At 44.7% G+C, this 72,089-nt stretch overlaps 4 protein-coding genes across 4 annotated transcripts in view; 2 read left to right on the plus strand and 2 right to left on the minus strand.

Moving 5' to 3' along the window:
• Window positions 1-11,986, minus strand: part of LOC139561109 (protein Shroom4-like) — a 135,975-nt gene extending 123,989 nt beyond the window's left edge. The window contains exon 1 of the mRNA XM_071377976.1: window positions 11,689-11,986. Within this exon, the coding sequence (XP_071234077.1) occupies window positions 11,689-11,811 (123 nt within the window). The 5' untranslated portion in view covers window positions 11,812-11,986. The remainder of the gene's footprint in view (window positions 1-11,688) is intronic.
• Window positions 11,987-22,403: 10,417 nt separating this feature from the next.
• LOC139561509 (ubinuclein-1-like) lies at window positions 22,404-33,470 on the minus strand. The gene is made up of 16 exons (XM_071378688.1): window positions 33,077-33,470; window positions 32,820-32,918; window positions 31,483-31,581; window positions 28,643-28,786; window positions 28,369-28,454; window positions 27,388-27,812; window positions 27,020-27,270; window positions 26,859-26,929; window positions 26,620-26,746; window positions 26,439-26,545; window positions 25,898-26,023; window positions 25,656-25,805; window positions 25,519-25,572; window positions 24,757-25,309; window positions 24,201-24,408; window positions 22,404-22,870 (listed from the first exon to the last, which is right to left on the minus strand). The coding sequence occupies exons 1-16, from the start codon at window positions 33,371-33,373 to the stop codon at window positions 22,818-22,820; spliced, it is 2,850 nt and encodes a 949-aa protein (XP_071234789.1). The 5' UTR covers window positions 33,374-33,470; the 3' UTR covers window positions 22,404-22,817.
• A 5,866-nt stretch (window positions 33,471-39,336) lies between these two features.
• Window positions 39,337-42,574, plus strand: bmp15 (bone morphogenetic protein 15). The gene is made up of 2 exons (XM_071379018.1): window positions 39,337-39,814; window positions 40,251-42,574. Exons 1-2 carry the CDS (start codon window positions 39,442-39,444, stop codon window positions 41,207-41,209), a joined length of 1,332 nt encoding a protein of 443 aa, XP_071235119.1. The 5' UTR covers window positions 39,337-39,441; the 3' UTR covers window positions 41,210-42,574.
• Window positions 42,575-43,132: 558 nt separating this feature from the next.
• LOC139561601 (uncharacterized) lies at window positions 43,133-48,583 on the plus strand. The gene is made up of 3 exons (XM_071378822.1): window positions 43,133-43,146; window positions 44,399-45,419; window positions 48,416-48,583. Exons 1-3 carry the CDS (start codon window positions 43,133-43,135, stop codon window positions 48,581-48,583), a joined length of 1,203 nt encoding a protein of 400 aa, XP_071234923.1.
• The last annotated feature ends 23,506 nt before the right edge of the window (window positions 48,584-72,089 follow it).

Below are 72,089 nucleotides of genomic sequence, written 5' to 3' on the forward strand. Positions count from 1 at the left end.
TCCCTCCACATTCCCTCCATATTCACTAGATATTCCCTCCACATTCCCTCCATATTCACTAGATATTCCCTCCACATTCCCTCCATATTCACTAGATATTCCCTCCATATTCCCTCCATATTCACTAGATATTCCCTCCCTATTCCCTCCATATTAACTAGATATTCCCTCCACATTCCCTCCATATTCACTAGATATTCCCTCCACATTCCCTCCATATTCACTAGATATTCCCTCCATATTCCCTCCATATTAACTAGATATTCCCTCCACATTCCCTCCATATTCACTAGATATTCCCTCCACATTCCCTCCATATTCCCTCCACATTCCCTCCATATTCCCTCCATATTCACTAGATATTCCCTCCACATTCCCTCCATATTCACTAGATATTCCCTCCATATTCCCATCCATATTCACTAGATATTCCCTCCACATTCCCTCCATATTCACTAGATATTCCCTCCACATTCCCTCCATATTCCCTCCATATTCACTAGATATTCCCTCCACATTCCCTCCATATTCACTAGATATTCCCTCCATATTCACTAGATATTCCCTCCACATTCCCTCCATATTCCCTAGATATTCCCTCCACATTCCCTCCACATTCCCTCCACATTCCCTCCATATTCCCTAGATATTCCCTCCACATTCCCTCCATATTCACTAGATATTCCCTCCATATTCACTAGATATTCCCACCACATTCCCTCCATATTCACTAGATATTCCCACCACATTCCCTCCATATTCACTAGATATTCCCTCCACATTCCCTCCATATTCACTAGATATTCCCTCCACATTCCCTCCACATTCCCACCACATTCACTAGATATTCCCACCACAGTCCCTCCATATTCACTAGATATTCCCACCACATTCCCTTCACATTCCCTCCATATTCACTAGATATTCCCTCCACATTCCCTCCATATTCACTAGATATTCCCACCACATTCCCTCCACATTCCCTCCATATTCACTAGATATTCCCACCACATTCCCTCCATATTCACTAGATATTCCCACCACATTCCCTCCACATTCCCTCCATATTCACTAGATATTCCCTCCACATTCCCTCCACATTCCCTCCACATTCACTAGATATTCCCTCCACATTCCCTCCATATTCACTAGATATTCCCTCCACATTCCCTCCACATTCCCTCCATAGTCACTAGATATTCCCTCCACATTCCCTCCATATTAACTAGATATTCCCTCCACATTCCCTCCATATTCACTAGATATTCCCTCCACATTCCCTCCATATTCACTAGATATTCCCTCCATATTCACTAGATATTCCCTCCACATTCCCTCCATATTCCCTCCACATTCCCTCCATATTCCCTCCATATTCACTAGATATTCCCTCCACATTCCCTCCATATTCACTAGATATTCCCTCCATATTCCCATCCATATTCACTAGATATTCCCTCCACATTCCCTCCATATTCACTAGATATTCCCTCCACATTCCCTCCATATTCCCTCCATATTCACTAGATATTCCCTCCACATTCCCTCCATATTCACTAGATATTCCCTCCATATTCCCTCCATATTCACTAGATATTCCCTCCACATTCCCTCCATATTCACTAGATATTCCCTCCACATTCCCTCCATATTCCCTCCACATTCCCTCCACATTCCCTCCATATTCCCTCCATAGTCACTAGATATTCCCACCACATTCCCTCCATATTCACTAGATATTCCCTCCACATTCCCTCCACATTCCCTCCATATTCACTAGATATTCCCTCCACATTCCCTCCATATTCACTAGATATTCCCACCACATTCCCTCCATAGTCACTAGATATTCCCACCACATTCCCTACACATTCCCTCCATATTCACTAGACATTCCCTCCACATTCCCTCCATATTCACTAGATATTCCCACCACATTCCCTCCATATTCACTAGATATTCCCTCCACATTCCCTCCATATTCACTAGATATTCCCTCCACATTCCCTCCACATTCCCTCCATATTCACTAGATATTCCCTCCACATTCCCTCCATATTCCCTCCATATTCACTAGATATTCCCTCCACATTCCCTCCATATTCACTAGATATTCCCTCCACATTCCCTCCACATTCCCTCCATATTCCCTAGATATTCCCTCCACATTCCCTCCATATTCCCTCCATATTCACTAGATATTCCCTCCACATTCCCTCCATATTCACTCGATATTCCATCCACATTCCCTCCATATTCCCTCCACATTCCCTCCACATTCCCTCCATATTCCCTAGATATTCCCTCCACATTCCCTCCATATTCACTAGATATTCCCTCCATATTCACTAGATATTCCCTCCACATTCCGTCCATATTCACTAGATATTCCCTCCACATTCCCTCCATATTCACTAGATATTCCCTCCACATTCCCTCCATATTCACTAGATATTCCCTCCACATTCCCTCCATATTCACTAGATATTCCCTCCACATTCCCTCCATATTCACTAGATATTCCCTCCATATTCCCTCCATATTCACTAGATATTCCCTCCCTATTCCCTCCATATTCACTAGATATTCCCTCCACATTCCCTCCATATTCACTAGATATTCCCTCCACATTCCCTCCATATTCACTAGATATTCCCTCCATATTCTCTCCATATTAACTAGATATTCCCTCCACATTCCCTCCATATTCACTAGATATTCCCTCCACATTCCCTCCATATTCCCTCCACATTCCCTCCATATTCCCTCCATATTCACTAGATATTCCCTCCACATTCCCTCCATATTCACTGGATATTCCCTCCATATTCCCATCCATATTCACTAGATATTCCCTCCACATTCCCTCCATATTCACTAGATATTCCCTCCACATTCCCTCCATATTCCCTCCATATTCACTAGATATTCCCTCCACATTCCCTCCATATTCACTAGATATTCCCTCCATATTCCCTCCATATTCACTAGATATTCCCTCCACATTCCCTCCATATTCACTAGATATTCCCTCCACATTCCCTCCATATTCCCTCCACATTCCCTCCATATTCCCTAGATATTCCCTCCACATTCCCTCCATATTCACTAGATATTCCCTCCATATTCACTAGATATTCCCACCACATTCCCTCCATATTCACTAGATATTCCCACCACATTCCCTCCATATTCACTAGATATTCCCTCCACATTCCCTCCATATTCACTAGATATTCCCTCCACATTCCCTCCACATTCCCACCACATTCACTAGATATTCCCACCACATTCCCTCCATATTCACTAGATATTCCCACCACATTCCCTTCACATTCCCTCCATATTCACTAGATATTCCCTCCACATTCCCTCCATATTCACTAGATATTCCCACCACATTCCCTCCACATTCCCTCCATATTCACTAGATATTCCCACCACATTCCCTCCATATTCACTAGATATTCCCACCACATTCCCTCCACATTCCCTCCATATTCACTAGATATTCCCTCCACATTCCCTCCACATTCCCTCCACATTCACTAGATATTCCCTCCACATTCCCTCCATATTCACTAGATATTCCCTCCACATTCCCTCCACATTCCCTCCATAGTCACTAGATATTCCCTCCACATTCCCTCCATATTCACTAGATATTCCCTCCACATTCCCTCCACATTCCCTCCATATTCACTAGATATTCCCTCCACATTCCCTCCACATTCCCTCCACATTCACTAGATATTCCCTCCACATTCCCTCCATATTCACTAGATATTCCCTCCACATTCCCTCCACATTCCCTCCATAGTCACTAGATATTCCCTCCACATTCCCTCCATATTCACTAGATATTCCCTCCACATTCCCTCCACATTCCCTCCATATTCACTAGATATTCCCTCCACATTCCCTCCACATTCCCTCCATATTCACTAGATATTCCCACCACATTCCCTCCACATTCCCTCCATAGTCACTAGATATTCCCACCACATTCCCTCCACATTCCCTCCATATTCACTAGATATTCCCTCCACATTCCCTCCACATTCCCTCCATATTCCCATAGATATTCCCACCACATTCCCTCCATATTCACTAGATATTCCCACCACATTCCCTCCACATTCCCTCCATATTCACTAGATATTCCCTCCACATTCCCTCCACATTCCCTCCATATTCACTAGATATTCCCTCCACATTCCCTCCACATTCCAGCCATATTCACTAGATATTCCCTCCACATTCCCTCCATATTCACTAGATATTCCCTCCACATTCCCTCCACATTCCCTCCATATTCACTAGATATTCCCTCCACATTCCCTCCATATTCACTAGATATTCCCACCACATTCCCTCCACATTCCCTCCATAGTCACTAGATATTCCCACCACATTCCCTCCACATTCCCTCCATATTCACTAGATATTCCCACCACATTCCCTCCATATTCACTAGATATTCCCTCCACATTCCCTCCATATTCACTAGATATTCCCTCCACATTCCCTCCACATTCCCTCCATATTCACTAGATATTCCCTCCACATTCCCTCCATATTCCCTCCATATTCACTAGATATTCCCTCCACATTCCCTCCATATTCACTCGATATTCCCTCCACATTCCCTCCATATTCCCTCCACATTCCCTCCACATTCCCTCCATATTCCCTAGATATTCCCTCCACATTCCCTCCATATTCCCTCCATATTCACTAGATATTCCCTCCACATTCCCTCCATATTCACTAGATATTCCATCCACATTCCCTCCATATTCCCTCCACATTCCCTCCACATTCCCTCCATATTCCCTAGATATTCCCTCCACATTCCCTCCATATTCACTAGATATTCCCTCCATATTCACTAGATATTCCCTCCACATTCCGTCCATATTCACTAGATATTCCCTCCACATTCCCTCCATATTCACTAGATATTCCCTCCACATTCCCTCCATATTCACTAGATATTCCCTCCACATTCCCTCCATATTCACTAGATATTCCCTCCACATTCCCTCCATATTCACTAGATATTCCCTCCATATTCACTAGATATTCCCTCCCTATTCCCTCCATATTAACTAGATATTCCCTCCACATTCCCTCCATATTCACTAGATATTCCCTCCACATTCCCTCCATATTCACTAGATATTCCCTCCATATTCCCTCCATATTCACTAGATATTCCCTCCACATTCCCTCCATATTCACTAGATATTCCCTCCACATTCCCTCCATATTCACTAGATATTCCCTCCATATTCACTAGATATTCCCTCCACATTCCCTCCATATTCCCTCCACATTCCCTCCATATTCCCTCCATATTCACTAGATATTCCCTCCACATTCCCTCCATATTCACTAGATATTCCCTCCATATTCCCATCCATATTCACTAGATATTCCCTCCACATTCCCTCCATATTCACTAGATATTCCCTCCACATTCCCTCCATATTCCCTCCATATTCACTAGATATTCCCTCCACATTCCCTCCATATTCACTAGATATTCCCTCCATATTCCCTCCATATTCACTAGATATTCCCTCCACATTCCCTCCATATTCACTAGATATTCCCTCCACATTCCCTCCACATTCCCTCCACATTCCCTCCATATTCCCTCCATAGTCACTAGATATTCCCACCAAATTCCCTCCATATTCACTAGATATTCCCTCCACATTCCCTCCACATTCCCTCCATATTCACTAGATATTCCCACCACATTCCCTCCATAGTCACTAGATATTCCCTCCACATTCCCTCCATATTCACTAGATATTCCCTCCACATTCCCTCCACATTCCCTCCATATTCACTAGATATTCCCTCCACATTCCCTCCATATTCCCTCCATATTCACTAGATATTCCCTCCACATTCCCTCCATATTCACTAGATATTCCCTCCACATTCCCTCCATAGTCACTAGATATTCCCTCCACATTCCCTCCACATTCCCTCCATATTCACTAGATATTCCCTCCACATTCCCTCCACATTCCCTCCATATTCACTAGATATTCCCTCCACATTCCCTCCACATTCCCTCCATATTCACTAGATATTCCCACCACATTCCCTCCACATTCCCTCCATAGTCACTAGATATTCCCACCACATTCCCTCCACATTCACTAGATATTCCCTCCACATTCCCTCCACATTCCCTCCATATTCCCATAGATATTCCCACCACATTCCCTCCATATTCACTAGATATTCCCACCACATTCCCTCCACATTCCCTCCATATTCACTAGATATTCCCTCCACATTCCCTCCATATTCACTAGATATTCCCTCCACATTCCCTCCACATTCCCTCCATATTCACTAGATATTCCCTCCACATTCCCTCCATATTCACTAGATATTCCCTCCACATTCCCTCCACATTCCCTCCATATTCACTAGATATTCCCTCCACATTCCCTCCATATTCACTAGATATTCCCACCACATTCCCTCCATATTCCCTCCATAGTCACTAGATATTCCCACCACATTCCCTACACATTCCCTCCATATTCACTAGACATTCCCTCCACATTCCCTCCATATTCACTAGATATTCCCACCACATTCCCTCCATATTCACTAGATATTCCCTCCACATTCCCTCCATATTCACTAGATATTCCCTCCACATTCCCTCCACATTCCCTCCATATTCACTAGATATTCCCTCCACATTCCCTCCATATTCACTAGATATTCCCTCCACATTCCCTCCACATTCCCTCCATATTCACTAGATATTCCCTCCACATTCCCTCCATATTCCCTCCATATTCACTAGATATTCCCTCCACATTCCCTCCATATTCACTAGATATTCCCTCCACATTCCCTCCATATTCCCTCCACATTCCCTCCACATTCCCTCCACATTCCCTAGATATTCCCTCCACATTCCCTCCATATTCCCTCCATATTCACTAGATATTCCCTCCACATTCCCTCCATATTCACTAGATATTCCATCCACATTCCCTCCATATTCCCTCCACATTCCCTCCACATTCCCTCCATATTCCCTAGATATTCCCTCCACATTCCCTCCATATTCACTAGATATTCCCTCCATATTCACTAGATATTCCCTCCACATTCCGTCCATATTCACTAGATATTCCCTCCACATTCCCTCCATATTCACTAGATATTCCCTCCACATTCCCTCCATATTCACTAGATATTCCCTCCACATTCCCTCCATATTCACTAGATATTCCCTCCACATTCCCTCCATATTCACTAGATATTCCCTCCATATTCCCTCCATATTCACTAGATATTCCCTCCCTATTCCCTCCATATTAACTAGATATTCCCTCCACATTCCCTCCATATTCACTAGATATTCCCTCCACATTCCCTCCATATTCACTAGATATTCCCTCCATATTCACTAGATATTCCCTCCACATTCCCTCCATATTCCCTCCACATTCCCTCCATATTCCCTCCATATTCACTAGATATTCCCTCCACATTCCCTCCATATTCACTAGATATTCCCTCCATATTCCCATCCATATTCACTAGATATTCCCTCCACATTCCCTCCATATTCACTAGATATTCCCTCCACATTCCCTCCATATTCCCTCCATATTCACTAGATATTCCCTCCACATTCCCTCCATATTCACTAGATATTCCCTCCATATTCCCTCCATATTCACTAGATATTCCCTCCACATTCCCTCCATATTCACTAGATATTCCCTCCACATTCCCTCCATATTCCCTCCACATTCCCTCCACATTCCCTCCATATTCCCTCCATAGTCACTAGATATTCCCACCACATTCCCTCCATATTCACTAGATATTCCCTCCACATTCCCTCCACATTCCCTCCATATTCACTAGATATTCCCTCCACATTCCCTCCATATTCACTAGATATTCCCACCACATTCCCTCCATAGTCACTAGATATTCCCACCACATTCCCTACACATTCCCTCCATATTCACTAGACATTCCCTCCACATTCCCTCCATATTCACTAGATATTCCCACCACATTCCCTCCATATTCACTAGATATTCCCTCCACATTCCCTCCATATTCACTAGATATTCCCTCCACATTCCCTCCATATTCACTAGATATTCCCTCCACATTCCCTCCATATTCCCTCCATATTCACTAGATATTCCCTCCACATTCCCTCCATATTCACTAGATATTCCCTCCACATTCCCTCCATATTCCCTCCACATTCCCTCCATATTCCCTAGATATTCCCTCCACATTCCCTCCATATTCCCTCCATATTCACTAGATATTCCCTCCACATTCCCTCCATATTCACTAGATATTCCATCCACATTCCCTCCATATTCCCTCCACATTCCCTCCACATTCCCTCCATATTCCTAGATATTCCCTCCACATTCCCTCCATATTCACTAGATATTCCCTCCATATTCACTAGATATTCCCTCCACATTCCGTCCATATTCACTAGATATTCCCTCCACATTCCCTCCATATTCACTAGATATTCCCTCCACATTCCCTCCATATTCACTAGATATTCCCTCCACATTCCCTCCATATTCACTAGATATTCCCTCCACATTCCCTCCATATTCACTAGATATTCCCTCCATATTCCCTCCATATTCACTAGATATTCCCTCCCTATTCCCTCCATATTAACTAGATATTCCCTCCACATTCCCTCCATATTCACTAGATATTCCCTCCACATTCCCTCCATATTCACTAGATATTCCCTCCATATTCCCTCCATATTAACTAGATATTCCCTCCACATTCCCTCCATATTCACTAGATATTCCCTCCACATTCCCTCCATATTCACTAGATATTCCCTCCATATTCACTAGATATTCCCTCCACATTCCCTCCATATTCCCTCCACATTCCCTCCATATTCCCTCCATATTCACTAGATATTCCCTCCACATTCCCTCCATATTCACTAGATATTCCCTCCATATTCCCATCCATATTCACTAGATATTCCCTCCACATTCCCTCCATATTCACTAGATATTCCCTCCACATTCCCTCCATATTCCCTCCATATTCACTAGATATTCCCTCCACATTCCCTCCATATTCACTAGATATTCCCTCCATATTCCCTCCATATTCACTAGATATTCCCTCCACATTCCCTCCATATTCACTAGATATTCCCTCCACATTCCCTCCATATTCCCTCCACATTCCCTCCACATTCCCTCCATATTCCCTAGATATTCCCTCCACATTCCCTCCATATTCACTAGATATTCCCTCCATATTCACTAGATATTCCCTCCACATTCCCTCCATATTCACTAGATATTCCCTCCACATTCCCTCCATATTCACTAGATATTCCCTCCACATTCCCTCCATATTCACTAGATATTCCCTCCACATTCCCTCCATATTCACTAGATATTCCCTCCACATTTCCTCCGTATTCCAAACAAGCTACAATGCCATACAACACTCCTTCCGTGGCCTCCAACTGCTCTTAAACGCTAGTAAAACAAAATGCATGCTTTTCAACCGTTCGCTGCCCGCACCCGCCCGCCCGACTAGCATCACTACTCTGGACGGTTCTGACCTAGAATACGTGGACAACTACTAATACCTAGGTGTCTGGCTAGACTGTAAACTCTTCTTCCAGACTCATATCAAACATCTCCAATCCAAAATCAAATCTAGAATCGGCTTTCTATTTCGCAACAAAGCTTCCTTCAGTCACGCCGCCAAACTTACCCTAGTAAAACTGACTATCCTACCGATCCTCGACTTCGGCAATGTCATTTACAAAATAGCTTCCAATACTCTACTCGTTTTGTTACCAACACGCCTTATACCACCCACCACTGCGACCTGTATGCTCTAGTCAGCTGGCCCTCGCTACATATTCGTTGCCAGACCCACTGGCTCCAGGCCATCTATAAGTCTACGCTAGGTAAAGCTCCGCCTTATCTCAGCTCACTGGTCACGATAACAACACCCACCCGTAGCACGCACTCCGGCAGGTATATCTCACTGGTCATCCCCAAAGCCAACACCTACTTTGGTGCCAGTGACTGGAACGAATTGCAAAAATCGCTGAAGCTGGAGACTCACTAACTTTAAACATCAGCTATCTGAGCAGCTAACCAATCGCTGCAGCTGTACATAGTCCATCTGTAAATAGCCCACCCAATCTACCTACCTCATCCCCATATTGTTTTTATTTTATTTTCTGCTCTTTTGCACACCAGTATTTCTACTTACACACCATCATCTGCTCATCATCATCTGCTCATCTATCACTCCAGTGTTAATCTGCTAAATTGTAATTACTTCGCTACTATGGCCTATTTATTGCCTTACCTCCTCATGCCATTTGCACATGCTGTTTATAGACTTTCTTTTTTATCTATTGTGTTATTGACTGTACGCTTGTGTATTCCAAGTGTAACTCTGTGTTGTTGTTTCTGTCGCACTGCTTTGCTTTATCTTGGCCAGGTCGCAGTTGTAAATGACAACTTGTTCTCAACTAGCTTACCTGGTTAAATAAAGGTGAAATAAAAATGTATATATATATATATATATATTCCCTCCACATTCCATATACATTCCCTAGATATTCCCTAGATATTCTCTCCACATTCCTCCACATTCCATCCACATTCCTCCACATTCCCTAGATATTCCTCCACATTCCCTAGATATTCTCTCCACATTCCATCCACATTCCTTCACATCCCCTCCACATTCCCTAGATATTCCTCCACATTCCCTAGATATTCTCTCCACATTCCTCCACATTCCCTAGATATTCCTCCACATTCCCTAGATATTCTCTCCACATTCCCTCCACATCCCCTCCACATTCCCTAGATATTCTCTCCACATCCCCTCCACATTCCTCCACATCCCCTCCACATTCCCTAGATATTCTCTCCACATTCCTCCACATCCCCTCCACATTCCCTAGATATTCTCTCCACATTCCTCCACATTCCCTAGATATTCTCTCCACATTCCTCCACATTCCCTCCACATTCCCTAGATATTCTCTCCACATTCCCTCCACATTCCCTAGATATTCCCTTCACATTCCCTAGATATTCCCTTAATATTCCCTAGATATTCCCTCCACATTCCCTAGATATTCCCTCCACATTCCCTAGATATTCCCTCCACAGGGCCTTAGACCCCTGCGCTACTAGTTGTTCGTTTTTAATATTATCTAAAAAGGGGTATCCAAAATATTTACAGGTAGGAGCATATCAGCATATTATTTTATGCCCCCGACATTTTATCTCTAAAGATTCTAAACATCTGTAGATACATTTACTGGTGAGGCGCTACGACATAGGTGACTATATAGTTTTCCTGGATGGTCAACATGGGTAGCGCTAACGAAAGGCAAAGGGGTTGCAACAAAGTATCCAGACATACAGTTCTACACAGACTGGGCATGTAGATAGTAGTTACTATGTAACTATGTAACAGACCCGAACCACATAAATGTATCCTGACATAATGCACATTGCATTGGCTATAGGCCTACATAAAATGTTGCAAAGCTGTCAGCCTTTAACAGTAACAAATCAAATAAACGTTACGCGTTGGTGACTTTCTGAAATCCAAATCACGACTCACTTTAGTGATGATGAGCGGTTCTCCGTGTTCGAGACCTCCTTTCAGCGTGAACCCCCAGGGCGAGCCCCCCTTCAGCTGGACTTGGATATGGTTAAACGAAACGAGCTGCTCAACCGTCTCCATTCTTAGATCTCTTTTACCGTTATTATCCTCGCCGTAATCGACCACGAGGAGTCACTTTTCTACCGGTGCCGTTTTAGAACTCTGAGTCTCCATCACGGGTCTACCATCACTAGCCTGCCACCGGAACGGACAGAGGAATGAGTGTGAGAGAGGTGGGGGAGGGCTCAACAAAAAGTTTGGCCAGTGTTCCAAAACTTCTCTGACGCGTAGGAAGAAGTTATTTCCAAGTCCCAATATTCGAAAGCGAGTTTGATTGACATCTTTCGCAGCCAGTCACGGTAGAGATTGAGCTGTGATTGTCCAATGAGAGTGCCCAGAGGGATGGACGTGTCAAGCGTCAACCGCTGTGTTGTATCGCCTTGTCTGTCTGGAAAGAGACAACTTTAGAGAAATAATTGTATCCGCTATGTAGTGTTATACGTTCCAAATGGTACCCTTTCCCATATGTAGTGAACTATGTTTGACCAGGACCCATAGGGTAGTGCATTATATAGGGCATAGTGAGTCGTTTGAGACGTAATTCCTGTGAATATCCCCTTGTTCATTTGTAACCTGAAACCGCTACTTTAGTAGCGGTGTTGTGACGCTGTAAAGTTGTTATTAGGCCACGAGCGTACACACATAGAATGTTTTTTGTTGTTGTACATGTTTGAGACATAGGGGTCGCCTAGGCCTAGTTCGCCTACAGTAAAACAACATCAATATGTTTTCTATCCACTGTAATCATAGATTAAAGATTTTTTTTGAAAGAAATGCTTACATTTCTAAGCCTTAAATTAAACAATTATTCAACTGTGAGCACGTTGATGAGAGCAAATGATATCTTACCTGTATATAACCATATATAAACATTAGTCTGTAACTGAGAAAAGAAAGAAACCTTAGTTTGAAATGCATTGTCTTCAGATAGGTCTCTTGTTATTTGTGTTCAGTTTTTCCACATTCTTCTCCCCTGTAATTCACTTTAGATAATGACCGTTATGGAATGTTTAAAACTGGCCCAACCTCTAATTTATAAATACTGTGTGTGTTTGTTTCTAAAATGACTTGCAACTAAAGTCTACAGCCATAATAATAATACTTAATAATAAATTGGATTTCTTCACATTTAATGTGTTTCATTAATGTATTTAATTTAGATTTCTTGTCTGTAATGTCTGTAATATAAAAGTAGAAGAAAATGTATATTTCTTTTAATGAAAAAAAAAAAAAAAAAACTAAAATCGTTGCATAAGTATTTATTTAGTTATTTATTTAGAGTACAATTTTGCAAATTTAGCAGTTTACTTTATTTTTTGAATGACTTACCCTTCCTCTGTCCCCATTCATACAACATCTGTAAGGTCCATCAGTCAAGTATTACATTTCAAACACAGATTAAATTACAAAGACCAGGGAGCTTTTGGAAAGCCTAATTTTTTATTTAACCTTTATTTAACTAGGCAAGTCAGTTAAGAACACATTCTTATTTACAATGACAGCCTGCCTTCAGGGGCAGAACGACAGATTGTCAGCTCGGGGATTTGATCCAGCAACCTTTCGGTTACTAGCCCAACGCTTTAACCACTAGGATACCTGCCACCCCACAAAATTAAAGAAGTGCAGTGATTGGTAGATGTGTAACAATAACAAATCAGACATTGAATATCTCTTTAAGAATGGTCAAGCTAATAATGAATCTGTGGACGATGTATTAAACCCCCCAGACACATCAAAGACACAGTCATCGTTATGAACTGAGCTGCAGGACAGGAAGGAAACTGCTCAGGGATTTTACCATGAGGCCATTGGTGATTGGCTTTGAATGTTCAATGGCTTTGATGTGAGAAAACTGAGGATGGATCAACAACATTGTAGTGACTCCACAATAACGACTTAAATGACACAGTGAAAAGAAGAATACAAACATACAGAATAAAAAAATATTCCAAAACATGTATCCTGTATGCAATAAGCCACTAAAGTAATAATGCAACAAAAACACAGCAAAGGAATACACTTTTTAGCCTAAATGCAGCGCCTTATGTTTGGGGCAAATCCAACACAACATATCACTGAGTAGTATCTGCCTCCTTATTTTCCAAGCATGGCGGTGGCTGCCTCATGGTACAGTATGATTGACATTAGCAAATACTGGGGAGTTTTTCAGGATAAAAAGAAACAGGGTGGAGCTAAGCACAGGCAAAATCCTAAGGGGGAAATCCTGATTCACACCAGAGACGGAGAGAGGAATTCACATTTCAGCAGGACAATAACCTTCAACACAAGGCCTAATCTACACCGGAGTTGCTTACCAAGAAGACAGTGAATGTTCCTGAGTGACCGAGTTACAAGTTTTACTTATAACAGCTTGAAAATCTATGGCAATATTTGAAAATGGCTGCCTAGCCATGGTCCCCAACATCTTGACAGAGCTTGAGGAATTCTGAAAGAATAAAGGGGCAAATATGCACAATCCAGGTGTGCAACACTATTATAGACTTAGCCAAGACGACTCACAGCTGTAATCGCTGCCAAAGGTGAATCTAACATGTATTGACTCAGCGAGCTGAATTATTATGCAATGACTATATTTTAGTTATAACATTTGTATTCATCTTTAAATATATACAGTGGGGAGAACAAGTATTTGATACACTGCCGATTTTGCAGGTTTTCCTACTTACAAAGCATGTAGAGGTCTGTAATTTTTATCATAGGTACACTTCAACTATGAGAGACGGAATCTAAAACAAAAATCCAGAAAATCACATTGTATGATTTTTAAGTAATTCATTTGCATTTTATTGCATGACATAAGTATTTGATACATCAGAAAAGCAGAACTTAATATTTGGTACAGAAACCTTTGTTTGCAATTACAGAGATCATACGTTTCCTGTAGTTCTTGACTAGGTTTGCACACACTGCAGCAGGGATTTTGGCCCACTCCTCCCTACAGATCTTCTCCAGATCCTTCAGGTTTCGGGGCTGTCGCTGGGCAATACGGACTTTCAGCTCCCTCCAAAGATTTTCTATTGGGTTCAGGTCTGGAGACTGGCTAGGCCACTCCAGGACCTTGAGATGCTTCTTACGGAGCCACTCCTTAGTTGCCATGGCTGTGTGCTTCGTGTCGTTGTCATGCTGGAAGACCCAGCCACGACCCATCTTCAATGCTCTTACTGAGGGAAGGAGGTTGTTGGCCAAGATCTCGCGATACATGGCCCCATCCATCCTCCCCTCAATACGGTGCAGTCGTCCTGTCCCCTTTGCAGAAAAGCATCCCCAAAGAATGATGTTTCCACCTCCATGCTTCACGGTTGGGATGGTGTTCTTGGGGTTGTACTCATACTTCTTCTTCCTCCAAACACGGCGAGTGGAGTTAGACCAAAAAGCTCTATTTTTGTCTCATCAGACCACATGACCTTCTCCCATTCCTCCTCTGGATCATCCAGATGGTCATTCGCAAACTTCAGACGGGCCTGGACATGCACTGGCTTAAGCAGGGGGACCTTGCGTGCGCTGCAGGATTTTAATCCATGACGGCGTAGTGTGTTACTAATGGTTTTCTTTGAGACTGTGGTCCCAGCTCTCTTCAGGTCATTGACCAGGTCCTGCCGTGTAGTTCTGGGCTGATCCCTCACCTTCCTCATGATCATTGATGCCCCACGAGGTGAAATCTTGCATGGAGCCCCAGACCGAGGGTGATTGACCGTCATCTTGAACTTCTTCCATTTTCTAATAATTGCGCCAACAGTTGTTTCCTTCTCACCAAGCTGCTTGCCTATTGTCCTGTAGCCCATCCCAGCCTTGTGCAGGTCTACAATTTTATCCCTGATGTCCCTACACAGCTCTCTGGTCTTGGCCATTGTGGAGAGGTTGGAGTCTGTTTGATTGAGTGTGTGGACAGGTGTCTTTTATACAGGTAACGAGTTCAAACAGGTGCAGTTAATACAGGTAATGAGTGGAGAACAGGAGGGCGTCTTAAAGAAAAACTAACAGGTCTGTGAGAGCCGGAAATCTTACTGGTTGGTAGGTGATCAAATACTTATGTCATGCAATAAAATGCAAATTAATTACTTACAAATCATACAATGTGATTTTCTGGATTTTTGTTTTAGATTCCGTCTCTCACAGTTGAAGTGTACCTATGATAAAAATTACAGACCTCTAAATGCTTTGTAAGTAGGAAAACCTGCAAAATCGGCAGTGTATCAAATACTTGTTCTCCCCACTGTATATATAGATTTTTCTTGTGTTATTTCTACGTTACTTGTATTATTACCTACAGTCGAAAATAACTTTTGGATATTAGATCGGCGATCACTCACCAGCATTTCAAACAGAATTTCAATTTCCCAGAATTGTATCCTTTGTTTGAACTCCCCGAGGGAGTTCCATTGATCCCGGGGGCTGCTCCAAGACGCCACCACAGGAGAAGAGGAATAAGGAGTGGGCTCCTAGTCAGACTCAGGAGGCGTGCCTACCCCCACACCAAAGCTAGTTAGCATTGCTAGCTAACAACAGAGTAATGACCATACTCACCCCTGGATGTGCGAAATGCCAGCAACTGACCCAGAAAAATCACTGAATTGGAGGGTAGAGTGTCTATTCTTCATCAGATTAAAGAAGATGAACAGCTGATTGACTCTTTACTTGAGTCCGCCAAAAACGTGGTGAACAAAGCCACTTGCCCATGGCTTGTCACCGCGGCCTCGTAAGAGCCTGCAGCTGTGAGACATCCTTCGATCCCGCTAGAAGAGCCCTGGCCATTACCGGGAGCCATACTCAAGCACCCGGCCTGCTCCACTCCCTCCGCTCTGCCTCAGGAGGATTACTGTACGGAAACCAAAAAACCCTGGCAGGAAAACACCAAGGCAAAGTGATGCCTTGGAACTGGGAAACAGATACCGGATATTGGAAGAGTCGGAGTTCTCTGCCTCTGGCCCCAAAGGAACAAACAACTCCCGTTCCCACGGTGACGACTAGAACCTATCCAGCAAGTGGACCCCTGGCCATCTAAACATTTCACAACCAAACAGCCATACAGCCATACAACCAAACAACCAAACAACTTTCTAGGAGGAAGATAACTCAAGAGAGACACAACTTTAAAAAATGTACCAAGCAGCAGTCCCACTATCCTTATCGTGGGCTCATCCATGATCCAAAATGTTTCTATTAGGAAAGCAGAGACCATCTGTTACCCGGGTGCCCGGATCAGGGACATTAACTGTATGTTACCGCTACTCATTAGTGAACACCTGACTGCCTCAGCTATCACTGTCCATATAGGGTCAAATGATATTAAACTACAGCAATCTGAGCAACTTAAAAGGGACTTTAAATCACGGATTCATACTCTACAACAAATCAGGTAAATTTGCAATGCATTATTTCAGGTCCACTCCCGTCTCCACGCTCTACGGATAATAATTTCAGTCGTATATATGCCAGCTACATATCTGGCTTAAAAGTACAAACATTCTCTCCTCAAACCTGGCTCTCACTGTAGTCTCATACAGAGCATGTGAGAACTGACAATATATAGCCATGGGGGTTGATACTGGGAATTGGTTGATTCTCCATCAGACTATACTCACTGCTCTTAACAGCTTTAAACAGTAGCTTTAAACAGCTCTACAGGTGCTGCTGACATGGATGAAACGTTGATGGACTTTATGTTATTGTTACACTATTGTCAAGGTACCGTGTTGCCACTTCCTCGTACAGGCAGAGGGGTATTGTTAGAAGTAATCTCATCTCCATCCAACTCAGGCCTGTCAGTAGCTACACCAGGAAGCGGCGCTCATCTAATATTACCTTGAACGCTCCATCTGATATGAGCTCTTGAAATAGTGGCCTTGGAATTATGTCATTTCAATGCTAGAAGCTTGATCCAAAAGCTAGATTTGATTGAAATACTGGTCTCACAATCACATGATGACATATTGATTATATCTGAATCCTGGTTCTGTGTGTCTCTGTTCCCGACTCAGATGTTCTGTTAGCTGGGTGTAATGTATACAGAGCAGACAGAGTGGGTAGAGGTGGACTCAGATGTTCTGTTAGCTGGGTGTAATGTCTACAGAGCAGTCAGAGTGGGTAGAGGTGGACTCAGATGTTCTGTTAGCTGGGTGTAATGTCTACAGAGCAGACAGGGTGGGTAGAGGTAGACTCAGATGTTCTGTTAGCTGGGTGTAAAGTCTACAGAGCAGTCAGAGTGGGTAGAGGTGGACTCAGATGTTCTGTTAGCTGGGTGCAATGTCTACAGAGCAGTCAGAGTGGGTAGAGGTGGACTCAGATGTTCTGTTAGCTGGGTATAATGTCTACAGAGCAGTCAGAGTGGGTAGAGGTGGACTCAGATGTTCTGTTAGCTGGGTGTAATGTCTACAGAGCAGACAGAGTGGGTAGAGGTGGACTCAGATGTTCTGTTAGCTGGGTGTAATGTCTACAGAGCAGACAGAGTGGGTAGAGGTGGACTCAGATGTTCTGTTAGCTGGGTGTAATGTCTACAGAGCAGACAGAGTGGGTAGAGGTGGACTCAGATGTTCTGTTAGCTGGGTGTAATGTCTACAGAGCAGTCAGAGTGGGTAGAGGTGGACTCAGATGTTCTGTTAGCTGGGTGTAATGTCTACAGAGCAGACAGGGTGGGTAGAGGTGGACTCAGATGTTCTGTTAGCTGGGTGTAAAGTCTACAGAGCAGACAGAGTGGGTAGAGGTAGACTCAGATGTTCTGTTAGCTGGGTGTAAAGTCTACAGAGCAGACAGAGTGGGTAGAGGTAGACTCAGATGTTCTGTTAGCTGGGTGTAATGTCTACAGAGCAGACAGAGTGGGTAGAGGTAGACTCAGATGTTCTGTTAGCTGGGTGTAATGTCTACAGAGCAGACAGGGTGGGTAGAGGTGGACTCAGATGTTCTGTTAGCTGGGTGTAATGTCTACAGAGCAGACAGGGTGGGTAGAGGTGGACTCAGATGTTCTGTTAGCTGGGTGTAATGTCTACAGAGCAGACAGAGTGGGTAGAGGTAGACTCAGATGTTCTGTTAGCTGGGTATAATGTCTACAGAGCAGACAGGGTGGGTAGAGGTGGACTCAGATGTTCTGTTAGCTGGGTGTAATGTCTACAGAGCAGACAGAGTGGGTAGAGGTAGACTCAGATGTTCTGTTAGCTGGGTATAATGTCTACAGAGCAGACAGGGTGGGTAGAGGTGGACTCAGATGTTCTGTTAGCTGGGTGTAAAGTCTACAGAGCAGACAGAGTGGGTAGAGGTAGACTCAGATGTTCTGTTAGCTGGGTGTAATGTCTACAGAGCAGACAGGGTGGGTAGAGGTAGACTCAGATGTTCTGTTAGCTGGGTGTAAAGTCTACAGAGCAGACAGAGTGGGTAGAGGTAGACTCAGATGTTCTGTTAGCTGGGTGTAAAGTCTACAGAGCAGACAGAGTGGGTAGAGGTAGACTCAGATGTTCTGTTAGCTGGGTGTAAAGTCTACAGAGCAGACAGAGTGGGTAGAGGTAGACTCAGATGTTCTGTTAGCTGGGTGTAATGTATACAGAGCAGACAGAGTGGGTAGAGGTGGACTCAGATGTTCTGTTAGCTGGGTGTAATGTCTACAGAGCAGACAGGGTGGGTAGAGGTGGACTCAGATGTTCTGTTAGCTGGGTGTAAAGTCTACAGAGCAGACAGAGTGGGTAGAGGTGGACTCAGATGTTCTGTTAGCTGGGTGTAATGTCTACAGAGCAGACAGAGTGGGTAGAGGTGGACTCAGATGTTCTGTTAGCTGGGTGTAATGTCTACAGAGCAGACAGGGTGGGTAGAGGTCGACTCAGATGTTCTGTTAGCTGGGTGTAATGTCTACAGAGCAGACAGAGTGGGTAGAGGTGGACTCAGATGTTCTGTTAGCTGGGTGTAAAGTCTACAGAGCAGACAGAGTGGGTAGAGGTAGACTCAGATGTTCTGTTAGCTGGGTGTAAAGTCTACAGAGCAGACAGAGTGGGTAGAGGTAGACTCAGATGTTCTGTTAGCTGGGTGTAATGTCTACAGAGCAGACAGGGTGGGTAGAGGTCGACTCAGATGTTCTGTTAGCTGGGTGTAATGTCTACAGAGCAGACAGAGTGGGTAGAGGTGGACTCAGATGTTCTGTTAGCTGGGTGTAAAGTCTACAGAGCAGACAGAGTGGGTAGAGGTAGACTCAGATGTTCTGTTAGCTGGGTGTAAAGTCTACAGAGCAGACAGAGTGGGTAGAGGTAGACTCAGATGTTCTGTTAGCTGGGTGTAAAGTCTACAGAGCAGACAGAGTGGGTAGAGGTAGACTCAGATGTTCTGTTAGCTGGGTGTAATGTATACAGAGCAGACAGAGTGGGTAGAGGTGGACTCAGATGTTCTGTTAGCTGGGTGTAATGTCTACAGAGCAGACAGGGTGGGTAGAGGTGGACTCAGATGTTCTGTTAGCTGGGTGTAATGTCTACAGAGCAGACAGAGTGGGTAGAGGTGGACTCAGATGTTCTGTTAGCTGGGTGTAATGTCTACAGAGCAGACAGAGTGGGTAGAGGTGGACTCAGATGTTCTGTTAGCTGGGTGTAATGTCTACAGAGCAGACAGGGTGGGTAGAGGTCGACTCAGATGTTCTGTTAGCTGGGTGTAATGTCTACAGAGCAGACAGAGTGGGTAGAGGTGGACTCAGATGTTCTGTTAGCTGGGTGTAAAGTCTACAGAGCAGACAGAGTGGGTAGAGGTGGACTCAGATGTTCTGTTAGCTGGGTGTAAAGTCTACAGAGCAGACAGAGTGGGTAGAGGTAGACTCAGATGTTCTGTTAGCTGGGTGTAATGTCTACAGAGCAGACAGGGTGGGTAGAGGTCGACTCAGATGTTCTGTTAGCTGGGTGTAATGTCTACAGAGCAGACAGAGTGGGTAGAGGTGGACTCAGATGTTCTGTTAGCTGGGTGTAAAGTCTACAGAGCAGACAGAGTGGGTAGAGGTAGACTCAGATGTTCTGTTAGCTGGGTGTAAAGTCTACAGAGCAGACAGAGTGGGTAGAGGTAGACTCAGATGTTCTGTTAGCTGGGTGTAAAGTCTACAGAGCAGACAGAGTGGGTAGAGGTGGACTCAGATGTTCTGTTAGCTGGGTGTAAAGTCTACAGAGCAGACAGAGTGGGTAGAGGTAGACTCAGATGTTCTGTTAGCTGGGTGTAATGTATACAGAGCAGACAGAGTGGGTAGAGGTGGACTCAGATGTTCTGTTAGCTGGGTGTAATGTCTACAGAGCAGACAGGGTGGGTAGAGGTGGACTCAGATGTTCTGTTAGCTGGGTGTAATGTCTACAGAGCAGTCAGGGTGGGTAGAGGTAGACTGTTTGTTCACAGATTTCTTGTTGAGTGGTTGAAAAACGAGTTTTAATTACTCCAATATAAGTGTATGTAAACTTCCGACTTCAACTGTATATACTGTATTGTAGTCAAGGCTCATCCTATATAATTACTACTGTACACAGGTTTTCTATTCATATATTATCTATACAATATACCATTACAGTGAATTCAGAAAGTATTCAGACCCCTTTACCTTTTCCACATTTTGTTAACAGCCTTATTTTTTGCCCTCATCAGTGTACACACAATACCCCATAATGACAAAGCAAAAACAGGTTTTTAGAAATTTGGCCAATTTATACAAAATTAAACACTGAAATATCACATTTACATAAGTATTCAGACCCTTCATTCAGTACTTTTTCAAGCACCTTTGGCAGCGAATACAGCCGAGTCTTCTTGAGTATGACGTTACAAGCTTGGCACACCTGTATTTGGGGAGTTTCTCCCATTCTTCTCTGCAGATCCTCTCAAGCTCTGTCAGGTTGGACGGGGAGCGTTGCTGCAGAGATGTTTTCAGGTCTCTCCACAGATGTTCGATTGAGTTCAAGTCCGGGCTCTGGATAGGCCACTCAAGGACATTCAGAGACTTGTCCCGAAGCCACTCATCGTCTTGGCTGTGTGCTTAGGGTCGTTGTCCTGTTGGAAGGTGAACCTTCGCCCCAGTCTGAGGTCCTGAGCACTCTGAAGCAGGTTTTCATCAAGGATCTCTCTGTACTTGGCAAAAATGGGAAAAAAGGGGCAGATCCTTGAGGTTAAAACCTCTACAGGATCGGTGGGTCCCCTGCAGGACGGTTGAGCTAACGTAGGCTAATGTGATTAGCATAAGGTTGTAGGTCACAAGAAAATTTTCCCAGGACATAAGCTTTCTGCCAATATCAGATATGACTAACTTGTTAATCTAACTGCACTGTCCAATTTACAGTAGCTATTACAGTAAAGGAATACCATGTTATTGTTTGAGGAGAGTGCACAGTTATGAACTTTAAATGTATTACGACAGTTTTGGGAAACCGGGCCCAGGTCAATTAATAAAAAATATTTATAAGGTATAAATAGCCCTCATTTTGTATGCTGAGTCCATATTAAACTACTTTAATGATTAGCAGTAGCCTAAATGGTTTATAAGGACCTATAAACATCTTACAAATGATTACATACTTTAAGTAGTTTATAAATGTGAATACAAGCTAACATTGTGGGAGTAAATGTGGGAGTAAATGAATAAACACACTAATATTTAATTTAATTTTAAATGCTTTATTACAACGTGCTACCAATGTGGTTACATTATTTGAATAACCATACAAACTATAATACTTAATATGGCAAAAACACATTCAATTCAGTAAGTGTAACATTCCTCATAACACCGCTGTGCTAGCCAGTGATATACATGCAGCTCTGTGACCCATTTAAAAGTTTCACCCCATCCCATTGCTGACGAGGAATGTTCCATCAAATCTGATCAGCAGGGGCTCAGAAGTTCCAATGTCTTATAGGTGCCCATTCCAAGATCATTATTCCAGGCTCAATAGGCCTTTTACATCCAGTTTTCTGATTATACTTTTTCACAAGTTTCCCCCAAACTTTTTTTTTTTTTTACTGCACGTGTCCATTCTGAATCCATTCTAGATGTTCACTGTCGGAGGGTTGGATCACTGTAGTTTTCTCTGAGCGTTGGGTCCCTCTCCCACCAGCTGGCTGCCATCTAAAAATCAATACTTCTCTGATCAATACATCTGATCAGGTAATCAATATATTTATTGATGTGAAATATCAAGATAAAAACGACCAGGTATCATGTTCGTTACCTGGTGTTGAGGTAGAGGAGAAAATGAAGAAGAGATGACTAAAGGTAAAAACATGTAATATTCCTGAGAGAGGCGTAGGGAGAGACGAGTGCAGAAACCCTTACAAAGACCACTGACTGCACTCAGACTGCAGTACGACTGCAGTTCGACTGCAGTTCTACTGCACTCCTACTGCACTCCTACTGCACTCCTACTGCACTCCTACTGCACTCCTACTGCACTCCTACTGCACTCCTACTGCACTCCTACTGCACTCCTACTGCACTCCTACTGCACTCCTACTGCACTCCTACTGCACTCCTACTGCACTCCTACTGCACTCCGACTGCACTCCGACTGCACTCCGACTGCACTCCGACTGCACTCCGACTGCACTCCGACTGCACTCCGACTGCACTCCGACTGCACTCCGACTGCACTCCTACTGCACTCCTACTGCACTCCTACTGCACTCCTACTGCACTCCTACTGCAGTTCTACTGCACTCCGACTGCAGTTCTACTGCACTCCGACTGCAGTTCTACTGCACTCCGACTGCAGTTCTACTGCACTCCGACTGCAGTTCTACTGCACTCCGACTGCAGTTCTACTGCACTCCGACTGCAGTTCTACTGCACTCCGACTGCAGTTCTACTGCACTCCGACTGCAGTTCTACTGCACTCCGACTGCAGTTCTACTGCACTCCGACTGCAGTTCTACTGCACTCCGACTGCAGTTCTACTGCACTCCGACTGCAGTTCTACTGCACTCCGACTGCAGTTCTACTGCACTCCGACTGCAGTTCTACTGCACTCCGACTGCAGTTCTACTGCACTCCGACTGCAGTTCTACTGCACTCCGACTGCAGTTCTACTGCACTCCGACTGCAGTTCTACTGCACTCCGACTGCAGTTCTACTGCACTCCGACTGCAGTTCTACTGCACTCCGACTGCAGTTCTACTGCACTCCGACTGCAGTTCTACTGCACTCCGACTGCAGTTCTACTGCACTCCGACTGCAGTTCTACTGCACTCCGACTGCAGTTCTACTGCACTCAGACTGCAGTTCTACTGCACTCAGACTGCAGTCTTTTTTCATAAGGGAAGGATGCAGAAAGTGAGTGAGCATCCCTTTAAGTCAACAGTGCCGCTAGTAAGTGAAGTCCAGTTGAACATTGACAGGGCATTTTCTCAGGCCAATCCCCTCGAATGCTAAATACAACCGTAGATGCATCACACACACTTACTGTGCGTGAGTCCGTGGTGGAACGTTCCAGGGGTGGTGCCGGTGACCAGGGCGTCTTTGGAATGTTGCGACTGGGTCAGCGTTCCCATGGTTCCTGGTCCGAAGGCGGAAAGCGGGAAACCCAGGGCATGGAGTAGAGGGATTCCAGGAAGACCAGGAGTGGGTTTGTGTTCTGGAGCAGGCAAGCTCAGCACAGACACCTCAGAAACCTGCAAACAACAAACAAACTATGGCACCCGATTCACATTGTAGTGCACTTCATAGGGAAAAAGCTTCCATTTGGGACAAAGCCTATGACTTTCAGAATCCGGAACTAACAAATAAACCAAATGGCTTTATGCATCACAACTAGGGTTGCAAAATTCCTGGAACTTTCCAGAAATCCTGGTTGGAGAATCCCGGATTTTCTGCTTATTCTCTCCTGATTCTAGAAACCTAGAACCGGGATTTCGGGGAAACCAGGGAATTTATTTAAAATTCCCAAAATTTTGCAACTCTAATCACAAACACATTATAATGCATTCTACCCATCTGTCAACTTGGAATAATGTGGTTACCCGTTTCTTCTTCTTCTTCTGTGGTGGAGGAGGGTGGCCATTCTGGAGTGAAAGGTCCTGCGTCAATGCTAGGTGCCCCTGGGAAATGTAGTCTTTGTGGCTGTGGACTTGCGCCAGCGCCTGGTCAGGTAGCACGGTCAGAGGAGACTGGGAGTGAGTGTTCGTCTGAGGGTGTGTGTTCGCGGTCGTTGACTGAGCATGTGTGTTGGTATTGGCTGACGTGCTGACAGGCACAGGTTTCAAATCATCGTAGCGGGTCAACACAGCGATGGGGAAACCAGAATCAGCCCTGCAACTCTCCTCCCCCCTCAGCTCAGCTAGCTCCTCTTTCACAACCCCTAAAGAGGGGGGTGTGAGGATGCGACCCTGGTCCAGAGAGTCATCGAGATTCTGAGGGGCTGCGGATACGCCTGAGCCCAGAAGAGGTGATCCGTTCTGGGGTTGAACTCCTAGGAAAACCTGAGGCTCCACAGGCCCACTGGAGGTCCCTGGAAGAGTTGGAGCACTGCCCAAAGAGTACCGTTTCTTCTCCGACTTCAACTTCCTCTTCACTCTGTGGGAGGGAACACGTTTTCCTTCACTAACATTACTTATTGCACTCCTTACAAAAAGAAAAACTGTTTGCATCTGTGTGATGCAGTCAGAGAGCGCCAGCCCAGCAGCAACACCTTGGTTGAGCTACTAAAGAATTTCGGTGGACGCCACCAAAGAGATCTTATGGAGAAAAAAGTTATAATTCCTAGTTCTATGGAGGATACTTACTGCTGTAGAGGTGCAGTGGGGCAGTGGAATCTTCTACTCTCCTTTAGCAGCACTCTGAGGAACCAAAACACTAGTAAAAGACGCATGAACAAGTAAAGTGGAATATTTGAAGGTTGTGCTTGCGTGTGTGTGTGTACCTGGGCTGCATCCAGCCTTTAGGCCAGAGGGGTTTGATCTCTGTGTCCAAGAAAGCTTTCAGGAACTCCTCCGGTCCCTGCGTCTCAGTTTTCCCTTTCTCCACTTGGAATCTGTCCATCCGCACCCGAACCGCAATGCACAGGCACTCCCTATCGGGCAAGATAGGATAGTCACCATAGGTGTTTAAACGTATGTGTGTGTGTTAAATGTTTACTCATCATTCTGAACATGAAAAAGTAACCTGATCTCTTGGTTCCATCTGAATTTCTTCCTGGGGCCCACCACTCGTTTGCCACTCCTCTCCTCCCCCTCCTCTTCTGACCCCGTGTTCTCCTTCTGTTCTCGCTCTTTACTCTCCTCCACCATCCTGGAACGGTCAGCCAGCCACACGGGTTAGCGCGGCAGCCAGCCACACGGGTTAGCGCGGCAGCCAGCCACACGGGTTAGCGCGGCAGCCAGCCACACGGGTTAGCGCGGCAGCCAGCCACACGGGTTAGCGCGGCAGCCAGCCACACGGGTTAGCGCGGCAGCCAGCCACACGGGTTAGCGCGGCAGCCAGCCACACGGGTTAGCGCGGCAGCCAGCCACACGGGTTAGCGCGGCAGCCAGCCACACGGGTTAGCGCGGCAGCCAGCCACACGGGTTAGCGCGGCAGCCAGCCACACGGGTTAGCGCGGCAGCCAGCCACACGGGTTAGCAAGATCACTCCAAGTTGCACATTAATAAGTGGACTATGATTTATTATGTGCTGTGTGTTGACGATAGTTGCCATGGTGACTTACTTAGCGGCCCTGGCCTGGGCGTGGGCCTGGCAGTCGTCGTGGTAACGGGAGATCTGTTCCGGCATCACCTTGTCGATTGCCTGCCTCAACCTCTGGAGAGGCTCCTCCTAAACCACAGACAAAGATTTGCGCCTGCACACACACACATACACACAACAGAGGACGAGCCATCCTGTGTTACCTGTGTCAGCAGTAGTTTCTTGACCCGTTTCAGCAGTGTGTCTCTGCTGCAGGGGAGGAATGAGGCAAGGTGTGTGTACACCTTAGAACGCACCTGGCCACTCACATCTCTGCACTGCAGCTCAATGCTGAGGACCACACACACATCCATTACTCGTAAGGCTGAACATTGTTATGGGACTTGTATGAGACAATGTTTTTGATAGTAGTTTAAACATGAAACCAAACCAAGTGACTTACTCCAGTAGGATGGTGTTGACCTCTGGTGTGAAGAACTTGACCTTTGACTCTCCCTCCAACCCCTTAGCAGCCTGAACAAGATCAACCAATACATCAATCAATGTGGCACTCAACAACATAAGGGCACAGCATAACGCAAAGCCCAATGTCCGGGACCATACCAGGGCCAGGTCTTGAGCTCTTTTCTCCATGGCTGGTGACAGACCTTCAGGCAGGGGAGTGGGCTGTGACAGGGGCTGGACCTGTGGGCCAGAGACTGGCTGTGGCTGTGTAGATGGTTTTGGGGCCTGGGGCTTGGAGATGGATTCAGGGACAAGGTCAATCTGGTCCTGGGGTTGAGGGATAGGGTCGATGGGGGTCTGTGTGTGGCTCTCCAGGGTGGAAGCAGAGGGGTCACCCCCTGCACCGAGTCCTGGAACAACAGCATATATATATAGTATGTTGTAATTATTGGACTTCAAATGTACCATTATCAACACAAAACAAATATCAATGAAAATGAAAAATAAAGTATGGTAGAGTATCAAACCGTTCACTTCCTTGTAGGCCAAGGTCTTGGCGTTGACCTCCTGATTGGTTAAGGTCATGGCGACGACTACCTGATTGGCCAGCGTCTCAGCGGAGGCATCCAATAGGGTGTCTAGATCGAGGTCAAAGTCCAAAGTGCTGGCTGCCTGGAGAAACGCCCTGTCATTGGTCGATCCGATCAAGCTGAGCAGAGGGTCCGCCAAGTTGGCGCCGCCCCCAGCAGGGTCTGCAGAAACATAGGGGGTTGTGGGTAGTGTAGTCTTCCCCAGACCGAACTTCTGTTGCTCACCCTCTTTCTCCCTTTTCAGTTTCTCTTTGTCTTTCTGTTTCTGGAACTTTCTCAGCATGTCTGTGACACTCAGAGGACCAGCTGGCTTCTTCTTCTTCTTCGGTTTCTCCTCCCACATGTTCTTGTCAGGTAGAACACTGGGGAAGAAAGAGCGCAGAGAGAGGGAGCGCAGAGAGAGGGAGCGCAGAGAGAGGGAGCGCAGAGAGAGGGAGCGCAGAGAGAGGGAGCGCAGAGAGAGGGAGCGCAGAGAGAGGGAGCGCAGAGAGAGGGAGCGCAGAGAGAGGGAGCGCAGACAGAGGGAGCGCAGACAGAGGGAGCGCAGACAGAGGGAGCGCAGACAGAGGGAGCACAGACAGAGGGAGCACAGACAGAGGGAGCACAGACAGAGGGAGCACAGACAGAGGGAGCACAGACAGAGGGAGCACAGAGAGAGGGAGCACAGAGAGAGGGAGCACCGAGAGAGGGAGCACCGAGAGAGGGAGCACCGAGAGAGGGAGCACCGAGAGAGGGAGCACCGAGAGAGGGAGCACAGAGAGAGGGAGCACAGAGAGAGGGAGCACAGAGAGAGGGAGCACAGAGAGAGGGAGCACAGAGAGAGGGAGCACAGAGAGAGGGAGCACAGAGAGAGGGAGCATAAATGGACAATCTATGATCTATAGTTGTCAATCAACTGATCATGAGTCAGTCTCTCACCCAGTGTTTGACAGTGTAGGGTTTTCAGTCGCCACCTGTCCAGGGTGGTTCCTCCTCTTCACTTTTCCCTCTTCCTTCCTGCGTTTCTGGAACAAAACAAAGAATGTCTGAACTGGAACATTTTCTATTCACAAACGCAATCCAGTTATGATCATACATATTGTCCGCATCCCAAATAGCACCCTATTCAGAGACCACTCTGGCCAAGAGTAGTACACTATAGACGGAATAGGGTGCTATTTGGAACGGGACGCAGCCATAGAGTTTTAATTACTTTAGAGGGCTTGGGTTGTTGGTTCTTGGTCATGAAGTCGTCGCCTGTCTCCGTATCAGAGGCCTGGCGGAACTGGAGCGGTCCAGAATTAACATAGAACCCTCCCAGCTTGGTGTTCAGAGAGGCTGGGACCAACTCATCATACTGCAGAGAGGACAGGAGGGGGTGATATTACAGTATAATACAGTACTATACTACATTACTATACTAAACAGACCAGCTTAGTGTTCAGAGAGGCTGGGACCAACTCATCATACTGCAGAGAGGACAGGAGGGGGTGATATTACAGTATAATACAGTACTATACTACATTACTATACTAAACAGACCAGCTTAGTGTTCAGAGAGGCTGGGACCAACTCATCATACTGCAGAGAGGACAGGAGGGGGCGATGTTACAGTATAATACAGTACTATACTACATTACTATACTAAACAGACCAGCTTGGTGCTCAGAGGACAGGAGGGGGTGATATTACAGTATAATACGGTACTATACTACAGTACTATACTAAACAGACCAGCTTGGTGCTCAGAGGACAGGAGGGGGTGATATTACAGTATAATACGGTACTATACTACAGTACTATACTAAACAGACCAGCTTGGTGGTCAGATAGGCTGGAATACTACACAAATGGTAACGTGTATATTTTAAAATTATAAACAATATTTATACAATATTGAGAGCTAAGTATCCAGGCAACTATAACAAGGAAGCACCACCTGCACACAGAGACATGGTACACCGAACCAGAGCAAACATGGTACACCGAACCAGAGCAAACATGGTACACCGAACCAGAGCAAACATGGTACACCGAACCAGAGCAAACATGGTACACCGAACCAGAGCAAACATGGTACACCGAACCAGAGCAAACATGGTACACCGAACCAGAGGAAACATGGTACACCGAACCAGAGGAAACATGGTACACCGAACCAGAGGAAACATGGTACACCGAACCAGAGCAAACATGGTACACCGAACCAGAGCAAACATGGTAAACCGAACCAGAAGTCGACCGATTAACCGAACCAGAGGAAACATGGTACACCGAACCAGAGGAAACATGGTACACCGAACCAGAGCAAACATGGTAAACCGAACTAGAAGTCGACCGATTAACCGGAATGGCCGATTAATTAGGGCTGATTTCAAGTTTTCATAATCAATTTTACACCTTTATTTAACTAGGTAAGTCAGTTAAGAACACATTCTTATTTTCAATGACGGCCTAGAACGGTGGGTTAACTGCCTTGTTCAGGGACAGAACGACAGATTTTTACCTTGTCAGCTCGGGGATTCAATCTCGCAACCTTACGGTTAACTAGTCCAACGCTCTAACCACCTGCCTCACGAGGAGCCTGCCTGTTACGCGAATGCAGTAAGAAGCCATGGTAAGTTGCTAGTTAGCATTAAACGTATCTTATAAAAACAATCAATCATAATCACTAGTTAACTACACATGGTTGATGATATTACTAGTTTATCTAGCGTTTCCTGCGTTGCATATAATCGATGCAGTGCGCATTCGCGAAAAAGGACTGTTGTTGCTCCAATGTGTACCTAACCATAAACATCAATGCCTTTCTTAAAATCAATACTCAGAAGTATATATTTTTAAACCTGTATATTTAGCTTAAAGAAATCCATGTTAGCAGGCAATATTAACCAGGTGAAATTGTGTCACTTCTCTTGCGTTCATTGCACGCAGAGTCAGGGTATATGCAACAGTTTGGGCCGCCTGGCTCATTGCGAACTCATTTGCCAGAATTTTACGTAATTATGACATAACATTGAAGGTTGTGCAATGTTAACAAGAATATTTAGACTTATGGATGCCATCCGTTAGATAAAATACGTAACGGTTCCGTGTTTGAGATGATAGTTTCCGGATTCGACCGTATTAATGACCTAAGGCTCGTATTTCTGTGTGTTATTATGTTATAACTAAGTCTATGATTTGATAGAGCAGTCTGACTGAGCGATGGTAGGCAGCAGAATGCTCGTAAGCATTCATTCAAACAGCACTTTACTGCGTTTTGCCAGCAGCTCTTCGCTGTGCTTCAAGCATTGCGCTGTTTATGACTTCAAGCCTATCAACTCCCGAGATTAGGCTGGTGTAACCGATGTGAAATGGCTAGCTAGTTAGCGGGGTGCGCGCTAATAGCGTTTCAAACGTCACTCGCTCTGACGTCACTCGCTTGGAGTAGTTGTTCCCCTTGCTCTGCATGGGTAACGCTGCTTCGAGGGTGGCTGTTGTCGATGTGTTCCTGGTTCGAGCCCAGGTAGGAGCGAGGAGAGGGATGGAAGCTATACTGTTACACTGGCAATACTAAAGTGCCTATAAGAAGATCCAATAGTCAAAGGTATATGAAATACAAATCGTATAGAGAGAAATAGTCCTATAATTCCTATAATAACTACAACCTAAAACTTCTGACCTGGGAATATTTAAGACTCATGTTAAAAGGAACCACCAGCTTTCATATGTTCTCATGTTCTGAGCAAGGAACTTAAACGTTAGCTTTCTTACATGGCACATATTGCACTTTTACTTTCTTCTCCAACACTTTGTTTTTGCATTTTTTAAACCAAATTGAACATGTTTCATTATTTATGAGGCTAAATTGATTTTATTGATGTATTATATTAAGTTAAAATAAGTGTTCATTCAGTATTGTTGTAATTGTCATTACAAATAAAAAAAATAAAAATCGTCCGTTTAATCGGTATCGGCTTTTTTGGTCCTCCAATAATCGGTATCGGCGTTAAAATCATAATCGGTCGACCTCTAAACTGAACCAGAATAAACATGGTAAACTGAACCTACTGCCTCGGAGTTGTCGATGAAAGAGTCCTCGTTGTCATAACCATAGCCTATATCCACTAGATCCTGAATACGATCCTTCTTACGTTTGTTCCCACATCCCTGGAGAGAGAAAGAACAAGAGAGCAAAAGAGTACGAGAGAGAGAAAGACAGGGGGTGTTCATCAAGGCAATAAGGCATTAAAACAATGACCATTTTCTGCATCCCAAATGGCACCCTAATCGCTAAAGTTTTGGTATAAAGTAGTGCACTATATAGGGAATAGGGTGCCATAGGGCTCTGGTCAAAAGTAGTGCACTATATAGGGTACATCCCAAATGGCACCCTAATCCCTAAAGTTTTGGTATAAAGTAGTGCACTATATAGGGAATAGGGTGCCATAGGGCTCTGGTCAAAAGTAGTGCACTATATAGGGAGCCGTAGGGCACTATACAGGGAATAGGGTGGCATAGGGCTCTGGTCAAAAGTAGTGCACTATACAGGGAATAGGGTGGCATTTGGTACACAACCAATATTTAAACAGTCTTAAGGCCAAGCACCACACTAATAAATACATATTTTTATCATATCACAATACACTTTTACCAATTTAGATGTGGACAAATATACTTTTCTTTGTATCATTTTTTTCTGAAATATTATATTTAAGTACGCAGATCAGGTGATAATTAAATATGCACATATTTGCATATCAGGCAAATAAAAATTGTACACTGGATCAGATCAGCCTAAATCTTTTGGTTTCATTTTGTTAAGGAATACCACAACCGGACTTAAACGTAACAGAGTGTTGAAAATATTATTTGCATCTTTCTATGTGTTAAATAAGGTACTTCAAACAATTTTTTTTCAAACTTTTCTGACGAAAACATAATTGAAAATAAACATTTAACATATAAACAATTCCCTATGTATACGTCCGGAGAATATGTCTAATGATAAACAACATTTGCTGAATGCTTCAAAGGCTGAGAAATGTGTTGGCATGTGCATAGAGCGGTTAAAGACAAGGGCACTGAATTCAGACCCAATCACCATCTCTTCAGTCAGTTACTATATATAGTCCAGTCTGTAACATTCTCGATGAAAAGGGCTTTTAAAATGGTGTGATTCCATCTAGTGAGCTTAGAAATTATGGATATCCATTAAGTGGTTACAATTCATGAAATTTTTATTACAGTTGTATGATAAACTAACGAAAATATATATCAACTTTGAGGGGGCACTCCTTATAGGACGAAAAAAAGTCATTATGTATGTAAAATGTAATTATAGCCGGTGGTGCCTGGCCATAATATTACGCTTGTAATACCAAATAATAATATTCAACTCCACTAACATATTTATCCTCGAATCTCCTGGCGATAGTTCCAAGTTCATCCTTCTCTCTGTTTTCCTGCTCAATTGTGTTTGGTACATCTTTGTCTGAAACGCTCTTCTGGAAAATAGTGCCTTTATTAGTTGCGTCAATGAAACGTATTTAGGATAATAACATTTGGCTAGTTTCCTAGTTGATTTAACATTCATAATTGATCGGTCTAAATCTATTGATCAATCACACCAATCCTATCGGAACGGAGCGTCTTTCTTTCTCACCTTTTTGTAAACAAGTTCAGGGTAGTAGAACTCAGGACACCTATGCTGGTCTGGTTCAAACAGCGTCAGGACAAAGCGTTCGGTCTTAACCAGTTTGGTTGAAGTACCCTGAGATGACGAGTTCGATGTGGCTACAGGTTGTTTGGTTGGACTTCCCCAGGAAGATGAGGTCGACGCAGCTACTGGCGTAACGGTGACCGCCTCTTTAGGGGGTAACGCTGGTTTGACCACCACGGCTGACTGCAGGGGGACATTACCGGACAGAGTAGTCAGTTGAACTCTTCGTGGTTCGGCCATGGCAGCGAACAACAGACTATCGGAACATCCGCGTCCCGCTGAACTAGTAGCTGGTCAAATAACTTCAACAGACACAACTCCCCGCCCCTAATCAGCTGCAGCAGCAGGTGTTCGTTTTAATTTCACCTGGGCTGCGTTCAGTACGATAGAACGTATTGCAACCAGAGAGGAAGAGGTGAAAGCGAGAGGATTTCTGCCCTCTCATTGGCTAGAATGGTCTGACCTGATCTCACCTGCAGTCAATCATTTGGGAAACACTCTTCACTTCGATACCTAAGTGACTTTTTCGTAGCAGGTTAGGAGACTAAGGTTAAGGTTAGTGAAAATGCTTACCTAACCTGCTACGAAAATATTTTTTTATCAAAGTGCTATGAAAAGAGTGTGTCCCTTCAATAATTGAGGACATGTATTTCCATTGTTAGAGAGTTCAATCAGCTATCTTGTCAATATAATTACAGTGGGGGCTGCTGAGGGGAGGACGGCTCATAATAATGGCTAGAACGGAGCAAATGGAATGACATCAAACACCATGGAAACCGTGGAAACCGTGTGTTTAATGTATTTGATACCATTTAACTTATTCCGCTCCAGCCATTACCACGAGCCCATCCTCCCCAATTAAGGTTCCACCAACCTCCTGTGAAATAATAGAACGTCTTTGCTGCAACGTTCAAATAAACGGAAACGGTGCTGTTCTGAACGACCAGTTGAAAAAACGGGGAGGTTGTGGGTTGGGGAATTCTTCTTCGTTGGGGTTTTATGGCGATGTCACCTACCAGGATGGAGTTTGATGTTCTAAATTCTGCACTCTAGTCCAAGGTTTCTAACACTTTTTTTTGTTGCCTAGGGAAACCCCACCCCAGGCAAACCAGCGACCAAGGGGCATCCATTATATGTTAGAATTATGTGAATGATAACGGCAAGTAGAAGAAGTAATCACCATTTTAAAACGAATAGATTTAGACAGTTTCATTATTTTGACCTCCCCACAGTTCACTGGAAGAGGAAGTGTAAACTATAACATAGTATATTAGCTAGAAAGGTATCTTTGGCGATTTAGAGAAAATGATGCTGTTGTAAGGCTACCCCAACGAAGAAGAATCCCACAACCCACAACCTCCCCGTTTTTTCAACTGGTCGTTCAGAACAGCACCGTTTCCGTTTAATTGAACGTTGCAGCAAAATTATTCTTCAAATATTTCTATTGAACAACGGGGTTTTTTTTGTACAGTTTTGAAGCTTATTTCTAGCAATTCTACACCGTTTGGAGCTGAGAGGAAAGTTTGCAGTGTTATAGCTAATTTCCTGCAATTCTATGCATTTTGACATGGCTAATCCTACGTTCCTCAAACATTATAACAAAATCAACATGCATCAGTTCTCCCTGACTGTCTAGCTTTTATTTGATTGTTAGTTCTTGAAGATGGTATTATAAATATATATATATATAAATATATATATATATATATATATATATTTCAATATCTTTTCGGCATGCTTTCTATCCGGTTTTGGTTGTTTAAGATTACACAGAAACAGTTTTTCCATCCAAAAAATGTCCACTTACCAGCCATATATTTAGCTCCCAATGACTGTAATTTCCTCCATATTAAAGGGATAGATCGAGATTTGCCAATGAAGCCATTTATTTACTTCCCCAGAGTTGGATAAACAGGAACAGCTAGCATGCTAACTGTTCTTGTAGACTTCCAGTCATTGCGCTAACGCTAGTTAGGATTGGGACGTGAAACTACCTCTATGTTCCTTCATACAGGACACAGAGACATAAACATTTTATCCACGATGGTGTTCTGTTGAAGCTAGCGATATTCATAAAATAATGATTTTTCATATAAAATAATACCCCCCAAAATCGCCCCCTACAGTAACTCCGCAGACCCCAGTTTGAAAACCCCTACTCTAGTCTACATGAATGGAGGAAAGAAATTATTGCTGATTTAATTACAGTTTGTTCTGGATGTATTTTGAGAGAGTTGAAGACGGTAAAGCTTATACCAAGGGCTGTGGGTTGAGGAATGCTCCCACTGCCCTTTAAATATGTTACGCATTGCTTCAAGCCACACCCACCAAATGGAACAAACAAAGTGTGTTCAAAAACGTTGAAAAACGTTTTGGGGAAACGTGTCATTTAAACAAATGTTTAATCAAACTGAACACACCCCTGGGGTTTACAGTCATGGCCAAAAGTTTTGAGAATGACACAAATATTAATTTCCACAAAGTTTGCTGCTTCGGTGTCTTTAGATATTTTTGTCAGATGTTACTATGGAATACTGGAGTATAATTACAAGCATTTCATAAGTGTCAAAGGCTTTTATTGACAATTACATGAAGTTGATGCAAAGAGTCAGTATTTGCAGTGTTGACCCTTATTTTTCAAGACATCTGCAATCCACCCTGGCATGCTGTCAATTAACTTCTGGGCCACATCCTGACTGATGGCAGCCCATTCTTGCATAATCAATGCTTGGAGTTGGTCAGAATTTGTGGGTTTTTGTTTGTCCACCCTCCTCTTGAGGATTGACCACAAGTTCTCAATGGGATTAAGATTTGGGGAGTTTCCTGGCCATGGACCCAAAATATCGATGTTTTGTTCCCCGAGCCACTTAGTTATCACTTTTGCCTTATGGCAAGGTGCTCCATCATGCTGGAAAAGGCATTGTTCGTCACCAAACTGTTCCTGGATGGTTGGGAGAAGTTGCTCTCGGAGGATGTGTTGGTACCATTCTTTATTCATGGCTGTGTTCTTAGGAGAAATTGTGAGTGAGCCCACTCCCTTGGCTGAGAAGCAACCCCACACATTAATGGTCTCAGGATGCTTTACTGTTGGCATGACACAGAACTGATGGTAGCGCTCACCTTGTCTTCTCCAGACAATTTTTTACCCAGATGCCCCAAACAATCGGAAAGGGGATTCATCAGAGAAAATGACTTTACCCCAGTCCTCAGCAGTCCAATCCCTGTACCTTTTGCAGAATATCAGTCTGTCCCTGATGTTTTTCCTGGGGAGAAGTGGCTTCTTTGCTGCCCTTCTTGACACCAGGCCATCCTCCAAAAGTCTTCGCCTCACTGTCCATGCAGATGCACTTACACCTGCCTGCTGCCATTCCCGAGCAAGCTCTGTACTGGTGGTGCCCCGATCCTGCAGCTGAATCAACTTTAGGAGACGGTCCTGGCGCTTGCTGGACTTTCTTGGGCGCCCTGAAGCCTTCTTCACAACAATTGAACCGCTCTCCTTGAAGTTCTTGATGATCCGATAAATGGTTGATTTAGGTGCAATCTTACTGGCAGCAATATCCTTGCCTGTGAAGCCCTTTTTGTGCAAAGCAATGATGACGGCACGTGTTTCCTTGTAGGTAACCATGATTGACAGAGGAAGAACAATGATTCCAAGCACCACCCTCCTTTGGAAGCTTCCAGTCTGTTATTCGAACTCAATCAGCATGACAGAGTGATCTCCAGGATTGTCCTCGTCAACACTCACGCCTGTGTTAACGAGAGAATCACTGACATGATGTCAGCTGGTCCTTTTGTGGCAGGGCTGAAATGCAGTGGAAATGTTTTTGGGGGATTCAGTTCATTTGCATGGCAAAGAGGGACTTTGCAATTAATTGCAATTCATCTAATCACTCTTCATAACATTCTGGAGTATATGCAAATTGCCATCATACAAACTGAGGCAGCAGACTTTGTGAAACTTAATATTTGTGTCATTCTCAAAACTTTTGGCCACGACTGTAGGTATAGAGATGGAAAGAGCTCTTATCTTTGTAATAGCGAACATTTAATCAAACGTTTAATCGAACTGAACACACCCCTGGGGTGTAGGCATAGAGATGGAAAGAGCTCTTATCTTTGTATCTGTGCCATTACGGTGTCTGTGACAGTATTTGCAGCTCCATGAGGCTATCTCCATTTTAGCTCCAATTTTCTTCTTCTTTTATGTTTGAAAAAAGTGTAACGCTAATATTGGTGATTTACCTCCACATGCAGTGCTGGAGTCCTGAACCCAAATCTTGTGTGTCATTCACTTATTGTGGCCACTAGATGGCGATGATATAGCTTAAAGCCATTTTCACACCATAGCACCCTATTTTAAGAAGAAGACAATGCTTGTATCCAAAGATTATCTATTATATTGACAAGATAGCAGAGTGACCGCTCTAACAATGGAAATGCTTGTCCTCAATGATTGAAGGAAAGTGAGATCATGTGGGACCATTAAAGACAAGGACAGGGCAGATACGCATGTGAACAACAGGCGCAACTAAGTTGTTTTTCTCAAAGTTGACGGAATTCCACGTGCATCCACTTATATCAGTACATTTGTAACAGCCTAAACATGACAAAACGTATGTTCGATCGAGTAAACCTCACGTAATTCGACACTCTTTCATAGACCTCCATACAAAAATGGGCTTATCTCACGCGGCCAGATTTTTGGCGGAGTAAATCCTCTTGCTTCGCCTCTTCCTCTCTGTCGTATCTATGGCTGAATCCCAAATCACCCTCTTCGCCTTTCCCTCGCCCCTCTGCCCTCCATTTGTGTGTTCAAGCACGCTTCCGCCATTTGCAGAAGTGTCCCAATGTGAAAATGATGGAGGGTGTAGGGGCTAATAAGACCCTCAGATAGCGTCTGCAAGGCTGCAGGCTTCAGAGCGATGTGCTATCACGACACGCACTGCGATATGTTGGGAGTTTGTGCAATTTCATACAAAAGAATGGAGAGGCGTGTCTAATTATAAGCCACATGCATTTGTTTGTGTCTGATTTCGAGACTTGACACGTGAAATAACAGATTAAATACCTCCCAAATTAAATGTTTAACTGTTACTGAAGTGTAAAACTTTTATTTGTTCATTTGAATTTCATACCAGTTTTATTATTTAAAAGTGGAACATTAATTAATTTAAGTCACTAGTGTACAGGAGTTGATTGGTTTATTGATCCCCTCGCCACTCTCTGGAAGTCACCCCTTGACAACTAAGGACCCTCTGAGTGAGTTGGTAGGGGCGAGGGGGTGGTTTGGGATTCACCGATTGGCTGATCTCTCCCAACCCAGAGGAATCGCCAACCAGTTGATTACTTTAAAATTGCGGAAGCCCTTAAAGAGATTCTCTGGTACTTTTGTATACTTTTTAGCCAGTAGTTCTGAAAAGCAGAGCTCGCAAGCCAAAAGTGCGTCCCCAAAAATTGCGTACTAAGTCACAAATGTTAAGATATGCACCACGTCATTGCGCGCTCTCTCTCTCTCTCTCTCTCTCGCGCTGCTGTTGGTGCATCATGTGCATCGTTCTAGCTGTCACTCATATGGTGAGGAGCTGAAGCTCATTGGTGAACTCAAATTGCTAAGGGGCTGGCCCATGTTGGAAGAAAATGTAGGGGAAATGAAGCAGCACAGCTTCCAGAAAAACAGTCGCTTTCAAACTAGGGATTTCGAGGCTAATTGAGGTTAAAACAGTAATTCTGCTCATAGATTATGTGTGTATGAACTACACATTGACACATTCAGCTCAAAGCAGGAAGTTAAAAAAAATACTTAGTAGTTGCCAAAGTTCCGGAGCATGTCTTTAATGTCACTGTCCATGCTAAAATAGTTTATATCCATGTTGAGTCCTCTAACTATCTCTATGAGTCTGGACTATTTCGCGTTTCAGCTTTCATCAGGGCGTGACCATTGCGCCTTTGCGTCACACCTGTCGTCCACACCTTACGAGAGGGGTCAATTTGGGGGTCAAACAGACCGTGGTGTTTTCCACAGCCACAAAGTCATATCGTAAAAATTCATATAAACAAAAATGATTTAATTTAAGGTTAGGCACACGGTTAGCAGTGTGGTTAAGGTTAGGTTTAAAAACATATTTTAAGAATATAATTTGTAGAAATGGGCGTGGTTTGTGGCGCTGTGGTAACTAGTGATGACCGAAAATGGTCGGTTGTTTGTCAGGTGAGCGCGCGTCTCACCTTGTCCTCGGTAAGAAATCACACCTTTTGATTCCATCCTTCTGGTGGCAGTAACTCGGGCTTGCACCGGTGCTAGGTCAAACATGAAGGCTACCCACCGTAACAACACATGTATCCTGTCCTTTTTCGTGTTTTTCTTGTGTTCTACGTTTACCCGAGCGGACGGGAAAATGGCCAACATTCCTACCAATCCCTCTGCTTCGTCACAATCACAACTCGGTGGGAGATGTCGCCGAAATCACCATAGCACTAGTCAGAAAAGCCAGCAGGAGCCGCTTCACACGCAGCTAACAGAAGCACAGAAGGCCGACCAGAACTTGCAATATATGTTAAGTTTGTATAAGAGCGCGGCCGACCCGGATGGGAGGCCTAAACAGCATCGGCTGTTCGGGTCGAACACAGCGCGTCTGCTGAGACCCAACACCACCCAGGTGTGGTCTCTCACAGCGTCTTCAGGTGAGACGCACACAGTGCGTAAGATAACAAGCGGTTATCATCCTACAGGTGTTGTCTATCTGATTATATGAAAGTACAGTGGTAAGGGCCTGTTGTACAACTATTGTTCATTGTCTGTCATAATAACAATTTATAAACCGTTATTTAGGCTATAGGTTATGATGGGTATTGGGTAGGTGCTATGGTGTAGAATATAGTCTAGGTTACCTTTTGCCTTTGTAACTGTTTGTTGTTATGGTTAAGCCTGACCATTTCAATTTAGAACTGTATCAGGTCAAAGGTGAGATGAAGATATTGACGCCTACCATTGTCATCTATCCCTGTTTTTTTTTTTACATCCTTTCTCACCCTCAACTCTCTCTCTCTCTCTCCCTATACACATTTTTCTCCCTCCTGTCCTCTCTCTGCACCTTCTCTCTCCCCCTCCCTCCTCCAGTCCTGCGCTACACCTACACAGTGGAGTACGACCTCCAGTCCCTCTCCCTGGAACAGCTAGTGAGAGCCTCCTTTGTCCACCTCCGTCCCTCTAGTACATCCAAGACGCCCCACCCCTCCCCTCTCCGCTGCAGGGCCAGAGTCACCTCTCTGGGGAATGATAGCTGGACAAGCCCCCCTGGAGGTCTGGGGCGCCTAGTCACCCTGGAGCCGCATCAGCAGTGGACAGAAACTGACATCACAGAGCACCTCACCACACAGGTAGTAACACTGACCCAGGGAAGGCCAAAGCAGGGCAGTCGCCTGACTCTCATGGCCCAGTATTGGTGCTTGGATCCTGGACATTGGAGGAGCGAGGCCTTGGGCAGCCTGTGGAGGATCCGAGGGGGACACAGGAGGGGGAGAAGGGCGGCCTCCGCAAATCACTTCAACGCCCCCGCTCTCCTCCTCTTCCTCAATGAAGAGGAAGAAACCAGAGAGTGGAGGGCGGCGACCCGAACTGGGGGGTCCAGTTTGGGGCGTCTGACTCCGGAGCCTCACCACCTCTCCTCCCCTCGACTCCGTCGCTCCAACGGCCCTAATCCCCCAGGTAGTATCGTGTCCGACATCCCCAACTACCGAAAACACAAGAAACCCTCGCCCAAGAACCAGTGCAAACTCCACTCCTACCGGGTCACCTTTGCCGCGTTAGGCCTGGTCAAATACCTCGCCCCACACCAGTACAACCCTGGCTACTGTAAAGGAGACTGCCCCAGAATCCTCCACTACGGCCTCAACCCGTCCAGCCATGCCATCATGCAGAACCTGATTAAAGGGAAGGGGATGGACGAGGTGCCATCGCTGTCCTGCGTTCCGTATAAGTACAAGCCCATCAGTGTGCTGATGCTGCTGGATGACAACAAGACAGTGGATTATAAGGAGATCCCCGACATGATAGCTGAGTCCTGCACCTGTCGGTAGTGGGGGGGGGGTGGGAGGACGTTAGGAGTGTGGACCCCCCTCCCTTACACACTTGCTGCTAGTTAAAGACATTTGGGTGGGGAGGGGAGGTAGTCAGGGGGAGGCCGGTCCCCATCTTCATTACTCGGTAGAGACTGGGGCTTAGCTTACCTTTCACTAAGCTGTCCCTCCCAACCGTGAGTTTGCTAGATCCGTCTCCCTCCCTCCTCACACTCACCACTGGCTTCAGCTGCCCCATATCACACTGAACCTTTGAGGAGAGGAGGGGAAAAGACGGAGGAAGAGAGTAGAGGGTGGGGTAGCTTGGAGGGGGTTCCACAAAAACCAAATAACTTGTTGCCTTCTTTAACATGCTCTGTGTACAGGTTTATATTAGAATCACTGGACCAGTAAATTAATCGTATGGGACTGAAGGCGCTCCGCTTGGAACTTTCTGGAGGGTAGAGAGAACAACTTAAGACCCCAGGTCACACCACCATAAAGCTCTGTGGGTAGTGAAGTCTAATGTGCCAATGGTGATGTGATGATGATGAAATTATGGTCTGTACGGATATGTTGATGGGTGTACAGGAGGGTCAATCCTGGCGTTCTGCTTGAACCAATTGGTGTTTGTTTGTGTTTGTTTTTTTCTGGTCTTTTTCTTTTTAAAATCTTGTTATCAATGCTTGACATCTGGACACAGGAAGTGAGTGATGGAACCCATAACCTGATTGGCCGAGTGAGTGATGGAACACACAACGTGATTGGCCAGAGACTAAGCTTCGTAAGATATGTACATATTTGGATCCACACACTTTGTGTTGTTGGCATGTTGGGCCCCTCTAACAGTTTGGGTGTCTGCCCTAAAATTAAATACAAATAATTTAAAAAAGCATTTTAAAATAAAAAAAAATGGTCGCCGTCCTTTTTCAGTGCGCCTTTATAGTGAGCTATTAAGGACTCGATGGAGTCTTGCTAGACTTGAAGTGTTTTCCAAATGGCACCATTATCCATGTTGTGCACTACTTTTGACCAGGACCAATAGGGTAGTAGTGCACTACATAAGGAATAGGGTGCTATTTTGAACGTAACCTTGGAGTTTACTGCTTCTTTACAAAACCACTGATTTTTCTAATATTTCTGGGCTGAGGGTGTGGCCTTCCCAAACAGAAAATGGCGGGAGCAGGAGGGAGGATAAGAACTAGTGCAGTATCACTGTCAATAGCGTATCTCAGGGAAAAAACTAAACGGGAAAAGTGCAATGTGTCTGAGTATTTTTCAGGAGTGTGTCTTATGAATGTTTAGCTAAAAGTCTCGCACTGAAATTAATGTGACGTTTTATTATAATGAATGAAAATAAATAATAAAATGAATATTTTGTAAAAACCTGATTTGACATTGGTTTTGTTTCTGAACTATAGTTGGATGATAGTGCCCCTAATGTTGAATTGGACGTCACTAGTTAGCCGTGCATGACTTGTGTAGAATTTATTTTTTACGTTTTTGTGTTCTAATGTGAGAAGTATTTAAAAAAAAGTTTTCGGTCTGTTTTTTGGACACAGAATTTAGCCTATTGGACAAAGAAGCATTTTGAATGGTGACTATCCATTTTAACATGCTATTTAGTCCAGAACTAGACTCAATCTGTGTCTGATAAAACCAACTGTTTATATTCATGTCTTTACCATGTTACTCTTATGTAGTTCAGGGTTCTCCATCATGTTGCATGCTGGAGTGGACAAAATGGACAATATTATATTACGGGTTGATGGGGCTGTAATGTAGAGCCTAAGTTTAGGGTTGGTTGGTTCACATTTTATTTGGGTGCATTTCTATTTTTTGAATTTGGCATTGTAGCCTGAGTATACCAGACATTAGGAACATCTTCCTAGTATTGAGATGCACCCCCTTTCTGCCCTCAGAACAGCCTCAATTCGTTGGGACATGGACTCTGCAAGGTGTGGAAAGCGTTCTACAGGGATACTGGCCCATGTTGACTCCAATGCTTTGTGTCAAGTTTCCTTGTTTTTCTTTTTGGTGGTGGACCATTCTTGGTACACACGGGAAACTGTTGAGTGTGAGAGAAAAAAAAACAGCAGCGTTGCAGTTCTTGACACACTCAAACCGGTGTGCTTGGCACGTACAACCATGCCATGTTCAAAGGCACTTAAATATTTTCTCTTGCCCATTCACCTTGGGAATGGCACATACACACAATCCATGTCTCAACGCTTAAAAAGCCTTTAATCTGTCTCTTTATCTGCACTGATTGAAGTGGATTTAACAGGTGACATCAATAAGGGATCATAGCTTTCACCTGGATTCACCTGGTCAGTCTATGTCATGGAAAGAGCAGGTGTTCCTAATGTTTTGTCCACTCAGTGTATTAATGTGCTGTTGCTGTCTTTGACCTGCAGTAGATGCCTTTCACCCACAGAGGGTGCTGTTACTGTCATTTAAACCAGGGTTTCACCACTTCTCTCCCACACAGCTCAACTGCTATAGGCCAGGGGGTTGAGCTTGTAGCAGTACTGTCTGGTATAGAATGACAAGATTGGTTCTTAAATAGACCTTGGTACTCTAAAAGTGAAATGAGAACTGCTATATGTTAAAAGAACCGTGTATATTTGGAACATGGCTGTTCCTGGTTTCACTGACTTTGGCCGGATGAACCAAGTCTTGCGCTCTGGGAAGGAACCTTTTTTTAAAGTCCATCTCTTAGCATCAGAGAGAACATTTTTGCAGTTATCAAGCTCATTTCCTGCAACTCTACACATACACAATACAAAAAGTATTGAGTTAAAAATGTATAATTGGTGGAGGGCTGTGGATACCAATATCCCTGTGAGCCTCCCAGGCCCATGTTGCCCAGGGTTAATATTGTATTACACCTTCTAAACTTATTCCACTATCCCTTGGCCAAAATTATTTGAATCTGTTGTTAGTCATATAACATTTTTTAATGTATCTGGCCTCGGACCCCCTTTAGTACATCTGCAGACCCCTGTCTTAAAAGATACACGTTTTATATCAGTAGAATCACCGGGAACGGATTATGACTAATTAACAAGTATGGGACAGGTTCCCGGACACAAATTAAGTCCTGGACTAAAAACCTTATTTCTGTGTAAAATTTCCATTGAGCTTTTTAGTTAGCCTGAGTACCGGTCTGTTTGTGCTATCATTCCACTCCCTGCAATTTCTCTCCAGCCCAGTCCTGGTCATCTCCAGCCCAGTTCTGGTCATCTCCAGCCCAGTCCTGGTCATCTCCAGCCCAGTTCTGGTCATCTCCAGCCCAGTCCTGGTCATGTCCAGCCCAGTCCTGGTCATGTCCAGCCCAGTTCTGGTCATCTCCAGCCCAGCCCTGGTCATGTCCAGCCCAGTTCTGGTCATCTCCAGCCCAGTCCTGGTCATCTCCAGCCCAGTCCTGGTCATGTCCAGCCCAGTTCTGGTCATCTCCAGCCCAGTCCTGGTCATCTCCAGCCCAGTCCTGGTCATCTCCAGCCCAGTCCTGGTCATCTCCAGCCCAGTTCTGGTCATCTCCAGCCCAGTTCTGGTCATCTCCAGCCCAGTCCTGGTCATGTCCAGCCCAGTTCTGGTCATCTCCAGCCCAGTTCTGGTCATGTCCAGCCCAGTCCTGGTCATGTCCAGCCCAGTCAGTTCTGGTCATCTCCAGCCCAGTCAGTTCTGGTCATCTCCAGCCCAGTCAGTTCTGGTCATCTCCAGCCCAGTCAGTTCTGGTCATCTCCAGCCCAGTCAGTTCTGGTCATCTCCAGCCCAGTCAGTTCTGGTCATGTCCAGCCCAGTCAGTTCTGGTCATGTCCAGCCCAGTCAGTTCTGGTCATCTCCAGCCCAGTCAGTTCTGGTCATCTCCAGCCCAGTCCTGGTCATCTCCAGCCCAGTCCTGGTCATCTCCAGCCCAGTTCCGGTCATCTCCAGCCCAGTCCCGGTCATCTCCAGCCCAGTCCCGGTCATCTCCAGCCCAGTCCCGGTCATCTCCAGCCCAGTCCCGGTCATCTCCAGCCCAGTCCCGGTCATCTCCAGCCCAGTCCCGGTCATCTCCAGCCCAGTCCCGGTCATCTCCAGCCCAGTCCCGGTCATGTCCAGCCCAGTCCCAGCCCAGTCCCGGTCATGTCCAGCCCAGTCCCGGTCATGTCCTGCCCAGTCCCGGTCATCTCCAGCCGGGACAGAGGGTACTGAAGAGGACGGTCCGTATGAACCCACTGTGGAGGTTTTAATAGTTTCATTCTTTCCCAATAGCTGTTTTAGTTATCTCCTGTCCCTGTCATAGCACAAATGAGAGTGCATGGGTCAAACACACACACACACACACACACATATGTGTGGTCAAATGTAGTGCACTATATAGGGAATAGGGTGCCATTTGGAATGTAGATCCTCTCTGTTATCAGTTATCCCGGGGATAAGGTGAACTACAGCACGACTGAACATTTACAGGATTTTATGTCTGTGTCCGTCTCGTGTTGAAGACGTGTTTTCAGGAATGTGTCACGGAGCATTCAGAGGTCACCAGGCAGAGAGAGACAGAGGGGGGAGGGGGGACAGAGAGACAGGAATGCTACAGGAACCAGGAGAGAGAGACAGGAATGCTACTCTCCCCAGGAGAGAGAGACAGGACTGCTACTCTCACCAGGAGAGAGAGAGACAGGAATGCTACAGGAACCAGGAGAGAGAGACAGGAATGCTACTCTCCCCAGGAGAGAGAGACAGGAATGCTACTCTCCCCAGGAGAGAGAGACAGAGGGGGAGGGGGACAGAGAGACAGGAATGCTACTCTCCCCAGGAGAGAGAGACAGGAATGCTACTCTCCCCAGGAGAGAGAGACAGGAATGCTACTCTCCTCAGGAGAGAGAGACAGAGGGGGGAGAGAGACAGGAATGCTACTCTCCCCAGGAGAGAGAGACAGAGGGGGGGAGAGAGACATGAATGCTACTCTCCCCAGGAGAGAGAGACAGGGGGGGGGGGGGGGACAGAGAGACAGGAATGCTACTCTCACCAGGAGAGAGACAGGAATGCTACTCTCCCCAGGAGAGAGAGACAGGGGGGGGAGGGGGGACAGAGAGACAGGAATGCTACTCTCACCAGGAGAGAGACAGGAATGCTACTCTCCCCAGGAGAGAGAGACAGGGGGGGGGAGGAGGAGGGGGGGGGGAGACAGGAATGTTACTCTCCCCAGGAGAGAGAGACAGAGGGGGGGAGAGAAGGAGGGGGGACAGAGAGACAGGAATGCTACTCTCCCCAGGAGAGAGAGACAGAGGGGGGGAGAGAGAAGGAGGGGGGACAGAGAGACAGGAATGCTACTCTCCCCAGGAGAGAAAGACAGAGGGGGGGAGAGAGAAGGAGGGGGGACAGAGAGACAGGAATGCTACTCTCCCCAGGAGAGAAAGACAGAGGGGGGGAGGGGGGGCAGAGAGACAGGACCGCTACTCTCCCCAGGAGAGAGAGACAAGAATGCTACTCTCCCCAGGAGAGAGAGGCAGAGGGGGGGACAGAGAAGGAGGGGGGAGGGGGGACAGAGAGACAGGAATGCTACTCTCCCCAGGAGAGAGAGACAGAGGGGGGGAGAGAGAAGGAGGGGGGAGGGGGGACAGAGAGTGAGAGAGAACTTGAATCACGTCACGACAATATGTAGGGAAATCTGTGGAGTGAGCCCCTTGCTCAGCTTCAGAACATGGTTAAAGCTATCACTTTGATCCCATGGCTCCGTCTAGGAATTTGAGACCCGGTTACATGTAACATTTCTCCAGTCCCAACTCACAGCTGTTCACCAAAACATGTGGCAAGGTGTCCCTTTTGGTGGTTTTAACACATCTCAGACTAGACATTTAAACGTCCTTTCTAGCTCTTCTAGAATAATCTTTTATTTTGGCTCGTGTCAGAGACTGGGAGTTTACAACAGTGGAATTAGTTTCAGTTGTAATTTTTTTTTTTTACATCTGGCTGCTTATCTCAGAAGATTCTCATGTACACGTGGTTCCTGAGATATCAGAGATTTACTGGCGTTGTGAGATAATCCGATTATATGTTAATCTGCACAGTGCGACTGCAGTAAAGACGACCTGAAACGCACCCAATGACAACAGGGTTCTTTGTCCTGGCCTGCTGCCTGCTGATGACTCTTGAATCGACCCTGCAGACAGTCAGCTGGGAGGGAGTCTGACAAAACTCCTAAACAAATAACACAGCAAAGGTCAATTACATCCCTGTAGCACCAAGAGAGCGAGAAAGAGTGAGAGAGACGGAGAGAGAGACAGAGCGAGAGGGAGAGAGAGAGAGATGAGTCGAGAGAATGAGAGAGAGACGGTGCGAGAGAAAGAGAGAGAGAGATGGGTCGAGAGAATGAGAGAGAGACGGTGCGAGAGAAAGAGAGAGAGAGATGGGTCGAGAGAATGAGAGAGAGACAGAGCGAGAGAGAGAGAGATGAGTCGAGAGAGGGAGAGAGAGAGACGGTGCGAGAGAATGAGAGAGAGACGGTGCGAGAGAAAGAGAGAGAGAGATGGGTCGAGAGAATGAGAGAGAGACGTTGCGAGAGAAAGAGAGAGAGAGATGGGTCGAGAGAATGAGAGAGAGAGACAGAGAGAGAGAGAGATGAGTCGAGAGAATGAGAGAGAGACGGAGCGAGAGGGAGAGACGGAGAGAGAGAGAGACAGGTGGAGCTGGAACAGGAGGTGAACACACTCCAGTCAGCACAAAAAATCATCCAGCTCAACAACACTCCCTCAACCAGACCCGGAGAGCTTGAGGTGGAGAGAGACATATCTGCACTCTGGACTGTAGTGAGACAACTTCAACAGGAGACGGAGTAGGAGAAGAACAGCGCACTAGAGGAGAGGATCAGACTCCTGGAGGAGAGGTTGAGGGGGATGGCGTGTGACAGAGAACAACCCACTAGAGAGGTGGCCACTCCTGCAGAGAACCCAGCAGAACAGCCCACCTCAGCCCCCTATAAAAGTCTTGACACCACATCCGAACAGTCTACCCCAGTCCCTGACCATGGCCTCGACATCACAGCAGGACAGACAAATGAAGAGCCCCAATCCCAGGGGATCCCACCGCCTCTGAGCACCCCCCCCTGTCAGGCACCCTGATAGCCTACCTGACAACCCCCCCACACCCACTGAGGACATACACAAGCCACAGATTGTACTCCTTATGGACTCAAACGGGAAATATATACAATAAAATAAAATACATTCCCAAACATAGTATCTTTCCCGTCACTGTGCCTCAAAACCAAATGTTTTCCTGGCCCACCACTCCACCCTGGACTTGAACAGCCTTTACGACCAGGTCCACCTATACAAGGCAGCAGTGCCCACCTTCGCCCGGACCCTGAAGGATATCGCCCTCAAACACCAACAGACACCCGCCTAGACCAGCGGGACACTCTCCCAGACCTGCGGGACAGTCTCCCAGACCTGCGGGACACTCTCCCAGACCTGCGGGACAGTCTCCCAGACCTGCGGGACAGTCTCCCAGACCTGCGGGACAGTCTCCCAGACCTGCGGGACAGTCTCCCAGACCTGCGGGACAGTCTCCCAGACCTGCGGGACACTCTCCCAGACCTGCGGGACAGTCTCCCAGACCTACACATAGAGGACCCACGCCGAGAGGACCTACATCCAGACCACAGCACCACCAGCCACATCCACATCCACACCCCCACCCCAAACCAACCATGCCCACACCCCATTTAGGCCCCCTCAGATCAGACCTATGCCCCTCCTGCCCACCCCATGCACCCCACTCCCGCAAAGAGGGCCTCAACATGAAAGTCACACATACGCCCAGGCTGTAAGTAGGCAAACACCCACTCTTACACTAGCCCAAGCCAATGGCATGTACCAGACGCTCAGCAGGCTCTGCTCACACTTACTGGTCTGAGGCCAAACCACACGACTAACAACATTGGACACTTTATGGAACTAAAAGCCTTCAATATCTCATCCTGGAATATCCAAGGCCTGAGGTCATCTGCCTTTAGTCTAAAGAGCAGGAATCTGGACTTCACCAAAGAAATCGGTAATGCAGACATTGTATTCCTACAAGAAACATGGTATAAAGGAGACGGACCCACTGGTTGCCCTCTAGGTTACAGAGAGCTGGTAGTCCCATCCACCAAACTACCAGGTGTGAAACAGGGAAGGGACTCAGGGGGTATGCTAATTTGGTATAGAGCAGACCTAACCCACTCTGTTAAATTAATCAAAACAGGAACGTTTTACATTTGGCTATAAATTCAAAAGGAAATGATCTTAATTCTTGCAACTATAGGGGGTGCTGTTCCGCATTAGCATTTTTTGGTCTCCAAATTAAACTGCCTCGTGCTCAATTCTTGATCGTACAATATGCATATTATTGTTATTATTGGATAGAAAACACTTTCTAGTTTCTATAGCCGTTGGAATTTTGTCTCTGAGTGGTACAGAACTACTTCTACAGCACTTTTCCTGACAGGGAGTCAGATTTCAGAAATTTTGACCCCTGATCTGGGGTCGGTTTTAAGGTGCCTGTAAATGCTATGGAGAAACCGACACTGCCTACGTCTTCCTCTGGGTGTCAGTACGTCATCACGCTTTGAATGGAGTCGATTGCACAATCAGAGCCACTCTAAAACAACAAAACGTGGAAGTACCGTCCTTTCCCTTCGCGCGTCTTACGCAAGATGGACATCGGACTTGCCTCCTTCCAAATGGTTGTTTAGCCAGTGATATTTCTCTGGTCATGTTTTTACTCGTTATAGTTGTTAAAAACATCATAATGTAGTTAATTTGAACCGTTTTATAGCAATTTATATCCGTTTAGTGCGATTTTGAGGAATTTAGAAATATTTAATATGATAAATCGTTGTTCTGTCGAAATATTTTAAACGCATAATCCGCCATTTTGTTTGTTATCGCTTCACTTGGCGAACCCTGTATTGCACAGTAAGGATAATTTTAGAAATGTAAATCAGCGGTTGCATTAAGAACTAATTTGTCTTTCGATTCCTGTCAACCCTGTATTTTTTAGTCAAGTATATGATTAGCTTTCGATTAAACTAGATCACTCTGAAAGATGACGTCCGACATTTTGAGGCTTGATTTGCTAGTATTTTCATTGTATAACCACGGTTTTGTATGGCTAAATATGCACATTTTCGAACAAACTCTATATGTATGTTGTAAAATGATGTTACAGGAGTGTCATCGGAAGAATTCTGAGAAGGTTAGTGAAAAAATTAATATATTTTGGCGATGATTACGTTATAGCTCTCTTTGGCTTGAATCGATGCTCTGGTAACGTTTGCACATGTGGTATGCTAACTTATCGATTTATTGTGTTTTCGCTGTAAAACGCTTAGAAAATCTGAAATATTGTCTGAAATCACAAGATCTGGGTCTTTCCATTGCTATGCTTTGTCTATTTTTATGAAATGTTTTATGATGAGTAAATTGGTCATACACGTTGCTCTCTTTAGTAATTCTAGTCGAGTTGTGATGGTCGGTGCAATTGTAAACTGTGATTTCTACCTGAAATATGCACTTTTTTCTAACAAAACCTATCCTATACCATAAATATGTTATCAGACTGTCATCTGATGAGGTTTTTTATTGGTTAGTGGCTATTTATATCTTTATTTGGCCGAATTTGTGATAGCTACTGATGGAGTAAAAAACTGGTGGAGTAAAAAAAGTGGTGTCTTTTGCTAACGTGGTTAGCTAATAGATTTACATATTGTGTCTTCCCTGTAAAACATTTTAAAAAAACAGAAATGATGGGTTTATTCACAAGATCTGTATCTTTCATCTGGTGTCTTGGACTTGTGATTTAATGATATTTAGATGCTACTATCTACTTGTGAAGCTATGCTAGCTATGCTAATCAGTGTGTGGGGGGGGTGGGGGGTGATCCCGGACCCGGGGTAGAGGCTCGTGAAAGGTTAACAGAGATAAATGTCCTCCTGTGTGCTACATATATCCCCCACTAGAATCCCCATAATGAAGACAGCTTCTCCATCCTGGAGGGGGAAATCAATCATGTCCAGGCCTAGTGACATGTACTAGTCTGTGGCGACCTAAATTCCAGAACTGGACAAGAACCTGACACCCTCAGCACACAGGGGTCAAACACCTACCTGGAGGTGACAGCATTCCCTCCCCCATATACCCTCCTAAGCACAACTACGACAACATCAACAAAGAAAAACGGGTCACAACTCCTGCAGCTCTATGGCATGCTGGGTATGTACATAGTCAATGAAAGGCTTCGAGGGAACTCCTATGGTAGGTACACCTATAGCTCATCTCTTGGCAGTAGTAATGTAGACTACTTTATCACTGACCTCAACCCAGAGTCTCTCAGACCGTTCACAGTCAGCCCACCGACACCCCTATCACAGAAAAACCACAGTCTACTTGAACAGAGCAATACTCAATCATGAGGCATCAAAGCCAAAGGAACTGAATAATATTAAGAAATGCTATAGATGGAAGGAAAGTAGTGTGGAAATCTACCAAAAACAATTAGGCAACAACAAATTCAAACCCTTCTAGACAACTTCCTGGACAAAACGTTCCACTGTAATAGTGAAGGTGTAAACTTAGCAGTAGAAAACCTAAATGGTATATTTGACCTCTCAGCTTCCCTATCAAATCTAAAAATGTCAAACAGAAAACCGAAGAAAATCAACAACGATTACAAATGGTTTGATGAAGAATGCAACATTTTAAGAAAGAAATTGAGAAACCTATCCAACCAAAAACATAGAGACCCAGAAAACCTGAGTCTACACCTTCACTAGGGTGAATCACGAAAACAATACAGAAATACACTGCGGAAAAAGGAGGAACAGCACGTCAGAAATCAGATCAATGTAATTGAAGAATCCATGGACTCTAACCACTTCTGGGAAAATTGGAGAACACTAAACAAACAACAACGCGAAGAGTTATCTATCCAAAATGGAGATGTATGGATAAACCACTTCTCCAATCTTTTTGGCCCTATAACAAAGATCAAAGAACAAACAGCAAAAACATATACATGATCAAATACAAATCTTAGAATCAACTATTAAAGATTACCAGAACACACTGGATTCTCCAATTACATTGACCCGAACTACAGGACAAAATACAAACCCTCCAACCCAAAAAGGCCTGTGCTGTTGATGGTATCCTAAATTAAATGATAAAATATACAGACCACAAATTCCAATTGGCTATACTTAAACTCTTTAACATCATCCTTAGCTCTGGCATCTTCCCCAATATTTGGAACCAAGGACTGATCACCCCAATCCACAAAAGTGGAGACAAATTTGACCCCAATAACTACCGTGGGATATGTATCAACAGCAACCTTTGGAAATCCTCTGCATTATCATTAACAGCAGACTAGTTCATTTCCTCAGTGAAAACAATGTACTGAGCAAGTGTCATAATGGCATTTTACCAAATTACCGTACGACAGACCACGTATTCACACTGCACACCCTCATTGACAAAAAACACACAAAAAACTAAGAAAAAGTATTCTCGTGCTTTGTTGATTTAAAAAAAAAAGCTTTTGACTCAATTTGACATGAGGGTATACAAATTGATGGAAAGTGGTGTTGGGGGAAATACATATGACATTATAAAATCCATGTACACAAACAACAAGTCTGTGGTTAAATTTGGCAAAAAAAACACACACATTTCTTTCCACAGGGCCGTGGGGTGAGACAGGGATGCAGCTTAAGCCCCACCCTCTTCAACATATATATCAACAAATTGGAAAGAGCACTAGAACAGTCTGCTGCACCCGGCCTCATCCTACTAGAAGCTGAAGTCAAATGTCTTCTGTTTGCTGATGATCTGGTGCTTCTGTCCCCATCCAAGGAGGGCCTACAGCAGCACCTAGATCTTCTGCACAGATTCTGTCAGACCTGGGCCCTGACATTAAATCTCAGTAAGAAAAATATAATGGTGTTCCAAAAAAGGTCCAGTTGCCAAAACCACAAATATAAATTATATCTAGACACCGTTGCTCTAGAGCACAAAAAAAACTATACATACCTCGGCCTAAACATCAGCGCCACAGGTAACTTCCACAAAGTTGTGAACGATCTGAGAGACAAGGCAAGAAGGGCATTCTATGCCATCAAAGGCATATACAATTTGACATCCCAAATAGGATCTGGCTAAAAATACTTGAATCAGTTATAGAACCCATTGCCCTTTATGGTTGTGAGGTCTGGGGTCCGCTCACCAACAAAGAATTCACAAAATGGGACAAACACCAAATTGAGACTCTGCATGCAGAATTCTGTTAAAATATCCTCTGTGTACAATGTAAAACACCAAATAATGCATGCAGAGCAGAATTAGGCCGATACCCGCTAATTATCAAAATCCAGAAAAGAGCCGTTAAATTCTACAACCACCTAAAAGGAAGCAATTCCCAAACATTCCTTAACAAAGCCATCACCTTTGAGAGATGAACCTAAGCAAGCTGGTCCTGGGGCTCTGTTCACAAACACAAACACACCCCACAGAGCCCCAGGACAGCAGCACAATTAGACCCAACCAAATCCTGAGAAAACAAAAAGATAATTACTTGACACATTGGAAAGAAGTAACAAAAAAACTGATCAAACTAGAATGCTATTTGGCCCTAAACAGAGAGTACACAGTGGCAGAATACCTGACCACTGTGACTGACCCAAACTTAAGTAAAGATTAGACTATGTACAGACTCGGTGAGCATAGCCTTGCTATTGAGAAAGGCCTCATTAGGCAGACCTGGCTCTCAAGAGAAGACAGGTTATGTGCACACTGCCCACAAAATGAGGTGGAAACTGAGCTACGCTTCCCAAACTCCGGTCAAATGTATGACCATATTAGAGAAACATATTTCCCTCAGATTACACAGATCCACAAAGAATTTGAAAACAAACCCAATTTCGATAAAGTCCCATATCTACTGAGTGAAATACCACAGTGTGCCATCACAGCAGCAAGATCTGTGACCTGTTGCCACAAGAAAAGGGCAACCAGTGAAGAACAAACACCTTTGTAAATACAAATCCATATTTATGTTTATTTATTTTCCCTTTTGTACTTTAACTATCTGCACACCGTTACAACACTATATATAGACATAATATGACATTTGAAATGTCATACACAGTATCATCTAGAATGTCATTGTAGCGTTAAGATTTCCCTACACTGGAACCAAGGGGCCTAGCCCTATCCATGAAAAACAGCCCCAGACCATTATTCCTCCTCCACCAAACTTTACAGTTGGCACTATGCATTGGGGCAGGTAGCGTTCTCCTGGCATCCGCCAAACCCAGATTAGTCCGTCGGACTACCAGATGGTGAAGTGTGATTCATCCAGAGAATGCGTTTCCACTGCTCCGGAGTCCAATGGCGGCAAGCATTACACCACTCCAGCCGACGCTTGGCATTCCACATGGTGATCTTAGGCTGCTCGGCCGTGGAAACCCATTTCATGAAGCTCCGGACGAACAGTTTTTGTGCTGACGTTGCTTCCAGAGGCAGTTTGTAACTCGGAAGTGAGTGTTGCAACCGAGGACAGATTATTTTTACGCGCTACGTGTTTCAGCACTCGCCGGTCACGTTCTGCGAGCTTATGTGGCCTACCACTTCGCGGCTGAGCCGTTCTTGCTCCTAGTCGTTTCCACTTCACAAAAACAGCACTTACAGTTGACCGGGGCAGCTCTAGCAGGGCAGAAATTTGACAAACATTTCTCTCTCTCTCCATTTTTCTCTCTCTCTGTCTCTACACTCTCTCTCTCTCGCTCTCTCTCTCTCTCTGTGTCTCTACACTCTCTCTCTATCTGTCTCTCTCTCCCTCTCTGTCTCTACTCTCTCTCCCACTCTGTCTCTACTCTCTCTCCCTCTCTGTCTCTACTCTCTTTCTATCTCTCTCTCTCTCTGTCTCTGCTCTCTCTCCCTCCCCCTCTCTGTCTCTACTCTCTCTCTGTCTCTCTGTCTCTCTCTCTCTCTTCACTCAGATAGAGTAGTGTTGACACTACCCCAGCTGAAGGATTTGTGCTTCTTGAATTTATCCGTCCCAGGAGTGTGACAAGATCACTGACATCTCCCCAAAAATATGTCCCACTAAGCAAACATTGCATTGGCACGAATTCCTCACTTTTCACTGCGTGTGCGTTTTAGCGATTCAAGCACTTTCAGTTGGGAAATTAATTTGATTCAAGGCCTGAACTGTGCCCATAGATTCTAACATTCTGAGTATGTCCATTCTGTGAAGGTCTGTGTTCACAGTGCAGTTTGCAACGGTCACGTTCTTGGGGGATGATTGATTGATAAGAGAATCGTGTCTCAGGTCAGATTTTGTAGTCGATGTTACTCAATGCCAATCAAAGTTCAAAGGGCACGAAACATCACCACGAGGTGAGAGACAGAGCTTTGTCTTCTAAGCATGTTGACGTCAGAACTTCGAACTCATAATTAAGAAACTAGAATGCAGAACTCATAATTCAGAACATAGAACTTCATTTTGGATTGTTTTATGGATTGTCTGTATTGTGAATACTTAAATCCTAGAATTCAAACATGTGTTCTTGCAAGAGCTTAACCTAATTTTAGGTCACATTCAACTTGTCAAATCAATATGATTGCATGTTTTTTGTTTCAAAATACAATAACATGCAAGAGATAGACCAACATCCTTTTACATAACGTACGGATTGTTCTGGAAGACATACAATATAAATACAAAAGTATGTGGACACCCCTTCAAATGAGTGTATTCAGCTATTTCAGCCACACCCATTGCTGACAGTGTCACGCCCTGATCTGTTTCACCTGTCCTTGAGTTTGTCTCCACCCTTGCCCGTCCTGACTCTGAGCCCGCCTGCCTGACCTCTCTGTCTGCTCCTGAGGCTGCCTGCCAGCTTGTACCGTTGCCCACTACTCTAGATTATCGACCCCTGCCTGCTTGACCTGTCGTTTGCCTGCCCCTATTGCTGTAATAAACATTTCGACTTCAACACAGTCTGCATTTGGGTCTCACCTGAAACCTGATGGACAGGTGTATAAAATAGAGCACACAGCCATGCAATCGCCATACACAAACATCGGCAGTAGAATGTCCTTACTGAAGAGCTCAGTGACTTTCAACGTGGCACCATCATAGGATGCCACCTTTCAAACAAGTCAGTTCATCAAATTTCTGCCCTGCTAGAGCTGCCCCGTTCAACTGTAAATGCTGTTATTGTGAAGTGGAAACGTGGAGGAGCAACAACGGCTCAGCCACTAAGTGGTAGACCACACAAGCTCACAGAATGGGACCGGCGAGTGTTGTAGCGTAAAAATCGTCTGTCCTCTCTTGCAACACTCACCATCAAGTTCCAAACTGCATCCGGAATCAACGTCAGCACAAGAACTGTTCGTCGGGAGCTTCATGTAATGGGTTTCCATGGCCGAGCAGCCACACACAAGCCTAAGATCACCATGCGCAATGCCAAGTGTTGTCGGCTGGAACATGCAATCATATTGATTTGACAAGTTAAATGTGACCTAAAATTAGGTTAAAGCTCTTGCAAGAACACATGTTTGAATTCTAGGATTTAAGTATTAAACTACCAACGGGACATTAAAAACTGTAACATCTTATGCTTCACAGAGTCGTGGCTGAACGACGACAATATCAACATACAGCTGGCTGGTTATACGATGTACCGGCAGGAGAGAACAGCGGCGTCTGGTAAGACAAGGGGTGGCGGTCTATGTATTTTTGTAAACAACAGCTGGTGTACGATATCTAAGGAAGTCTCGAGCTATTCCTCGCCTGAGGTAGAGTTTCTCATGATAAGAAAAGCCAAGGCTAGCTTTTTCAAGCAGAAATTTGCTTCCTGCAACACAAACTCAAAAAAGTTCTGGGACACTGTAAAGTCCATGGAGAATAAGAACACCTCCTCCCAGCTGCCCACTGCACTGAGGCTAGGAAACTCTGTCACCACCGATAAATCCACTATAATTGAGAATTTCAAAAAGCATTTTTCTACAGCTGGCCATGCTTTCCACCTGGCTACCCCTACCCCGGTCAACTGCCCGGCACCCCCCACAGCAACTTGCCCAAGCCTTCCCCATTTCTCCTTCTCCCAAATCCAGTCAGCAGATGTTCTGATAGAGCTGCAAAATCTGGACCCCTACAAATCAGCCGTGCTAGACAATGTGGACCCTTTCTTTCTAAAATTATCTGCCGAAATTGTTGCAACCCCTATTACTAGCCTGTTCAATCTCTCTTTCGTGTCGTCTGAGATTCCCAAAGATTGGAAAACAGCTGCGGTCATCCCCCTCTTCAAAGGGGGGGACACTCTTGACCCAAACTGCTACAGACCTATATCTATCCTACCCTGTCTTTCTAAGGTCTTCGAAAGCCAAGTTAACAAACAGATCACTGACCATTTCGAATCCCACCGCACCTTCTCCGCTATGCAATCTGGTTTCAGAGCTGGTCATGGGTGCATCTCAGCCACGCTCAAGGTCCTAAACGATATGTTAACCGCCATCGATAAGAAACAATACTGTGCAGCCGTATTCATTGACCTGGCCAAGGCTTTCGACTCTGTCAATCACCACATCCTCATCGGCAGACTCGATAGCCTTGGTTTCTCAAATGATTGCTTAGCCTGGTTCACCAACTACTTCTCTGATAGAGTTCAGTGTGTCAAATCGGAGGTCCTGTTGTCCGGGCCTCTGGCAGTCTCTATGGGGGTGCTACAGGGTTCAATTCTTGGGCCGACTCTCTTCTCTGTATACATCAATGATGTCGCTCTTGCTGCTGGTGAGTCTCTGATCCACCTCTACGCAGACGACACCATACTTCTGGCCCTTCTTTGGACACTGTGTTAACAACCCTCCAGGCGAGCTTCAATGCCATACAGCTCTCCTTCCGTGGCCTCCAACTGCTCTTAAATGCCAGTAAAACGAAATACATGCTCTTCAACCAATCGCTGCCCGCACCTGCCCGCCCGTCCAGCATCACTACTTTGGACGGTTCTGACTTAGAATATGTGGACAACTACAATTACCTAGGTGTCTGGTTAGACGTTAAACTCTCCTTCCAGACTCACATCAAACATCTCCAATCCAAAGTTAAATCTAGAATTGGCTTCCTATTTCGCAACAAAGCATCCTTCACTCATGCTGCCAAACATACCCTCGTAAAACTGACCATCCTACCGATCCTCGACTTCGGCGATGTAATTTACAAAATAGCCTCCAATACCCTACTCAATAATTTGGATGCAGTCTATCACAGTGCCATCCGTTTTGTCACCTAAGCCCCATATACTACCCACCACTGCGACCTGTACGCTCTCGTTGGCTGGCCCTCGCTTCATACTCGTCGCCAAACCCACTGGCTCCAGGTCATCTACAAGACTCTGCTAGGTAAAGTCCCCCTTATCTCAGCTCGCTGGTCACCATAGCAGCACCCACCTGTAGCTCGCGCTCCAGCAGGTATATCTCTCTGGTCACCCCCAAAACAATTCCTCCTTTGGCCGCCTCTCCTTCCAGTTCTCTGCTGCTAATGACTGGAACGAACTACAAAAATCTCTGAAACTGGAAACACTTATCTCCCTCACTAGCTTTAAGCACCAGCTGTCAGAGCAGCTCACAGATTACTGCACCTGTACATAGCCCATCTATAATTTAGTCCAAACTACCTCCTCCCCTACTGTATTTATTTATTTATTTTGCTCCTTTGCATCCCATTATTTCTATTTCTACTTTGCACATTCTTCCACTGCAAATCTACCATTCCAGTGTTTTACTTGCTATATTGTATTTACTTCGCCACCATGGCCTTTTTTTGCCTTTACCTCCCTTATCTCACCTCATTTGCTCACATTGTATATAGACTTATTTTTTTACTGTATTATTGACTGTATGTTTGTTTTACTCCATGTGTAACTCTGTGTTGTTGTATGTGTCGAACTGCTTTGCTTTATCTTGGCCAGGTCGCAATTGTAAATGAGAACTTGTTCTCAACTTGCCTACCTGGTTAAAACCTTTTGTCAATAGGGGGAGCTGTTAGCACTATTTCTTTTTTTACATTTCCAAATTAAACTGCCTCGTACTCAATTCTTGCTCGTACAATATGCATATTATTATTACTATTGGATAGAAAACAATCTCTAATTTCTAAAACCGTTTGAATTATGTCTGTGGGTGAACCAGAACTCTCTCTACAGCGAAAATCATGACAGGAACTGCGAAGGTCTGAAAACTAGGCTCTGATCTCGGATCAGTTTAAAGCTCTGTATGTGCCCTATGGATCGAAATGAACTGCACCCGCCTTGCCCTGGATGTCAGTAACCAATGAGAAGTGGAATGGAGTCTCTACGTATTTCTCAGAGTTTATAAAAGGCAATGGAGTGACATGTCCGTTCTTTTGGACGCTCGCCAAGGCGCAAGAGAGGACATCAGAATGGCATGTTGAAAAGCTCTTGTTATCGGCCTAAGATATATCCGTCTGTGATTTAATTCGATATAGGTGTTAGAAACATCATAACGAAGTTATTTGAAACCGATTTATATCAGTTTATGCGAGTATATTGCTATTTTCGGAATTTTCGTAGTATTGCGTTTGAGGATTTGGACATGTGTGTGCCACGTAGCTATTGTTAGCTGCTAGTTCCGAAGTTGAAGAGGACGTTTTACAACAAAGCAACAATTCTTTTGGACAAAGCACAACTTGCCCAAGATTCTGATGGAAGCTTGTCCAAAAGTAAGAGCTATTTATGATTTTATTACGTATTTATGTGGAAAAATGTAAACGCATTTGTCGGCCATTATTGCTGGCACTAGTCTGGCTGTAACGCACACTGTATGTCTAGTAACGTTAATTTTAAAAATCTAAATCAGCGGTTGCATTAATAACTAATGCATCTTTCATTAGCTGTCCAACCTGTATTTTTTTAGTCAATCTAATCGATAAATAATCGTAAACTTAGGTGCCTTTCCAAGATGGCGCCGGCCAGAATGCATGCCATGTTTTGACTGATTACTTTGCAATACCACGATTTGTGATGCTAAATATGCACATTTTCGAACAAACCCTATATGCATTGTGTAATATGATGTTACAGGACTGTCATCTGAAGAATTCTGAGAAGGTTAGTGAAAAAATTAATATATTTTGGTGGTGATAACGTTATCGCTCTTTTTGCCTTGAATCAATGCTGGGGTGATGTTAGCTCATGTGGTATGCTAATATAACGATATATTGTGTTTTCGCTGTAAAACACTTAGAAAATCTGAAATATTGTCTGGATTCACAAGATCTGTGTCTTTCAATTGCTGTATGCTGTGTATTTTTAAGAAATGTTTTATGATGAGTAATTAGGTAATACACGTTGCTCTCTGTAGTTATTCTAGTCGCTTTGGTGAGTTTTGTGATAGTGGCTGCAATGGTAAACTATGATTTATACCTGAAAAATGCAAATTTTTCTAAAAAAACATATGCTATACCATAAATATGTTATCAGACTGTCATCTTATGAAGTTGTTTCTTGGTTAGTGGCTATATATATCTTTATTTAGTCGAATTAGTGATAGCTACTGATGGAGTAAAAAACTGGTGGAGTAAAAAAAGTGGTGTCTTTTGCTAACGTGGTTAGCTAATAGATTTACATATTGGGTCTTCCCTGTAAAACATTTTAAAAATCAGAAATGATGGCTGGATTCACAAGATCTGTATCTTTCATCTGGTGTCTTGTGTGATTTAATGATATTTAGATGCTAGTATTTACTTGTGACGCTATGCTTGGCTATGCTAGTCAGCTTTTTTACTGTGGGGGGTGCTCCCGGATCCGGGTTTGGGAGGAACTAGAAGTTAAATAAAGGTGAAATAAAATTAAATAAAAAATAAGCTGCAGACCACGTTACCGTCCAAGCATTTACCTAGCGGTTTCTTTGTAGCTGTTTACATACCGCCACAGTCACAGGCTGGCACAAAGATAGCATTGAATGTGTTGTATCCCGCCATAAGCAAACCAGAAAAAGCTCATCCAGTGGCGGTGCTCCTAGTGGCCGGGGACTTTAATGCGGGGAAACTTAAATCAGTTTCACCAAATTTCTATCAGCATGTTAAATGTGCAACCAGAGGGAAAAAGAACTCTGGACCACCACCTGATCACCGACAACAATGAGACAGCCTATAGGGAGGAGGTTAGAGACCTGGCCGTGTGATGCCAGGACAACAACCTCTCCCTCAACGTGATCAAGACGAAGGAGATGATTGTGGATGACAGGAAAGGACCGAGCACGCCCCCATTCTCATCGATGGTGCTGCAGTGGAGCAGGTTGAGAGCTTCAAGTTCCTTGGTCTCCACATTACCAACAAACTAAGATGGTCCAAGCACACCAAGACAGTCGTGAAGAGGGCACGACAAAACCTATTCCCCCTCAGGAGACTGAAAAGATTTGGCATGGGTCCCCAGATCCTCAAAAGGTTCTACAGCTGCACCATCGAGAGCATCCTGACTGGTTGCATCACTGCCTGGTGTGGCAACTGCTCGGCCTACGACCGCGAGGCACTACAGAGGGTAGTGCGAACGGCCCAGTACATCACTGGGGCCAAGCTTCCTGCCATCCAGCACCTCTATACCAGGCGGTGTCAGAGGAAGGCCTTAAAAATGGTCAAAGACCCCAGCCACCCTCGTCATAGACTGTTCTCTCTGCTACCACACGGCAATCGGTACCGGAGTGCCAAGTCCAGGTCCAAGATGCTTCTAAACAGCTTCTACCCCCAAGCCATAAGACTCCTGAACATCTAGTGAAATGGTTACCCGGACTATTTGCATTTGATTTGTAAAGCTTAAAGCTTGCCGCTATTGGACTCTGGAGCAGTGGAAATGTGTTCTCTGGAGTGAAGAATCACGCTTCACCATCTGGCAGTCCGACGGACGAAGATGGGTTTGGCAGATGCCAGGAAAACGCTTTGCTGCCCGAATGCATAGTGCCAACTGTAAAGTTTGGTGGAGGAGGAATAATGGTCTGGGTGCCTTTTTCATGGTTCGGGCCCCTTAGTTCCAGTGAAGGGAAATCTTAACTCTACAGCATACAATGACATTCTGGATGATTCTGTACTTCCAACTTTGTGGTAACAGTTTGGGGAAGGCCCCTTCCTGTTTCAGCATGACAATGCCCCCTGCGCACAAAGCCAGGTCCATACAGAAACGGTTTGTTGAGATAGGCGTGGAAGAACTTGACTGGCCTGCACATAGCCGTGATCTCAGCCCCATCGAACACCTTTGGGATGAATTGGAACGCCGACTGCGAGCCAGGCCTAATCGTCTAACATCTGTGCCTGACCTCTTGTGGCTGAATGGAAGCAAGTTCCCACAGCAATGCGCCAACATCTAGTGAAAAACCTTCCCAGAAGAGTGGAGGCTGTTATAACAGCAAAGGGGGAGACCAACTCCATATTAATGCCCATGATTTTGGAATGAGATGTTCGACGAGCAGGTGTCCCCATACTTTCGGGCCCGTAGTGTACTTTCATCCGTGTTGCTTGAATATAGGTGAAAGGTAAAGGAAGGTTCCCTTTTCAGAAACACAGATAACAGTATGTTCCATATGCCCTCTCCAGACTCTATTCTGAATGTGGAACACTGCAATCCAGATGACAGAGTCAGTGAGTCAGACGGAAAGGCAGGACCTTTGGTTTGCCTGACCCGGTTCTAAACCCGGTTCTAAACACTGTTCTCGCTCTCTGCGGTCTGTTCTCCTCGTGATTTCTTCATGACCAGGCTCTTATGCAGATGTGATGACTCACACGGTTTCTCACTCACGCTTTCATGATGCACACATTCCAGGAATCAATTCAATTCAGTCAACTTTATTGACTTGACATGGAGACTTAAATTTACTTACATTGTCAAAGTATACATATAACAAAATGGTGGGACCAACAGCAACAATAATAGCAGTAGTGGATATGGGATTACCATTAACAGCAACTACAACAACAATATTAAATCTATACAGTCGGTGTGTGCTCAGTCATAAAAAATCCTTTAGTCCCTAGATGTGTTACTTAGTAGTGCTTTGGTGTGTGTGTGTGTGTGTGTGTGTGTGTGTGTGTGTGTGTGTGTGTGTGTGTGTGTGTGTGTGTGTGTGTGTGTGTGTGTGTGTGTGTGTGTGTGTGTGTGTGTGTGTGTGTGTGTGTGTGTGTGTGTGTGTGTGTGTGTTGGGGGGAGTGATGAGGAAGATAAGGAATAACAATGTCGCCCCTTTAGCACTAATCTCAGGTCAGATTGACAGTTCCTCCTCTAATGGTTATGGCAAGAATAGATACTAGATCTGTGTCTAAGGGTAACTTTTCTTATCATTTATGAAGAGGACTTTCTATCTTAACTCTCCCCCTTCAACCCCCACCCTTCAACCCCCCCCCCCCCCCCCATCATTATTCAACCTCCCCTTCCCCCCCACCCTTTCAACCTCCCCTCCCCATCATTATTCAACCTCCCCCCTTCCACCTCCCCTTCGACCCCCCCCTCGACCCCCCCCCCCCCCTCACTTTCACGTCCATGCCAGCAGTGTCTGTATTGCAGGTGTGTGTGTGTGTGTGTGTGTGTGTGTGTGTGTGTGCGTTTGTGTGTGTACTGCTGTACTGTTCTGTTGACTCACGGTTTAGGGCCCCGTCTAGAGAAAAGCTGATCAGAACGATCTTCAAACTTTGAACAAACACGTGATGAGAGAGACAGAGAGAGAGACAGCGAGAAAGAGAGAGAGAGAGAGAGACAGCAAGAGAGAGAGAGCGAGAGAGAGAGACATAGAGAGAGAGAGACAGCAAAAGAGAGAGACATAGAGAGAGAGAGAGAGAGAGACAGCGAGAGAGAGAGAGAAAGAGGGAAGGGGGACTATAAAGAGGATGGGACAATCTACTTCTGCAGAGAGAAGAGAGATCCCACCAGAGCTCCAGTTACTGAGGACACAGTACCTGTTTAAAAGTTCTATCTACTCTACTTCTGTCTTTCCATATCATCTGACCTACTCCAACATGCAGGACCGTCAACACTACTTCATGATAGCCTTCACATGGTTCCTGGTGTTTCTGGTGCTCGGTCCGCAGGTAAGACCAAGCCTTTATTTTACAGTTTCTTCATTTGTGAAATATCTTTGGACACAGTCAAAGTGAACATGCAACCTCAAACAATACGGGGTTAGGTCCATGCGAGGAACTTGAAAATGTGGAAAGAATTGAAAAATGTGGAAGTTCCTTACAATCTCAGGAGTTAATCTCAGTTTAAATGGAAAATACATATTTACTGCGAGAAATATTGAGTGAGATTTAATTTGTCATCTTTTTAAAATGTATTTTTTATTTTATAAGTCAGGAACAACGATAGCTCATTGACTATATCTGTGTTTGTCTATCAGGTGTCTGCCTGCCCTGTTCCCTCCCTAGACGTTCTACGGAACTTTGGAACAGCCAACCCTTTAGAATAATTTTAAAATATAGACATTATATATATTTAGCATTGCTGTATACCGTTGCTGAGTATTAGCAGTGTACAATATAACCACCTCAAACAGATAATGAATGTAAAGAATTTGACTGAATAGTTTGATGTTAAGTGATTTTTTTTTTTATCAGAGCGAGCATACTCCCACTAGACATTCATAATGTTTATGTAGGATATATGTACTTAGCTGTCTCTACCTTTGTCTCTAACTGTCTGTACTGTTGGATCTCTCTTCATTGACTATATCTGTACGTTTCAATCAGTCGTCTGCCAGCCCTGTTCCGTCTGTGGATATCCCACCCAGCTCTGGTCATCTCCAGCCAGAAGGTCAGAGGGCACTGAAGCGGATGGCTCGTATGACCCCGTTGTGGAGGACCATGGGTACTAAACCCTACGGGGCGTACTGTCTAAACAACTACGAGTGCTCCACTGGAATCTGCAGGTAACGTATCTGTCACACACACCTGGGCAACACCTGTGGGTCATAACTAATCATACGTTACCAAGGTACCACACCTGGGCAACACCTGTGGGTCATAACTAATCATACGTTACCAAGGTACCACACCTGGGCAACACCTGTGGGTCATAACTAATCATACGTTACCAAGGTACCACACCTGGGCAACACCTGTGGGTCATAACTAATCATACGTTACCAAGGTACCACACCTGGGAAACACCTGTGGGTCATAACTAATCATACGTTACCAAGGTACCACACCTGGGCAACACCTGTGGGTCATAACTAATCATACGTTACAGTACCAAGGTACCACTCTGCTGCTGCAAGACTCAACTACATCGTTGACTTGACCTTGTCTTATTTGTCTCCAGAATTTCATGTATGAAAGTAGATTTTTGCCCAGTATGTCAGTCAGGCCATTTTGTCTAGTCTTCTTTTGTGAAACAAGGGGTTAATGTCTCATAAAGATCCCATTGACTCGCTTTTCATTTAATAGAGCTGAACAAAAAAAAAAAACATGTTGTTGATTCATTAAAAAAAATTGATCTACTGTCCTCCCCTCCCCTCTCTCTCTCTCTCAACCCCCTCTCTTACCTCTCCTTCCCCCCTCTCTCTCTCTCAACCCCCTCTCTTACCTCCTCCCCCCCTCTCTCTCTCAACCCCCTCTCTTTCCTCTCCTCTCCTCTCCTCTCCTCTCCTCTCCTCTCCTCTCCTCTCCTCTCCTCTCCTCTCCTCTCCTCTCCTCTCCTCTCCTCTCCTCTCCAGGGGTGGCCACTGCATGTTCAGCCAACCCATTAAGTCCTAGAAGAGAAGACGGAGTAACGCTCCCAACATTTTTCCCAATCTGTTCTCCATGGACATACCCTCCCTGTCCTCTACATAGCCAAACATGCAGACATTATGTGGCTTGACATCTATCTATGCAAAACAACCTGTGTATTCATAAGGTATAGCTGAAGTATGAGAAGGGTTAACATATCTTAAAGGAAGGGTTAAGGTATACCTAAAATATATATATTCCTTAAGATTTCGCTTAGGCAAAGGGGATTGTTATATTTCATTCTATCTTTCTGACTTTACCAAAGTAAGCGGATGACATGCTGATAAGGGCAAGCTTTAGCCTAACATGACAGGGTTAAAGCATCTTTAACAAACCCCTTATTAAGATGTTCCTAAGAATATATCGTCCTTTAGGATTTTCCTTAGGCAAAAGGGAGGGTTACACTCTTAGGAAAAATAATTCCAAAAGGGTTCTTCGGGTGTCCCCGTAGGAGAACCCTTTCTGGTTCCAGGTAGAAAGGGTTCTCCTACGAGAACAGCCAAAGAACACTTTTGGGTTCTAGAGAACACTTTTTTGTTCTAAGAGTGAAGATGTGATATTGAATGCTAGCTTTTGGACCGTACCAAGGGGAACAGCATGTCAGTGTGACAGACACATGGATTTTTGGTTATAAGGTTTTCAATATTTCTACTAATATTTCATACAGGGTGCTGGCCAGAGACAAACAGTAGCTAGGCGCCCGAAACATAGTCTTTCAAAGTGCTTCACCAAATGTTAACAGTCAACACACTCACATTCAACGTAATGGTGACTATATTCGCTTTGCCATCGAGGAATTTATCCTCCGACTATATCTGCCATGCAGTATCAGTTCAATCGGATTAGATGACGTGGCCTTTAAAAAAAAAATCTGAATCAGATACATTTTCATTGTACATGCGTCCTACTTTGATCATACTTGATAGTGACATGGTGAGATAGGCAATGTCATAACGTCAGACTTTGGAACTTTGTGTTCTGGGTAAAATAATTTTTTTTTTTTTAAAGAGAGAGTGAAAAAGGAAAAGGGAGAGAGAGAAACCGAAGTGTCATTGAACCAGAGATAGAGGGGGAGAGAGGGACGGACCGAGATAGATAGATAGAGAGTGAGAACAGACATGGAGCAATGGTTATGTGTAATGATTGACCTCACCTTTAACCTCTAGGCCAGATGTTTTATGCACATAGAGATGTACTAGAGAGCTCATCTCCTGTCTTTGCAATGGCCTTTGGTCCAAGTGCTCTCTATCCAACTTCATGTTTATGCATGCTCACTTTTTTCTACTTTTTATATATAGAAACATATTTAAATCGTTTTCATATATGTATTTACTGTATGTATGTAATTAAACAAGTATTTATATAGTAGTCAGTATTTTGTGAGATTACAACTAGTCTCAAGGTTGGGAATTATGTTAAGTCTGTGGTCTGATGAACAGCATCAAAATGCTATATTTTTTTAAAAAGATATCTTATTTATACCATTCGTACTCATTTGAACAAATGTCATTAAAATATCTTATTCGTTGTATTATACGTACTTAAACTACATGGTTGCCATAGATACCAACGTATATCAATCTCCTCTGGTCACAAAACAATGTGCAATACAAAATAAAGAGTGTTCTTAAATTACCAGATTTTCCTTTGTCTTTATGAGCCCCTTTTCAGTGTGTTTACTACAGTCTACTAATATCAGTCTTTTCAGTGTGTTTACTACAGTCTACTAATATCAGTCTTTTCAGTGTGTCTACTACAGTCTACTAATATCAGTCTTTCAGTGTGTCTACTACAGTCTACTAATATCAGTCTTTTCAGTGTGTCTACTACAGTCTACTAATATCAGTCTTTTCAGTGTGTCTACTACAGTCTACTAATATCAGTCTTTTCAGTGTGTCTACTACAGTCTACCAATAATAGTCTTTTCAGTGTGTCTACTACAGTCTACTAATATCAGTCTTTTCAGTGTGTCTACTACAGTCTACTAATATCAGTCTTTTCAGTGTGTCTACTACAGTCTACTAATATCAGTCTTTTCAGTGTGTCTACTACAGTCTACTAATATCAGTCTTTTCAGTGTGTCTACTACAGTCTACTAATATAAGTCTCTTATTATTCTTGTATTTTCATAACGCAAACTTTGGAAATAAAGAATAGACGTTGTTTACATATTTGTGAAATGTTTGTACAGATGTAGGATCTTAATTTGACCGGTTTTGTCACAGCAAAAATAATCCTGCAGCAACAGGATTTGAGTCCATAAAGTTGCTTGATCGGCAGTTAGGCTACTAGCTGGCCAAAACTAGACTACATGAAAAGTGCAATACTGATAATGTAACTGTGTGTTAATGTGGCTTTTCAGTGAATTGATATGAGTCATGAAGCTCATCTGCATTTCCTGCAGTGCAGGAAGAGAGATCGAATTAAGATCCGACAACTGTACAAGATGACCCGAACACACTGTAAAACTCAACGGTCTATATACGTCTGGCTTTGAGCACGCATCACAAATACTATTTTTGCCCGAAAAATAATTTCCAAGTCAGTTAGAAAATATAAAGATTTGAAATGAGATGCTACTAAACCAATAAAAATACTGCGAAGAGAAATATATTTGACTTTAGTTCTCTAACCAAACTGCAATGCAGGGTATATTAAATACAGTTCATCATGATCTATTGCGGCATGGAGAAATAATGACTGTGTGGAACCCATATGGTTTCGTAGACATGCACAACATAGGTATTTGGGATTGCTACAGATGTAAGATCTTAATTAGACCTATTTTGTCACAGCAAAATAATCCTGCAGCAACAGGATTTGAACGTTTAGTCCATAATGTTGCTTGATTGGTTCGTTAGGCTACATGATGCAATACTAAGTGCAATATTCTTAATATAACCGTGCACTAGTGTTTTCAGTGAATTTATATCATCACAAAGCTCATCTGCAGGACAATTCTCAGCAAGGAAATAGTGATCAAATTAAGATCCTTCATCTGTAGGTCTACTGTTTCTTGCACAATGTCAGGGTCAGCCAAGTATGTATCTTAGAGAGAGATAGAATAGTGGTGATCAGAGACCAGTTAGCCGAGATGGTCTCTTTCTTGCTTCTCTCTCTGTCTCCCTCTCTTTCTCTCCCCCCTCTCTCTCTCTCTCTCTCTTCCCCTCTCTCTCTGTCTCTCAATTAAATTAAATTAAATTTGCTTTATTGGCATGACATAAGAATGTACATATTGCCAAAGTTTACTTTGGTAATCAATATTGTCAACGGGACAACAGTGACAGCAATAATCAAGGGTTAAAATAACCATACAATGGACGATAACAATAACAAAGGCATAGAGAACATGAGCAGGTTGGTTGGTCTGTCAGACACTGTCCCTCATCTTATGGCAGGCTGCAATGTAGTGCGCTGCCAACCCACAGCTCTCTGCGTCCTCCCCCAACAGGACGGGGAGCCTATTCTCAACAGAGAGGTCTTTGAAACCTTGAAAAAGGGTTTTGACATTGTATCAGGAAATGCAGCTCTGTCTCAGGTTCTGCTGTGGTGCAGTGGCATGTGCGCACGTGTGTGTGTGTGTGTGTGTGTGTGTGTGTGTGTGTGTGTGTGTGTGTGTGTGTGTGTGTGTGTGTGTGTGTGTGTGTGTGTGTGTGTACACATGTACATGTGTCAAACAGACATCCCATAAAATAATTTTATTGTTGATCCCCTGAGCTCTCTATGGGACAGGATGCGTCCCAAAATGGCACCCTATTCCCTTTGTAGTGCACTACTTTCACCAGAGCCCTATGAGCCCGAGTCATATGTAGTGCACTACTTTTCACAAGAGTCCTATGGGCCCGAGTCATATGTAGTGCACTACTTTCACCAGAGCCCTATGGGCCCGAGTCATATGTAGTGCACTATGGGAGGGAATAGGGTGCCACTTGGGACATAGACTGGGGCTATGAACCAATGAGTCACAAAGACAACCAGCATGCCTGGAGCTCAGAGGAGGTCTTCACTCCAACCCAGATGATCTACCCACAGACGAGCCTCCATCCTAGGATCCACTGGAGGAGTGGAGATGGGGGTGGAGACGTGGGGGGGTGGAGAGGTGGGGGGGTGGAGACGTGGGGGGGTGGAGACGTGGGGTGGAGGAGAGGAGGGGTGGAGGAGAGGAGGGGTAGAGGAGAGGAGGGGTAGAGGAGAGGAGCGGTAGAGGAGAGGAGGGGTAGAGGAGAGGAGGGGTAGAGGGGTGGAGGGGTGGAGGAGGGGTGGAGGAGAGGAGGGGTAGAGGAGAGGAGGGGTAGAGGGGTGAAGGAGAGGAGGGGCAGAGGAGGGGTGGAGGAGGAGAGGAGGGGTAGAGGAGAGGTAGAGGAGGGGTGGAGGGATAGAGAGAGGAAAGGTGGAGGAGGAAAGGAGGGGTGGAGAGGAGGAGTGGTGGAGGGGTGGAGGAGAGGAGGGGTAGAGGAGAGGAGGGGTAGAGGGGTGAAGGAGAGGAGGGGTAGAGGAGAGGAGGGGTAGAGGGGTGAAGGAGAGGAGTGGTAGAGGAGAGGAGGGGTAGAGGGGTGAAGGAGAGGAGGGGTAGAGGAGAGGAGGGGTAGAGGGGTGAAGGAGGGGTGGAGGAGAGGAGGGGTAGAGGAGAGGAGGGGTGCAGGAGGAGAGGAGGGGTGGAGGAGGAGAGGAGGGGTGGAGGAGGAGAGGAAAGGTGGAGGAGGAGAGGAGGGGTGGAGGAGAGGTAGAGGAAAGAACCTCTATACTCATCTGTGCTGTTGAACACTCAGTGAGCACTAGACAACCACTCGTAGAACACGCTGGCAGCTACACACAGGTACGCACACACACACACACACACACACACACACACACACACACACACACACACACACACACACACACACACACACACACACACACACACACACACACACACACGGGACTGTGGTATTGAAACGTGTCTCTGCCGCCCCCTCCTGGTTAACACAGTGTAGTCAATACACTGAACCAGTTCCTTTCCTTTTTTCTGCACAAAATACACAGTTGAAGTCGGAAGTTTACATACATCTTAGCCAAATACATTTAAACTCATGTTTTCACAATTCCTGACATTTAATCCTAGTAAAAATCCCCTGTCTTAGGTCAGTTAGGATCACCACTTTATTTTTAGAATGTGAAATGTCAGAATAATAGTAGAGAGAAGGATTTATTTCAGCTTCTATTTCTTTCATCACATTCCCAGTGGGTCAGAAGTTTACATACACTCAATTAGTATTTGGTATAATTGCCTTTAAATTGTTTAACTTGGGTCAAACGTTTCAGGTAGCCTTCCACAAGCTTCCCACAATAAGTTGGGTGAATTTTGTCCCATTCCTCCTTACAGAGCTGGTGTAACTGAGTCAGGTTTGTAGGCCTCCTTGCTCGCACACGCTTTTTCAGTTCTGCCCACACATTTTCTATAGGATTGAGGTCAGGGCTTTGTGATGGCCACTCCAATACCTTGACTTTGTTGTCCTTAAGCCATTTTGCCACAACTTTGGAAGTATGCTTGGGGTCATTGTTCATTTGGAAGACCCATTTGTGACCAAGCTTTAACTTCCTGACTGATGTCTTGAGATGTTGCTTCAATATATCCACATAATTTTTCCTACCTCATGATGCCATCTATTTTGTGAAGTGCACCAGTCCCTCCTGCAGCAAAGCACCCCCACAACATGATGCTGCCACCCTCGTGCTTCACGGTTGGGATGGTGTTCTTCGGCTTGCAAGCCTCCCACGTTTTCCTCCAAACATAACGATGGTCATTATGGCCAAACAGTTCTATTTTTGTTTCATCAGACCAGAGGACATTTCTCCAAAAAGTATGATATTTGTCCCCATGTGCAGTTGCAAACCGTAGTCTGGCTTTTTTATGGCGGTTTGGAGCAGTGGCTTCTTCCTTGCTGAGCGGCCTTTCAGGTTATGTCGATATAGGACTCGTTTTACTGTGGATATAGATACTTTTGTACCTGTTTCCTCCAGCATCTTCACAAGGTCCTTTGCTGTTGTTCTGGGATTGATTTGCACTTTTCGCACCAAAGTATGTTCATCTCTAGGAGACAGAACGCGTCTCCTT

Source organism: Salvelinus alpinus, chromosome 31 (assembly GCF_045679555.1).
Source record: "Salvelinus alpinus chromosome 31, SLU_Salpinus.1, whole genome shotgun sequence".
In the NCBI taxonomy this organism is placed as follows: Eukaryota; Metazoa; Chordata; class Actinopteri; order Salmoniformes; family Salmonidae; genus Salvelinus; species Salvelinus alpinus.

Bases quoted from the DNA above. Each gene is read 5' to 3' on its own strand.
- LOC139561509 (XM_071378688.1), bottom strand. From the start codon at position 33,373: ATGGCCGAACCACGAAGAGTTCAACTGACTACTCTGTCCGGTAATGTC. The intron at 31,582-32,819 runs GTTAGTGGAGTT...TTCTCTCTCCAG, and splicing joins GGAGATTCGAGGATAAATAT to GGATGTGGGAACAAACGTAA. The intron at 25,573-25,655 runs GTACACACACAC...TTGGTTCCTCAG, and splicing joins AAAGGCTGGATGCAGCCCAG to AGTGCTGCTAAAGGAGAGTA.
- bmp15 (XM_071379018.1), top strand. From the start codon at position 39,442: ATGAAGGCTACCCACCGTAACAACACATGTATCCTGTCCTTTTTCGTG. The intron at 39,815-40,250 runs GTGAGACGCACA...TCCCTCCTCCAG, and splicing joins GTCTCTCACAGCGTCTTCAG to TCCTGCGCTACACCTACACA.
- LOC139561601 (XM_071378822.1), top strand. The intron at 45,420-48,415 runs GTTTTAATAGTT...TCCCAAACATAG, and splicing joins CGTATGAACCCACTGTGGAG to TATCTTTCCCGTCACTGTGC.